The sequence below is a fragment of the Sorghum bicolor genome, chromosome 1 (genome assembly GCF_000003195.3).
Source record: "Sorghum bicolor cultivar BTx623 chromosome 1, Sorghum_bicolor_NCBIv3, whole genome shotgun sequence".
Lineage (NCBI taxonomy): Eukaryota > Viridiplantae > Streptophyta > Magnoliopsida > Poales > Poaceae > Sorghum > Sorghum bicolor.
Window position 1 is genome coordinate 56,434,780 of NC_012870.2, and position 71,182 is coordinate 56,505,961.

The window sequence follows — 71,182 nt, forward strand, 5'->3', positions numbered from 1 at the left end:
CTATTTATCACTGGTTAGAGCTGCTAACCAGCTGGGTTAGCGATTAAACAAGCTGATAGCACCCATCGATATGTTGGCGAAGCCCCATTTTTAAGCTCCCTCTGGTTCCGGGGCAGTTAGCCGTTGTTTTCTCGCTGTAATGCTGCTGCTTCGTCTTTTATTTCACTCTCTCATTGCTCTCCAAACTGTCAACAGCACAACTAGCCCAAGTGCATACTATGAGATTCGCCAGCAGCATAAATCCTTTCCTTGTGCCCTCGGCGTCAGGAAAGAATTTACTGTTCCTCGAACAGAATCAAACCAAACCAATGCAAAGCAAATACTTGCTCCTGGTCGATGAACACGTAGTACACAACCACAACTTTGGCGATGACCTCAAGATTCTGAATTTCCTTCCAATTGCAAGCCGACACCGTACCCCGGAAAGAGTCACACGGCAACTGGGCTCCTGCCTCCTCTTGGGGGCTGGCTGTCCCTTTCCTTTCCTGGGCTAGCTAATATCTCATTCAACTGCTGTTTTTCTTTCTCTCCCGTGTTGCTTTCAGGTAGAGAGAGATTCCAGAAGAAGCATCAGTGATGTAGCACAAGGTTTCTTTTTATATTTATAAAAAAAAATACTAGTCCCACTTCCCAAACCAAAAATTTGTCTTCAGATGGATGAAATGAAACCAGCACACATGTGGAAACTACTAGGAGGACTATTCTTGTATTTCCCTACCCCATTTGGACTTTGTGTAGCGGGCCGGCAGTCGTCGGACAAGGAAATCAACCAATCTTCATCCATCCATCCTTGACCACTTGTTCATAGTCAGTCAACGAACCCTGCTCGCATTGCGTATTGAAACTTGCTCGCTTTCACTTTCAGAGAGAGCTGTTCCAAGTCTTTCGTTTGCACTTCGATCATTCATGCGCTCTAGCCTTTCCAACAGAGCTAAAATGGTCCACTGATTTGTCAAAAAAAAAAAATGGTCCACTGAAAAATGTGTGGCAGCCTGGCAGGGCCTTTCTGACAGGAGCTCCAATTCATTCAGAGTTTTGGTTTGTACTAACAATGCAATTTCAGGAGAAACAACGGTCTGAAACTGAAACATGCCTGCCTCTGGTCCACACACACACACACACACACACACACACAGTTCACCCAACACGATTAGAGGCATAATTTTCTCGTGCCGATTCCCGTCCACGCTGGGCAGCAAGCATATCTGATATTCCGGGGACCGGGGCATGGCAACTCACGCACGGCAGCGACTTGCCACTGCTTCGTTTGCCTTGGTGCGCAAAAACGGTGGACTCGTCAATGCACGCTGCGCATATCTCCAATTTCATCACGTCGTTTTCAGGCTTGTTTTCATCGGCATCGACCCATCGACAACAAGATCTTCTGACTTTTTTCTTTTTTGTTCATTCATTCAGGATCCCTTTCTTTCCCTTGTGGTGAATGAAACTGACCAAAAGGCTACTGAACTCGTTCAAAGGCGAAACCACTGTGCAAAGTGGCAGCAGGCAGGATTTCATTTGCATCGCTGATCCATCAGGAGACAAGAGTGTGTGCAGTGCACATTGAGCTGCTGAGATGAAGCAGGTGAATCTTCCTTTGGGGAGAAGGACAGGACAGGATGGCTGGCTGGCTTGCAAATCACAGTAGGTGTAGGAGAGTACAGAAAAAAGAGTACTAATTTTCGCTTAAACTAATCAGCACTATTTCTCACTGAATGGACAATGTTTTTTCTTTAACAATAAATTAGCATCAGCAACAAGCAGCCGGAATTCAGCAAGCTGAACAGTGATGAAATCCTGCTGATTAGCAAGGATTTGAAAGCAAGCCGGCAAGCGTGCATTCATTGCATTGGCTGCACACTGCCCATTTTTTGAAGCTGCAAGTAGCATGGAGAACATGTGCTGTGCTGCTAGCGCGGCCGGCGCGGACCCTGCATTCCTGGGCTCCTCTCCTCTTCATGTCCGTGTCCCACTGTCCCCTCCCCTGCTAAACTAGGAGTAGTCTACCATCACTCTATCAGATATGTTTCAGGTACTACTACCAGTAACAATAATGGATTAGTTAACAGAGGGCTCCACCTGTCTGTTCATTAATTACGACACAAACAAGCAGCAGGCAGAAGAATCAGAGGCATGTGAAGAAAGAAGGGCATCTCAAAGCAGGGCCGCAGACGGTGGTAGGGCGATGAGGAATCTGACGGTCCCTGGAAAGCGCCTTTGAGGGTCAGGGTCAGGGGAGATAGAATCTTTTTTTTTTCAAAAATTCAAACTTTGTTTCTGCTCTGCCTCGCCGTGTGTTCGCTGCTGCTACCGTGCATCTTTGGTCCATGGAAAACCTGAAAAAAGATTATCGACAGAAAGATTAGGGAGCTGGGGACAGGTGTCGCACTCCTAATAATTTCATAACAAAATCAGGATGCACATCAGCTTAGGCAGAAAGTGAAGAAAAGATTAGGCAGCAAAGCTGTACTGCCAGTGGTTGCATTATCAGTAGACTAGCTGCAGGATATCCTTTTTTTATTTTATTTTCTCTGGAAAGAAAGAAAGTAGCTGCAGCATTATTGGAGGCAGGAAACTAGGGCCTTTTTTAGTTCACCCTGAAAAGCAAAAAGTTTTCAAGATTCCCCGTCACATCGAATCTTGTGGCACATGCATGAAACATTAAATATAGACGAAAACAAAAACTAATTACACAGTTTAGCTAGAAATCACGAGACGAATCTTTTGATCCTAGTTAGTCCATGATTGGATAATATTTGTCACAAACAAACGAAAGTGCTACAGTACCGAAAAGTTTTCACTTTTCGGAACTAAACGAAGCCTAGTAGTAGTCATATAAGAGAGGAAAAACAATGAGGCAGTAGCAGGAGGCGGCGAAGCAATGGTGGGTGGCAGAACCGATATGAATGATGGTGCAGCTGCGCAACCGAACCGTTTGTGTAATATAAGTAAGTATATGATTGACAAACAGCAACAACAAACAAAGACTCGAGCATAGGAGGGAACAGTTGGAGTAGGGCACTAATTACAAATCCAGTGATACGAGGCATGACATCAGGTCATCAGGATCAGCACTAGTTTAAAAACAGCTGTAGATGCGTCAGGATTAATTGGTTGATTGTATTGATAACTAGAGAGAATGAGAGATGATGATTTGTCCAATTGCGCGGCTAGGACACCGTTCAATTTTTATGCCACTGAGAAGCACATCTCTATCATAAGTTGATCTTTCTTGTAATCTTAGAGTATCTCCACCAATACATTTTTCTTTTAGAATTTACTATAGGGAAGTGTTGGAGCATGGATTGAGAAAATCCATCCCTTTATTTATAGGAACCATTGACAGGTAGAAATCTTCTTTTCTCCCTTTCCTCTCCCCCTCTCTCGGTGCGCCTCCCAGCAGTGGTGAAGTGGCTGCTTAATTAGCAGAACCGCTCGCCCTTCAACCCCATAGTGGCTTTGGCATGGCAAGGCCCCTGCTCGACCCCAAGCACGGCGATAGGTGATACTCCATTAGTGTGTGGTGCACTTGCATAGCGCGACTGTGATGTTGCCCGATGCATGGGGCCATAAGGGAAAGGTGATGAGTTGATCTCTTTTTTTTTTTGAGAGAGATACTTTTTCAAATGAGAAAAAAAAAATTAGAGAAAGAGGATTGTAAAGAAGATTTGCTAGGGCCTTTTTTCCCCTTCAATCCATTGTATCATTAGTGGCTATAGGGAAAGAAGATTTTTTTTTCCCTCAATCTGGTGTAGATGCTCTTGTGGTTACACGACTCATGTAACCCACTATTTTAGGACACTTGAAGCTATAAGATCAACAACCACATATGAATATGATCCACCATTTTGGGTCGTTTACAGTCCATGACCAACTCAAACATATGATCCCCATTTTGGAGACGCTTTGAGCTACAGGATAATAATGTATCCATGGTGTATGTCCATGGCACGCATGTATGGTGAGCTTGTCCACGGTGTGTTAACAACTGGTCAGAGTTACTTGTGCTTGAGTTGGTCAAAGTTTCACTCAAATTTCTCCAGGGGAGAGAGAAAGAGATCCAGGAGGTAATGGGTTTGAGACAATTAAATTTGGGTTCCTCTCGAAAGCCAAAAAAGTTTTAAGATTCTCCGTCACATCGAATTTTGTGGCACATGCATGAAATATTAAAATATAGATAAAACAATAACTAATTATACAGTTTGTCTGTAATTTGCGAAATGAATCTTTTGAGCTTACTAGTCCATGATTGAACAATAATTGTCAAATACAAACGAAAGTGTTACAATACCAAAAAAAACAACTAAACAAGGCACTCTTCTCTTTGCAATAGTAGTATAGAAAGAAAGAGAGGTAGACATCAACGACATGATATACCTGTCAATATTTGTCCTAGGAGTTAGATGTCATTGTGCGCACAAAGTATGTATCATTGCAACTTTGAATCTTGTTTTATTCTAAAGCAAAGATCCAATCGCTTATCCAACGTAAAGAAGCTATTCTAAATAATAAGATGAGTTAGTAGTAGGGAATTAGATAGAAGATTAGTTTAGGGTTAATTTTTGATTAATGCAGATGTTGGTAATTTACCAGAGCAACTGTAAGAGCTTGACTAAAATTAATAGTCAAATTCTATTATTTAGCCGTTTTGTAAAATAGAAAACTTCTTAAAAAGAAAAAGATCTACAACAGCTTTATTATTTTATAAAATTAGATAGCTTGCCGCTGACCGACGTGGTCCGCTCGTGGGAGAAGACCACAGACGTTGGAAGGGAGTCAAGTGTTTAGTTTGCAAAATTTTTGGATTTTGAGTTCTGTAGCACTTTCGTTTGTTTGTGGCAAATATTATCTAATTATAGACTAATTAGGGTCAAAAGATTCATCTCACGATTTACAGGCAAACTATGTAATTAGTTTTTGTTTTCATCTAAATTTAATACTCCATGCATGTGCCACAAGATTCGATGTGATGGAGAATCTTAAAATTTTTTAGGAACTAAACAAGGCCACCACTTTTAGTTGTCTTTAGCTGGGCTAGAACGGTTAATGAAATGAAGAGAAAGATTTCTATTAGCTAGGAGCACTTTTAGCTTATTTTTTTGAAATGTTTAGATCCACTACAACTATAGCCTTGTTTAGTTCTAAATTTTTTGTAAAATAAACATTGTAGCATTTTTGTTTGTATTTGATAAATATTATTCAATCCTATACTAATTAGGCTTAAAAGATTCATCTTGTAAATTATAGATAAACTGTGTAATTAGTTATTTTTTATTTATATTTAATACTCTATGTATGTGCCATAAGATTCGATGTAACGAGGAATAAAAAAATTTTGCAAATTTTTAAACAAGACACTAAAATGGATGATGGCGTGGAGTTGTCTACTAGACGGTCTAGTCCAAGTGTCCAACCAACTTGAGCAGCAAGAAAGCTGGCATGGCAAGGCTTTTCGCCGTTCAAACGGACGTCCGGCGAGGTCAAGTCTTGTCCTGCCCACCTGCATTGCCCTTGGTCGGCAGCACTGAGCAGGCACGGAAAGCAATGCAGGAGCAGGGAGAGCCTGCCTGGCGTTTGCTCTGCATTCCACGCGCAGCGCAAATGCGCAATGGCATGGAAGAAATGGATGGGGTTGGAACGGAAACGGACGGGGAGTGTGCCGCTGCCGCGTCGATAGTGGCCGGGGGGGCTACTTTGGCGCGCCGGTGGTCGCCAGGGAACGGGATGGAAGTGAACCCCAACAGATCTGATTTGATTAATTGGTGGCGTACTTAACCGAGCATTTATATTTAATTTAATAATAGTCCCATCCACCACTGATTATATTAATCGATCCAAGGTGGGAAGATATTAAATAAGGGGATGGCTGGCTGAAGCTCAACTAAAACTAATGGCCCTCCTCTCCTTGCGAATAACGCATCTGCTAGCTGCTGCTGCTGCGGCAGCCGCCGATGCTGCGATTTCGAATTTCAAATGGATGGATGGATGTATGGATTACCTTTTCTTTTTTTCCTTATATATGTTTCCGCCACTATATATAGTACGTTCTAGAGTATTTTATCAACAAACAAACATGAGGATTTTTTTTTTGTACACAAGAAAAACAACACATGAGGATTTGATTTGGAGGTGTTGGACTTGGTAGTAGGCGACGACGACGAGACCTAGCGACCTGCAAGGACGTGAGGCCGTGAGGGGATAAGAACGGCGACCCCTCCCTTGTTTCTGCCGCCGCTGCCGCTGCCGCTGCCGCTTCCTCCCTCGCAATCGCAGACAGCGACCCGTCGCTATTCCGATTCCCACCTCGCAACTCGTCAAGCCCGTCCGCCCCCAGGCCGCGTCCGCGTGCATATAAGCAAGCCCATTCGCCAGCCCATTCATTTCCCCTCTGCTGCTTGCTTCGCTTCGCCTCACCTGCCGCTGCCCTGACCTGCCCACACATTTTCCTTCCTCCCGGTCGCCGCCTGAAAACCGCCGCGCTCTCCGCCCCGCCGTCTTCCTTTGCGTGGAGGAGCAAGGACGACAAGAACAAGGCTCGGCTCTTCTTGGAGATTTGGAGAGCAAGGGTCTGTCTTTCTTTCTCTGTCTCTGAAGGGAGCAAGAAGAGGATCGGATGGCGATTGACCACGACTCCCCGTTCAAGGAGCTCCGCCTCAAGAACCGCAGGATCATGGTGAGTTTACCTGGCCGGACCCGGCAATCCTCTTCCTTCTGTCTTCTGTAGCCTCCCGGGCCCTGCCATTCTCGATTTGCCTTCTTGCCAACCGAAAAGAACGGGGTTTCTTTCCGTTACTGTTGGCAATGAATGCTTTACTTGTGTGCAGCAATGGCGGCGATGCCATAGATTCAACGACTGTTTCTTGACCGCCTCGCCCGGCCCCTTTGTTTGGGATCTCCGCATTGCCTCTCCGATGCAGCCGGCGTCTCATTCTGATTGTCTTGCTATCAAATGAATTCCGTGCCGCCCTTCCCCAAGCAATATTTATAAAAAAAAAAAACAATGTGAGCGCAAGCAACCAAATTTCTTGGCGATGGTTCCAAGGAGATAACAGAATTTCTCTTTTTCTTGCAGACTACTATTCCATCTTGTTTGTTTGTTTGTTTGTTTGTCAATCTATCTATCGCTGAGCTTTTCTTGGCAAACAAACAGCCAATTCAAATGCTTCGCCATTGCGCAAAGTGGCTGTGCTGCATAGCCTAGTCAACTGACCCTCTTGGTTGTTTTCCGTGCAGGGAGGCGGCGGCCCTGACCCTGAGCCGGAGGAGGAGGAGGAGGAGGCCGCCACGGCGGCGTACGCGGAGCAGTGGCCGCGCTGGCTGCAGCCGCTGCTGTCCGCGCGCTTCTTCGCGCATTGCAAGACGCACAGCGACTCCCACCGCAGCGGCGAGTGCAACATGTTCTGCCTCGACTGCAGCTCCGCCGCCGCGGGCGCGGGCACGCGCGCGCTGTGCTCGCTGTGCCTCGCGCACGGCCACCGCGACCACCACACCATCCAGATCCGCCGCTCCTCCTACCACGACGTCATCCGGGTCTCCGACATCCAGCGCTTCATGGACATCGCGGGGGTGCAGACCTACGTCATCAACAGCGCCCGCGTCGTCTTCCTCAACGAGCGGCCGCAGCAGCAGAAGCCAGGCTGCGGCGGCGGCGGCAAGGCCGCGTCGGCGTCCGCCAACCTCTGCGAGGTCTGCGCACGCAGCCTCCTCGACAACTTCCGCTTCTGCTCCCTCGGATGCAAGGTCATCGGCTGCTCCCCCGACGCCACCAAGGCCAGGAACTGGCTCCTCAAGGCCGGAGCCGACGGCGACGACTCCACATCCTCCTCCTCGGCCCTGCGCAATGCCGACAAGAAGCAGAGCTTCACGCCACCCACGCCGCAGCCGACCCTGCCGACGAAGCGCCGCAAGGGCATCCCGCACCGCGCGCCGTTCGGCAGCCTCATCGTCGAGTACTAGCTCCCTCTTGCACGGCGGCGGCGGCGGCGGCTGCTGCATTGGCACTACACGCGCGCGGTAAAGCAAAAAGTACTCTTCAACCAACGGAATTGAATCGCACAGTGGGGAGTCAGTGAATCCAAATCCATGCCATGCCTGAATCAATCCGCCATTACGGCAATGGAATGGGATGGCCACCACTTCGGTGGCCTGGCCTGGCCGCCTTCCTTTGCGCACTTTGGTTGGTGGTGCTTCTCGAGGTGGATGCCATTTGCTCGCTGGCTTTGCTTTCCACAAAGGAACGAAGGGAGAAAGAAAGGTGGAGGAAGAATCAAAACTAGCTTTTCATCACTTTTGTGTTAGGACACAAGAAAGATATATATATATTTCTTTCTGATAGAAATATATGTACATTTTTAGTCTTGTTATATGTTTCAAATCATCATAGTGGAGCAGTATAGCTAGCTAGCTTTTGTGATGCTTTTACTAGATTATTATTAGGTTGTCTGAAGAAACCATGTTCAGGAGATAACCTTGTTAGTACTACAAGGTACTAGTAATAAGCTACTGGAGGTGGTGATTTGCATTTAGCAAGCTTTTGTGGTGACCTGTGGTGCTTAAATTGTGTTAGTCACAAGTACCAGTGCTTGTGTGTTCATCTGTGGTAACAATCCTGAGCCAAGTTTCTATGAAGGATTATGCGGTTCTGATATTCATCAGTCATTCAGATTGTCATCAAAGAAAGAAGGTTCTCCGCATTTGAAAACTGCAATCAAGTGATGACTGAGGACATCTGATTGAGGATAGGTCACATACCGAACATTGTTGCCACTTGACGATGGTACTGTGACTGTGACTATGAGGAAGCAAGCAAGGAAATGCCGTCACGTTACTGCCCAGCAAGGTTGCGTTGATGGAAAGCCACTCTGAATGCGATTGCCTTGCTATCTACATGATTAATCGCCCTGATTATTGTTGCATAGTATACTATACGACTAGCATTGTTCTTGTTCATCTAATCCTGGATCATTGAACCGAACAATTTGTGTGTTGACGTGATGCTGATACCTGCACCGTCAGCGACGTCATCGATGAGGCCATTGAACAGCTTGCTTTTTTTTTTAGCATAGCACTTTAGCAGTTAGCTTAAGGCCAATTCAGAGGGACAGGACCAATTCGCAACCTAACCTACTATGATGATACATAATTGAAGCAGGATGGAGGAAACGAAACGAATGGGTTGGCTTTATGGTTAACGCCATGAAAACGACATGGAACAGAAGCATCTAATGCGGGCGGAGAAGAAGCATCAGCTTCTGGAGGAGCCGCAGCTGAAACATATGCCGCCGCCGGCTCACATATACACTATTCCATTCTTTCTAGGCCTTGTTTAGTTCCGAAAATATTTTGGATTTCGGTACTGTAGCGTTTTCGTTTGTTTGTGACAAATATTATCCAATTAGGGACTAACTAGGATCAAAAGATTCGTCTCGCGATTTCCAGCTAAACTGTGTAATTAGTTTTTGCTTTCGTCTATATTTAATGCTTCATGCATGTGCCGTAAGATTCGATGTGACAGGAAATCTTGAAAACTATTTGCTTCCACGCGAAACAGCTTCGGTGCCTGCTGCTTCCCTTTCCTCGAGGGGATGCTGCTGCTGCAGAGGGCGGTGTCATTGGAAAAGGGCAAATACAAAGTGGGGGTGTGACATTTCCCAAAAGGACAGGAGGGGAAAGAATTGGGAGGGAAGGCGTTGTTCAAAGTGGTGGACGATGTCGACATGGATGTGGACCAGAATTCTTGGTTGGCTTTGGCATACCATACCATCTTCGCATAAGTGCCGATTAGTAGCATCTCCATCTGAGTAATGGCGTCTTTCCAAGCAAGGGGAGGGGTTATTTTATTTGTGAGTTCCTGTTCTTGGGATTTATTCGTGGATGGACCATGTATAAGGTGCTGCAAATTTGCTTTTGCCACAAGTAGGTAGCATCAGAGCATCTCCAAGAGTTTGCCAAAACTCACTTGGCAAAACTTGTATTTTGGCAAGTGAATAAAACATTTGGCAAGTGAAAAATTGTTGTCTCTCCAATGGTTTGCCATATGGGCTTGGCAAAAAATTAAAAAGTTGGCCCACCCAAACCACCGTCAACTAACTTGGACGCTTCGATCGACACCGACGGCAGCGGCGGCGCTCGTGGCGGCGCGGAGCAGCGCCCGGGGCACCGGCACAGGTCGTGCGCATCGGAAGCTGGCGTCATCTTCCCCGCGACGCACCGTGGTGCGGGGACGAGCCGGCATGTGTCCGGCATGATCGGCCGGTTCTCGCAGTTCCTGTCGCTCGACGGCGGCGAGTCGCTGCTCTCCGTCGGTAGCAAGTTCGAGAACAACCTCAAGATCATCAAGCAGTGCCAGGCCGGGAGCATCTTCACGGAGAGCGCCAAGCTGCCGGACGAGGCGCTGCAGAACCTCGGGTGGGCATTCATCTTCGCCGCGGGGGGCAAGGGCCAGAAGTTCAGCACGCCCATCGAGTGAAAGGTCCTAATATGGCTAGAGGGGGGGTGAATAGCCTATTTAAAAAGTTCTACAAATTCACTAGAGCAAGAGGTTAGTAAATGACAAAGCGAAGCTTTTTGCTCTAGCTCTAATTGGGTGTTTGCAAGCCATCTACCCAACAATTCTAGTTGCTATGATCACTATGCACACAAGAACTAAGTCTCTACTTACACTAGAGAGCTACCTAAAGTTTCTATACAAGAAGTAAGCTACTCTAGTTTGCAAGAAAGTAAGAGAGAGAGTTTGATCTTTATACCACCACGTAGAGGGGATGAACCAGTCACAATATTATGAAGTTCAATCACCGGGAGAAATCCAATCAACAAACACAATGGAGACACAAGATTTTTCTCCCGAGGTTCACGTGCTTGCCGGCACGCTACTGTTGACGGTCCTTAAGTATCAAATTTAATTATCAAATAAATAAAGAAAAGGATCCAAATGAAATAAAGATCTAGACTTAGGGTTTTATCTGACAGAATTCCACGAGTTTTGGTGTTTGTCTATTTCTGCAGGGAGTTATCAGGAAATATGGAAGAAAGGCCCACATGTCAGGATTACGTAAAGATATTAACGTGCTGCGCAATTATCTTACATCTAGAAGACTCCAGAAGCCACGAGACCGAAGCGGAGGCGAAACGGGGCCAGACCCTAGGCGGCCGCCCAGTTGGTCAGGGCGCCCGCCCACCTCTAGAGTCCAATCAGGACTCTGCTTTGCGGGAAGTCTCCACCGACCTAAAGGATGAATCTAAACCATACAATCTATGTCGGTTTGATCCAAGGGCCCATATTCACTTGAAGGGACTATAAAACCAGACCCCCTGGCCCCTGGAGGAGAGAGCCTCTCAACCCTAATTCATTGTTCCATCAAGGGAGAAGAAGCCTCTGATCAAGATTAGAGCCACCACATCAATTAGATATCTAGATTAGCATAGCTACATAGGATTAGAACTAGAAGGAGTCAATCTTCGATTGGTTTCCGGATCTGTCAGGAGGATTCTTGGTAATCTTCTAATTGTGCTTCTAATTGCTTTCTAATTATCTTTGTTCTTCAATATTATGAATATGACTTTGTTCTACTTCAATATATTGCTTATGACTTTGCTCTACTTGCTTATATTCAAGATTATATTGTTCTTAGTTTGTCATAGTTATGTACTTGGCTTAGTTAGATACGATCTATATACATGCTTAGGATCGTATAGCGTTTATCCATCGGATCCATGGGTAAATGATAGATATTGTGTAGGCGTGGTGCTTATACCGTATTTATCTGCGATTGTACCCAATATGCCAGATCGTGGGGTAGTTCGTGATAGTGACAGCTTCATTGATTCTTATATAGTCCCCCTCTCGTGTATTGGGCTGGCAGAGCAACATTATTACAGGGGAGTGATTGCTATGTTTCTCATATTCCTTGCTAATATCACTATGCATGGGCGTAGTCTTGTCTCGCAATGATTGCTAAGTATGCTTGCACTAACTATGATAATGCTAGACTATATAGTTGAGAATAACTTAGGGAATATTCTTGTAGTTCGTTCTAATACCATGCTAATGACTTTCTAGAGTATCTAATTGAGGTGCTTATCATATTTATTATGTGGCTAGATCAGATTAGTTATCCTTATCACTATTATCATTTCATATATCTTTTATGTGACACTTATCCCTGTATGAAGAGTTAGATATAATGTTCTCAATTATACATGCAATGATAGTTGCTCAATCTCATATTCTATTCTGTAATCAATAGTGATGATTGATTAATCCCTTCCCAGTGGTAAAAATATAAATAACGATACCTGGAATACTTCCCGGTTAAAATGCTACATCGGTATTAATCTGTGCGCTTGCAGATCCCATTCATTATTTATTTAGAAGAGCAATTGCATATTTCAATACCGCGTCTCTTATATCATGCTGGGGATGACAACTTGGCTTAAGTGGTGTAAGGGATAGGTTTGGCATTTTTGGCACCGTTGCTAGATTTAGAACTTAGTCTACTTTTAGTAATGATGTTAAGAATACCCAACAGCTACGTCCCCGTTGTGTCGACCAACACTTGGTGGTTCGGTGGCTAAGAGGTGTAGCACGAACTTCGTCCTCACTAGGACACCACAAGAACCCACCCACAAGTGAGGTAACTCAATGACACGAGCAATCCACTAATGTCGCCTTTGGCTCTCCGCCGAGGTAGGCACAAACCTCTCACAATCACCGGGAGATGGCCACGAACAATCACCAACTCGTGCCAATACTCCTCCGCTGCTCCAAGCCGTCTAGGTGGCGGCAACCACCAAGAGTAACAAGAAAACCGCAGCCAAATCGATCCCCAAGTGCCACTAGATGCAATCACTCAAGCAAATGCACTTGGAATCACTCCCAATCTCACAAAGATGTTTAATCTATGAAGGAGATGAGTGGGAGGTGTTTGCTTAGGCTCACAAGGATGTCTAGTAGTCAAGAATGCCAAGAGAGTGAGCCCCAAGCCGGCCAAACTCGTATTTATAGCCCCTCAAACAAATAGAGCCGTTGGCTCTTTCACTGGGCGAAATACGGGGTCACCGGACGCTCTTAAAGGGGCACCGGACGCTCAACACCAGCGTCCAGTGCTCCAACGTCAGCCGCGTGTCAGAGTCTAACGGTAACCTGCAGAGCACCGGACGCGTCCGGTGCACACCGGACTCATGCGCAGAGAGTTCCGCAAACTCGCAGGGTCACCGGACGCAAGCCACCGGATGCACCCTCAGCGTCCGGTGCTCACCGGACCCATGCGCAGAGAGGGTCGCAAAACGCCCGCACACCGGACGCTAACCACCGGAAACTCAAGCCAGCGTCCGGTGCCTATCGTCCGGTGCCTTACCCTAGCTGGGACAGGTACTGTTTGCACCGGACGCTCAGACTCAGCGTCCGGTGCTCCAGAAGCTAGCGTCCGGTGAGTGTTTTCTCAGCGAGAAACACTCCCGCGACTTCTCCAAATTTCCCACCGGCGCAATAGAAAATATGCACTTCATTTTCTCCAAAAGCGCCGAATCCCCCCGAGCTTGCGAGGCGGGAGGGAGAGAGGAACCCATCCTCTCTCTACCCTTCAAACTCCACCTCCTTCTCAAAGTGTGCCAACACCACAACGTGTGTACCAACAAGTGTGCACGTGTGTTAGCATTTTCACAAACATTTTCTTCGAAGGAGTTAAGTTAGCTCACTAGGTTCTAAATGCATGCACAAGAACAATGACACCTAGTGGCACTTGATAACCGCTTAGCCAAAGAATTCCCCTCTTTATAGTACGGCTATCTATCCTAATGTGATCACACCCTCTATGGTGTCTTGATCACCAAAACCAAAACCCTAAGCAATACCTTTGCCTTGAACTCCATAGGGTTTTGTTTTTCTCTTTCTTCTTTTCTAAGTTGAGCACTTGATCATCTTGTGGTTATCACCATCAACACCATGATCATCACTTGCTCCATCACTTGGCATGTACCAACCTCATTAAGTCTACACACACTTATTATGGAGGTTAGTACTAGGGTTTCATCAATTATCCAAAACCAAACTAGGGCTTTCATCGAGGAAGAGGACACCGTCGGTTTCTGCTGGGACCTCCTGGCGCTCCTGGCCACGGCGAACCTCCAGCGCTTCGCCACCTTCTGGCCGCCGCTGCTCGAGTGCTTCAGCGCCATGTCGCAGCTGCCGCTCTTCTCGCCGTCCCCGTTCGCCGAGAAGGCGATCGTGGCGCTCTTCAGGGTCGCCGTGGGGCTGCTGTCGACGCCACCGTCGCAGCGCCCCTCCGACAGCCGCGTCCACGAGGAGGGAGGCCGCCGCACAGAGTCGCTTCGAGTCACGCTTGGGGAGATATAAACCGATCACGGAGAGTCTGGACGCGCGGGAACCGGGAGGGAACTTTCACTTTGTGCGCGGGAGAGGAAAGCCGCGCCGAAAATATCACGATGGCAAGCCGATCGGTGCTCGCAAATATGCGCCAAAACACTAGGTGGATGGCAAGTTGTCAAATTTTGCCAAGTGCTTTGCCAAACTGTTGGAGCACGTATTTTTCAAGTTTTGCCAAAATAACAAGGATGGCAAGTGCTTTTGGCAAACTCTTGGAGATGCTCTTAGCTTTTTGTGGATGGTTTATGTTGGAATATTAGGTATTTATAACAGAGTTATATTCCAAATATAATTTTTCTCTCGTAAACTAGCATACATGATAGTAAATACTCGTTGAAACAAATAAAATAGTAAATAATACAATGGTTTCCAAATTATACCCTTAAGCGGGACTGGTGCTATAGCATCAACCATGCTACTACTCGGTCTGTTGTTGATGTCGTTGAACTCAACTACTTCATCCGTTCCAAATTATAAGTTATTTTAATTTTTTTCATCAATTTTGCTATATATATCTAGACATATTATTTATCTAGGTGCATAGCAAAATAGATCTACCAAAAAAAATTAAAATAACTTATATTTTAGAATGGAGGGAGTAATGTAGTGTAGTAACTCAACATAGTGCAACGATTTGACAAAGCGATAATCCATATGGCGATGACCAAGCTGATTGTCTGTAGATGATGTTGTCATGGTCGCTGGTGGAGGAACGATGTTGTTGACGCCGTATCTTGCCTCGTGGTGACCTGTGGTAAAGAACGTGAGTAGTCGCGCGAAAGTGGTTCCCAAAACCCTTATTCGCTCTATCTCAGGGCAGGATCATAAGAAGAGGTTTTGCAGACCCGCTCTCTCAATTACCTGTGCACGCCGATGATCGGGGCAGACTAGATTAGAGTGGTTATGTAATAGAGAAAGGAGAAAAATAAACTTGACCATATTAGGCCTATGGGTTGTTCCCTGTATATTAGTTATATATATGGTATATCTTTTCGAGAAGGGTTGATATATAAAGAGAGGACAACTTCTTGCCTCTACATCAACTAGAAATAATATGATACTAATATCGTATCTCCCACCTTTATTCGTGATCTCAAATACTAAAATTCATTAGGGGACACACGTACTGTGCTTTAGGGATTTGTTAGAATTTCTATATATAGAAGTTTGGAAACTGGCCCATATAAATTTTTCTTACAGTTTTTTTTATCCACATGGATTCAAGGCCAGCAAGTAAGGATGATATTGTATCGTTGTGCCATGAGGGTCTCTTTTACAAGGACAACGGGAGCTGAAGGTTTGAACTGCACATATCGCGTTGGTGACGTCAATTGCACTATGCTGGTATTGGAAACTAGAGCAGTTGGACTACCCTCGCGTCGCGTCAAGAAAGAGCAGACATATGGAGTTTATATATGTATAAGGCCTTGTTTAGTTTCGAAAACTAAAAAGTTTTCGGAACTGTAGCACTTTCGTTTGTTTGTGGTAAATATTGTCCAATCATAAATTAACTAGAGTCAAAAGATTTGTTTCGTGATTTACAGTTAAACTGTGTGATTAGTTTTTGTTTTCGTCTATATTTAATGCTTCATGTATGGGCCGCAAGATTTAATGTGACAGGGAATCTTTAAAACTTTTTTGATTTCGTGGTGAACTAAACAAGGCCTAAAAGGAAAGAGCCTGTGACCTTGTAATTGCAGTTTTGGTTCGTTCTTTGCCACTATCCACTGATGAATGTGAATGAATCATCATCAACAAATGGACGGAGCACAGAAAATCAGTCGGAGCCACGCAACGCAGCCAGGAGTGCACGTAGCGGCAGCACAAAAAAAAACTTTCTGTGCATGCTTGAGGGCCCACACGTGGGGTGGCCCCACCTCCCCGGGGCATCCCGTCGCTGGCTCGTCAGACCGCTAGCCACTCCCGTGGTCCACACGTGCGGTTGGGCCGTCAACGTGTTGCTCGCCCATTGGTCCGGGCCCCGTGGCGGGGATGCTCGGGCCCCCGTGGGCCGCCTCCTTGTAAAAATCATCGCAGCAGCAGCAGCCGCCGCCGCCGCCGCCGCCTTCGCTTGACCCACCACCACCAGTCCACTACGCCATCGCCATCCCGCCTCTTCTCTCTCCACGTTTGGAAAAAGGGCAACTGCTGTACTAGTGAAACGGACGGTGCCGCTGCCGCGTGGTGAGCCTTGAGGGGACCCCGCGGCCGTCCGATGCGCTCCGTGGCAAGCGTACTCCCCACGCGCGCGGCTGGGTCAGGGTGACGCCAGCCGGTGCGTGGAGGTGAGGTAGTACTCCTAGTACACCGTAGTACACAGGCGTCGCGGCCGCGGCCGTGGGGTCTGTGCTGCTGGCTCGAAACGTGTCTCCTGGGACGATGACGTGGCGCGTGGTGCTGGGTGGTTGGGCCCGCAAGCGTTGCTGATCCCAGGGTTACTCCGTAGGGATGGAAATGAGAAATCTTTTCCGGGGCCTTGTTTAAGTTCCAAATTTTTTCACAAAATGAATATAATAGTATTTTTATTTGTATTTGATAAATATTGTTCAATCATGGATTAACTAAACTTAAAAGATTCGTCTCGCAAATTACAGATAAATTTTACAATTAGCTATTTATTTTATCTACATTTCATACAAATGCCGCAAGATTTGATATAACGGAGAATCTGAAATTTTTATTTAGGAAATAAACAAGGCCCCACTACTAGTCTACTATGAGTATAGTAGTAGAACTTGGCCTTGTTTTTGTTGGGGTGGAAATTTTTTTGGCGGTAGCACTTTCGTTTGTATTTAATAATTATTATTTAATTATAAACTAATTAGGTTTAAAATATTTATCTTATAAATTATTGACAAATTGTATAATTAGTTATTATTTTTATATATATTTAATGTTCTATGTGTAGATGTACAATGGGCCGGGCCGGCACGGCCCGCAGCCCGATCGGGCCGGGCCGGGCCACCACCGTGCTGCGGGCCGGGGGTGCGGCCCATGGTCCGGCCCGTGCCGCCCGTTCAGCCCAGTCGGGCCGGGCCGGCCCACAGCCCGACAAGCATCTCATGTTTTAATTTACCAGTTTTTTTAACAAAGGTCAATTTTTTTCACAAATCACAACATATGAAAGAAGCAGCATACAATTTCATTGTTTCAAGCAAAACATATCTCAATTCACAAGTTATATCAAAGAGAAAGAGCACAAAATCACAACATATAGAACAAAATGAGCGGGCCGTGTCGGGCCACGGGTCGACCGGGCGGGGCCACCACCGTGCTGCTGGACGAGGGTGCGGCCCATGGCCCGGTCTGGCAACGGGCCAGGCCGCCCGTGGCCCGCAAACACCGGACCGGGCCGTGCCACGGACCAGGCCAAAAGGCCGGGCCACGGACCGGGCCAAGTTTAACGGGCCAAATGTACATCTATAGTTCTATGTATGTTCCGAAGATTCGATATAATAAAAAATCTTGAATTTTTTTGAATTTGACAAACTAAACAAAGCCCTAGAAAGAGGCACTCTGGCGCACTAGCTACTACTAGTACAGAGTACTACTAGTATCATGCTAGCAGGGCATGTACGCTTTGGCTTTGATTGATCACGTACTGGCATTAGGACTCGTACTGACTAATCAAATCAATTCATCATGATGAGTACAGTAATATATCATAAATAAATACACGTATCGCTTCCTAAAAAAAGTTTAACTACAAACATACTCCCTCTGTTACTTTTCAATTGTTGCCGTTGGTATGCGTGCCACAAGTTTGATTCGATTTGTAGAAAATACGTGCAATATTTGTATCTCTAAATAAATTTGTTAAAAAACTAGATTCAAAGATCATTCTAATGATACTAATTATATATTATAAATATTAATATTTTTAATATATAATTGTTGGCAGTTGTTTTTTGGTAAACGCAAACGACAGTTTAAAAGGGACGGAGGGAATAGCAAATAATATTAACATTTATATCTGCTATAAAAGTATATTTCATGCTTAATCTAACGATACATATTACATATGATAAATATTAGTATATTTTTATATATATGGTTAAGTTTAAAAATGTTTGATTCTCCGAGAAACGAAACATATATTTATTTATGGATGGAGTGAGTATGTATTTATTTGTAATTTTCCATCCCCTATATAATCATCCTGCTATATCCATGCATGTCTCTGCTTCACTTTTGGAACAGGTGAGATGGCAACTGAACTGATGGCAGTGCAAGCTTTTGAAAAGGCCGGAGACGAGAAGGTGATGGGGTGGCATGGCATAGTAGGTTTGTTCTAGAAAGACTGGAAGAGGAAAAGAAAAACGAAGGCTGCTGCTGCCTGTGATGATGGGTGCGGCACAGGCAGGCATACCGCATTCTGCAAGACAGAGAGACATCGATTGGTGTGGTTGGAACGGCGATCAATGTTGGGATTATGGAATGGATAACAGCACAATTAGGCATGCATGATGGATTTGATTATGTAGTGGTTCAGCTTAATCATATGCATGAATCGTTTGTTATATATTAGCACCCCAATCACTATGCATGCATGGTGTCTGCTCCTAGCTAGGTAGGTCATCATCAGGCGAGATGATAAGTAAGCTACTCGATCGAACCCAATTAATCATCAAATTCAAATCCATGTGCTCGTGCTCGGTTCTAGCAGCAATGTGCAAAGGGAGGAGAGCACTGTACTGTACCACGCTCTAGCTGCACCTGACTGGAAGCTTGCTGCTATTGCTGCCACAACTATCGTGCAGCCATGAGCCAAGTCAATCGCGATCGGTCGGTCAGTCAATGGTCAGACATAGCGCCGGACCGGACGACTTGGACTAGAACAGTTGGACTTGGCATTGTTTAGTTCTAATTTTTTTTTATAAAACAGATATGATAATATTTTTGTTTTTATTTAATAAATATCGTTTAATTATAGACTACCTCCAGCATTGTTGTTACTTGTCAGGCAGGAGTGAGTGAGAGATACGTACGGGTACGAACTTTGGTGGGCCTATGTAAATCCAAGTACGGCCTGCCGCGAAGCGACCCCATCCGTCAATGGTCATCGGCTTCCCTGGATTCATTCCTAGCGGTGGGCTGACTTTTAGCTTGTGCCAAGATAGTCAGGCCCAAACCTACTGGGTCTACCCACCAGGGCCTCCTTTTAGTGAGAGAGGACAGATCTTTAGGAATTGGAATCTTACATTTTTCTTAAGTTTATCCTTCATCATCATCGTGGCATATACATACATAAGTACACAATACAAATACGAAAATACTGCAGACAAATATGTTTTTATAGTCATTAACAACACGCACACAAAAAGGTATGTGTATGCCAAGAAATAAGTAAATAATATTTGGTGAGCTAGTCCACAGGCAAAGATGGGCAGGAGTAGGGGGAAGGGGCTATACATACTAATACTTCCTGTCGGTGTTTTTCCCCCGGGGGGTCACACCAACGAGTAAATTTGTATGCGTGCTCCCCTTTCCGGATGGTGATGCAAGAAGACACAAAGATTTATCCTGGTTCGGGCAAGAGAAGGCCCTACGTCCAGCGGGGGGAGAGAGTTTGTATTATCTTGCACCTAAGTGCTTGTACAGGGGCGAATACAAGCGTGGTACGATGTGAGGAGCTCTACTATCTATGAGTATGGTCTGGTGTTCTGTCTCCCTTCTATTCCTGAGTCCCTCCTTTTATAGCTCCAAGGAGGAACACAGGGTACATGTATAGATGTTATAATAGGGATCGATAGCTGCATGGAGCGCTGACCTACTCGAGGCTTCCGTACGGCATGGCCTCGAGCCGTCCCATCTTGTTAGCTTGGTGATGATTGCGCGTGCTCCTGTGTTCTGCCCTGCCAGCCGCCTCGTGCTGGTTCTGAGGTCGCACGCTTGTACGGTATGGTGGCGGATCCGGCGGAGCAGGGATGGTGTTGTCAGTCGACGCCCGACTTGTCCCTGGGAGGGGACCTTGTTTGGTCGAGGGTCGGGCGCCGCGTAATATGCCGATATCCGGAGCGCTGACCTTGGGTGTCTCGAGGGGGTCCCGATTAGACGTTCCATCCTCGTTTCCTGCGTCCTGACACGCCCTGGGTCGTTCGGCGGGAAGGCTGCAAAAAGAACGATGGGACGGAAGCTTGTTCCCTATCACGCCTTCCGTGACCCGGGTGTTAGGTGGGAAACGTCAGATGCATTTAATGCTCCCGCCCGCGTGCGCGCGTCAGGCGGCGGACAGTGTCCTGTCGCTCGATGTCTCTCGGTTCGCTCGAGCCCGCTTCCGTCTTCGACGGTAGTCGTTGCTCGAGCCCTGACCGATTCGCTCGACGCTATTTCCGTATTCGAGGCTGCGACCGTCGTTGGCGGTGCGTAAGTAAGATTAAGGCGTCGAATTGGGGGTCCCAACCTTCGTATAGGCAATCTCACAACGCACATCGCTGAGGGTACCCCTTACCGATACCCTCGACAGTAGCCCCCGAGCCTTCATTCGAGCGCTAGCGCTCGAATGGAGGTTTTGATTTACGGTCGAATTTTCGTGGGGGCGCGCGAGCGACCCCACGGGGTAGCCCCCGAGACCTCGGAGGAGTTTTTGACTCCTTCGAGGGTTATGTTATCTAATTCGCAGAAACGCTTTCGACACCAGTGGTGAAGATTCTGGCTGGCTCGTTTTTGCTCGTGGGTTTCGACGTACTCTCGATAGAGCGAGCGTCTTTCATCCCGAATTGAGTTCCTAGCGGGCAGTCCAAGTGAGAACCTGTGCCCCTTTCGAGAGGGGTCAGCTGTAGCCCGGAGGCGTCCTCATAAAGCAGGGTCGACGTGATCGGGGATACCGGTCTCATTCGATAGAGTCCAGTGGCTCGATGCCTCCCTTCGGGGGGATTCCTCTCGACTGTCTCGATCCTACCTTGAACATCGCCAGCAAGTCCTCGAGGCGGGCCTCGATTTTCGACCGCTTGCTGGGGATCCCTGACTCTGGCGCTCGAGATCGGCTGTCGAACCCTTTCGACGGGCCAGCCATCGACCTCTCGAGTCTTTTGTGGTTCCGTCTCTTGGCTTACGAGGGATAGCCCCCGAGTCTTCGGTCGAGCGCTGGCGCTCGAGTGAAGACTTTCGTTTTTTATGGTTGAGCTTCCACGGGGGCGCGCGAGCGACCCCGCGGGGGTAGCCCCCGAGCCTTCGAGGGAGTATTTAACTCCTTCGGGGGCTTATCTCGCCAAACGTGCAGAAACGCTGTCAACACCCGTGGTGGAAGGTTCTGTTCGGCTTTGCCTTGCGTGGAGGTTTCGACGTACTCTCGATAGAGCGAGCGTCTTCCACCCCAGATTGAGTTCCTAGCGGGTAGTCCAAGTGAGAACCTGTGCCCCTTTCGAGGGGGTCAGCTGTAGCCCGGAGGCGTCCTCATAAAGCAGGGTCGACGTGGTCGGGGATACCGGTCTCGTTCGATAGAGTCCAGCGGCTCGATGCCTCCCTTCGGGGGGATTCCTCTCGACTGTCTCGACCCTACCTTGGATATCGCCAGCGAGTCTTCGAGGCGGGCCTCGATTTTCGACCACTCGCTGGGGATCCCTGACTCCTGGTGCTCGAGATCGGCTGTCGAACCCTTTCGACGGGCCAGCCATCGACCTCTCGAGACTATCGTGGGCGCATACCTTGGCTTACGAAGTAAGGAAGCTGCCGTGCCGGTTCGTCTTTCTGCCCGTTGGGCGCACCTTTTGAGGTAAGTGACGTTGCGACACTGTATCGACGGGGAATTCGGAGCGTCCGGCCTGTGAGGAGAGAAAGGGCCGTTAGACGGCGCATTTATGGGGGGAGTTACCTCATTTATCGGATCTATCCGTCGGTTGGCCGCTATGTATAAATACGCCGTGGCGTTGCTCCATTCTTTCTTTCCCCTTCCGTCCTCCCGCCTTCGTCTTCTCGCTGCCTTTGCTCTCTTGCTTCCTCCACGCGCGCGTGCACCCCCTCGAGCGGTAGTGAATCCACCATTCTTCCAACCAAGATGCCTGTGAGGCTTGTTGCCGCCGACGACTGGCGTCCGTCGTTGATGACGGACCGCCGTCTGCTAGAGCTTGAGAATGGAGGGCTCTTGCGCCGCCGCACTTCGCAGTCTTCGCTGGAGTGGATCGCGCCGCCGGCGAGTCACAGGGAGCCCCAGCCACCCGAGGGCTATGTGGTGTCATTCGCCAAGGCTCAGCTCGAGGCCGAGGTTACTTTGAACCGTCGAGTGCGGACGGCGATAAGCGATCTCTCGACCTCTTGGGAGGTCGAACCTATGGATGAGTCGAGGGAGGACGCTCGAGGCGACGCCCTGGTCGACCAGCTGTGCTACATAGGCGCGACGCTGCGAGACCGGGTGCGGGACGCCCTCCACATCGGGGTGAAGCGGGCGATGGCGGTTGTCTGCTCGGGCTTCTCCTACGACATGGAGGTGGTGTTCCATGGCTTCGTCACCGACGTCTCCAAGACCGACGCGGAGAACGAGGAGAGGCTCCATGCCTTGATCGCGGAGGCTCCTGGGGAAAGGTTGGCCAAGCTCTTCGAGCCTGAGGTGCTCCCTCCTGAGGCTAGCTCGGGCGGAGGCGAGGGCGGTGAGGGTTGTGCCGCGGACTGAGGCCTGCGAGCCTGCTCAGGGCGCCTGAGGCCTCTTGCATGATACTTTATTAATTCTGCTGTTACGTGATATAGTATCTTTTTGTAATTGTTAACTGCTTATTTGTCTTTCCGCTCGAGGTTCCTTTGTTTCTCTTTGTTCCTACGTTTGTATCCCTTGCTCGATCTTTCGTCAAAAACAACCTCGATTACCTCAAGGGTGAAGAAGTGAGTAGAGTTTCCGTAGCCCGGGGGCGTGGGAGTTCTCCGGCTCGTTATCCCTCGGCCTTTGAGGGGCTCGAGGCGCCTTAGCTACTCGAACCGTGCAAGGTTTACTAAGTAAGAAAAGAAAATTTCTTGGCTTTTTCGACGCTTGGGGAGGGGTCGTCCCCCTGGTAGCCCCCGAGGGGGTGCGGACTATGATAGGTCATGGTCGGCATCCCCTTCTATCGTCGAGACTACGACTCGTAACTATTTTTGGTTCAGAGAGAAGTCGCTCGAGGGAAAGGCTTTATTTATTTATGCGTTCATTTATAAAGTCTTTGTACAAAATGTAGGAACGTAAGTTTAGGACTTCTAGGGGTAGAATCGACGTAGCTGTTCGATGTTCCATGCGTTGGTGAAGATTGCCCCCTTTTCGTCCGCCAATTTGTACGTTCCTGGCTTAAGGACCTCGGCCACCACATACGGGCCTTCCCACGGTGGAGTCAGCTTGTGGCGTCCTTGATTGCTTTGCCGGCGTCGTAGGACAAGGTCGCCTACGTTGAGGTCCCTCTTGCGCACGTGCTTGTCGTGGTAGCGTCGGAGTTTCTGCTGATATCTGGCAGAGTTGAGGAGGGCCATGTCTCGAGCCTCCTCGAGTTGGTCGACCGCGCTTTCTCGAGTCTCTTTGTTCGATTGCTCGTTGTAGGCCTTGAGTCGAGATGACCCATACTCGAGGTCTGTGGGGAGGATAGCCTCAGAGCCGTAGACCATGAAGGACGGGGTGTATTTTGTGGCCCTGCTTGCCTTTTCTTCCTTCTGAGCTAAAAAAGGCGCCGACTGCCTCCTCCCCCGACGCATAGTTGGCTACTACGTCCATCAGCTCGTCGACGGTTTGAGGTCGGTTGCGACCTAACTCCCGCACCAAGTCTCGACTGGTGGTGCCTGAGACAAACGCCAAGATGATGTCGTGGTCAGGGATGTGCGGCAGCTCAGTGCGCTGCTTCGAGAAGCGTCGAGCATACTCCCGAAGAGTTTCTCCCGGCTTCTGCTTGCACTTGCTGAGGTCCCACGAGTTCCCTGGCCGTATGTAAGTCCCTTTGAAGTTACCCTCGAAGACTCTAACCAGATCAACCCAATTGTGGATCTGATTCGCAGGGAGTTCCTCGAGCCATCGACGGGCGGTGTCGGAGAGGAAAAGGGGTAGCTGTCTGATGATGGCCCGATCATCACCTCGAGCGCCACCTAGCTGACAGGCCAGCTTGAAATCGGCCAGCCATAGCTCCGGCTTGGTCTCTCCGTTGTACTTCGCGATGCTGGTCGGGGGTCGAAACGGATTGGGCAAGGGCGTGCTGCGGATCGCCCTGCTGAACACACGTGGGCCCGGTGGCTCGGGGGCCACCCGGTCCTCGTCGCTGTCGTATCTCCCACCGCGATGCGTGCTATAACCGCGCTCTTCCGCGTCTCCATGCCGGCGGCGTCGATTTTCTTTGATGTCGTGCTGCGCGTCGTGTCGACGTTGATTGTCGACAGGGAGGATGAGAGCGGTCTTTCTACCTCGAGAGGGAGGTCGTTGATGGACTGACACCTCCTCTTCGTTTAGAGGCTGTTCGTCGCGCTTCTCTGTGGCAGCTCCTCGTCGTCGGGATGCCGAACTTTCGGCTTGTTGAACCGCCGCCACTTGGAGTAACGTCTGTACCTCATCTCGAATGCGTCGGGCCCGGGAATTTGACGGTTCTGGCATATCACGTAGCAGCATCGTTGCTGCCACTATATTCTGGCCTGCTCGTGGGAAACGGCTGACAGGTTGCTCTGGCTCTGAGTCGCCGACGATCTGTCGATGTACCTCTCGAGCGCGTCTGCGGACACTTCTGCCCGGCGGGTAGGGTAGGTCTCGCTCGAGGATTTGCTCGAGCAGGACGAGGCGCTCGCGGTCTTCATCGAGCTTCATCTTGAGCTCCCGCAGCTGCGCGAGCTGCGCGGCTGTGTCTTCCTGAGGAGGGGGGTCGACCTGTCCGTCGTTCCCAGGCGTCCTGGGGTCTTCTCGCGCCGGGGGTGCTCGACCACCCGCAGCAGCATCCCGTGTCTCGTCGGTAGTTTCTTCCGCCCCGTCGATGTGACAACATTCCCTCGTAGGGTCATAGCTGTCTGTCTCGGAGTTGGAGTCCGGTTCGGCGACGTAGAAACACCCACGTCCTTCCTCCAGCAATCGTTGCCTGAGGGACGTGATCGAGTACCGTCCAGGACCGAGACGACGGAGGCCTCGTACTCGGGAGAGGTCCGGCAGCTCGGACGCCGGCCGCCGTGTTTCAGAGCCATGTGGGGGGACCATCGATCTTTCCACGTACGTCTGGGCGTTTGGGCATATCGTCCTGGCGAGCGACGTCGCGGCGTTGTTCATTCCGAACGGCAGTGCCGCCCTAGGAGAGAACAACCCGTGTGGAAGTAGCCTAGCTGTGGGGGAGACGGCGCGAGATGCGTTCCCTCCCGTCGTCGCGCGGTGCTGAGTCGTCGTGCTTGTTGCTCCGTCACACGGTGCTGCCGAATTGTGGCCCACATCCTGCCTCGCACGAGTTGTTGGTCGTGCTGAAGCGGCGGGGCCGTGGTGGTGTTGCCCGCGCCTTTTCTTAGGCGGGGAGGCGTGGTGGTGAGGGCGTCTCGGGCCCTTCAATCGTGCTGGCGTCACGCGGACTCCTCCTGGTCTTTTGACTGAGAGCAAGATCATGTCGTAGCCGAAGCCCGTAGACATGAACTCGAGACTCCCAAACCAAATCACCGTGGAGCGCGGAAGCGGTGAGGCAAGAGTTGCCATCCGGAAAGTAGCGGGAAATCGATGAAAAACACGCAGGACCCCTACCTGGCGCGCCAACTGTCGGTGTTTTTCCCCCGGGGGGTCACACCAACGAGTAAATTTGTATGCGTGCTCCCCTTTCCGGATGGTGATGCAAGAAGACACAAAGATTTATCCTGGTTCGGGCAAGAGAAGGCCCTACGTCCAGCGGGGGGAGAGAGTTTGTATTATCTTGCACCTAAGTGCTTGTACAGGGGCGAATACAAGCGTGGTACGATGTGAGGAGCTCTACTATCTATGAGTATGGTCTGGTGTTCTGTCTCCCTTCTATTCCTGAGTCCCTCCTTTTATAGCTCCAAGGAGGAACACAGGGTACATGTATAGATGTTATAATAGGGATCGATAGCTGCATGGAGCGCTGACCTACTCGAGGCTTCCGTACGGCATGGCCTCGAGCCGTCCCATCTTGTTAGCTTGGTGATGATTGCGCGTGCTCCTGTGTTCTGCCCTGCCAGCCGCCTCGTGCTGGTTCTGAGGTCGCACGCTTGTACGGTATGGTGGCGGATCCGGCGGAGCAGGGATGGTGTTGTCAGTCGACGCCCGACTTGTCCCTGGGAGGGGACCTTGTTTGGTCGAGGGTCGGGCGCCGCGTAATATGCCGATATCCGGAGCGCTGACCTTGGGTGTCTCGAGGGGGTCCCGATTAGACGTTCCATCCTCGTTTCCTGCGTCCTGACACGCCCTGGGTCGTTCGGCGGGAAGGCTGCAAAAAGAACGATGGGACGGAAGCTTGTTCCCTATCACGCCTTCCGTGACCCGGGTGTTAGGTGGGAAACGTCAGATGCATTTAATGCTCCCGCCCGCGTGCGCGCGTCAGGCGGCGGACAGTGTCCTGTCGCTCGATGTCTCTCGGTTCGCTCGAGCCCGCTTCCGTCTTCGACGGTAGTCGTTGCTCGAGCCCTGACCGATTCGCTCGACGCTATTTCCGTATTCGAGGCTGCGACCGTCGTTGGCGGTGCGTAAGTAAGATTAAGGCGTCGAATTGGGGGTCCCAACCTTCGTATAGGCAATCTCACAACGCACATCGCTGAGGGTACCCCTTACCGATACCCTCGACACTTCCCATTAATACTACTAATTGTAGAGATTATAGAGATAAAAAACTTCTCAACTAAGGTAAGAAAAGTTTAATAAAAACAAAACACATCTCCGCCTTATTATGTTTTCCTCAAGTTATAGCTCCTTTTTATAATTCTATGAGGATAGATAAAATAAATATAATATGAATCGTTGGTTTTATGAATGATGTCTCTTTTTATTTCTAATCTAAACAAATTAGCACTTGTCCGAGATAAAGAAACATGAAAGATGATTCATAGTTTTCTTTAAGTCAATCTCACCACACTTCTCTCTCCATTCACACTTATTCTCCACACATTTCTAACCTAAATCCGATTTCACAGTATGATGTCTGATTTCATGACATATTAGAATATAAGATGCAATTATTGTGTATAAACCTCTAAGCCATGGAATGCACAAAACACATTCGTTACCATTATTAAAGAGTGAACATTTCCTCTTCCATTATTTTTAAAGCTCATATGAGGTCCCTCCTCAACATTTCAACAAGCCTAATCCAAATCCGATACGATCAAATGTGTCATTACATCATCCGTATCCTATATGTGACTTGGATTCATATCCATACTCATATGAGTTAAAGCAAATCACATCCGACAATAGTAAGTATATTTCCAAAATATATTAGATTTCGTTGCAACACACATACATATTTGCAAGTTTTCACAATGGAAAAAAAAACAAGCTGTATGTTAACTTGAAGCAAATTGGAGCACATGATGTGGCCTATGAAGAAGTGGCTTGGTTTGCTTCCAGAATTTCTTTAACCACGCGGCTGAGCGCAACATCATCTGAGATCATACCGGTGTGCGTCATGTTGGGGATCAAAACGGACTTGAAGTAACGTTGATCCGGGTCATCCCCGACGAAAGTTTGCAGAGCCAGCACGGTGTCCAAGCTGACAATCCCATCCCCATCACCGTTCACCACCTGAGGCTTGGCACTGAAGTTGCCATCCCAGTAGATCAACCTGTGGACCGTCGGCACACCAACGCCATTGATAGACGTCACCGGCACGAGTGGCGCCCTGAAATTCAGCGTCACCGGCAGCGTCCTCGTTCGGTACCTCTCGACCTCGTCGCCGGCGAAGCCTATCGCGGCAAGGAACTCCGGCATGTTCTGTGCAGAGTAGTTCTTGCCTCGCGTGATCACCAGGGGCGTGTCGCCGTACACCTCCGGGGACGGCAGCCGGGAGAGCGTGCTGCCGAAGCTCCTGTTCCCGAACGACAGCACGGTGCCCAGCAGCGTCGTCGTCGGTGCCGGGCTGGTGCCGGCCGTGCTGGAGGCGGAGGCGAGGACCTGCAGGGTCAACGCGGAGCCGCCGACGCCATGGCAGAGCATGACCAAGTGCTTGACGTACCTCCTGCGCCATGGCAGCGGGCTCCGGTTGAGGAACTCCGTGGCGAAGAGGCCGCCGAAGCTGTGGGTCACGAGGATGACCGGCTTGTCCCCGTTCCTCACGCTCGCGCGCTCCACCAGCAGCCTCAGGTTCGAGCTGAAGTCGGCGAACGCCATGGACGCCACGCCGGGCGCCGCCGGCGCGTATCGGAAGTCGTACGGGGCGCCGAACAGGTTGGCTCCCTCTCTGTAGCCCACGCCTTCCAGTGCCTCCACGAGCCTCTCCATGCAGGTGTTCCTAATCCTATATACAACTAAAAAGACTAAAAGATGGACAAACTTTTAGTGCGACATTCTCCCCTCTCGCTTTCGTCCTGCCTCCGGCGATGTCATCCCGCCCGGCTCTCTCTTCCGCCCGAAAAAGGAAACAAAATCGCTCAATCCTCGCGCCCCGCTCCCCTTCCATCCTTCGCGGCGCCCCCTCCCACTTCCGGCTCCTCGGCGCCCCGCTCAGATCCTCGACGCAGAGCCCCCCCTCATCCTCCGCGGCGCCCCGGTCCCGTATCCTCCGCATCGCCCACTCCCGGATCCGGCTCCTCGGCGCAGAGGCCCCGCTCATCCGTCCGCGCGAGCCCCGTCCTCGAACGCCGCCCGCGTTCGCTGCCGTCCGCGCGAGCGCCGTCCGCACCATCCGCGACAGCTCCGTTGAGCGCCGTCGTCGAGCGCCGCCCGCGACCTCCTCGTGAGCGCCGTCCTCGAGCGTCGTACGCACCGTCCGCGACAGCTCTGTCCTGGAGCGACGTCCGCGCGTCCGCGACAGCTCCGTCCGCAAAAAGGCAGGAAGCGACAGCAAGGGCGTTCTTCTACCCCAGTCAAGTCGCAAGTTTCCACTATCAGTAAGTCTCTCCCGCCGTCGCCATCTTCCTCTCAATCCCAACCACACGCCAGGAGGAAATAATCGAGTACCTAGAACGACGAAGGGAACCCTAGATCGGAGCCTTACACCTTTACCGCGGGACGAAGAGAGGGATATGCCGTGATCTTCCGCGCTGATGGAGCCGACTTGGGTTTGTTACCCACTCCCCGGAGAGCAGGGAGTTGGGGGCGGGGCGATGGCGTGGGGTAGGTGGGGGGTTAACCTGGGCTGGCCGGAGGGGACCTCTGGCTGACTTCACGTTTGGTATCTGAATCGTGGCTTGCTGTATAAGTTTTTTCTCGGTAGTCCCTGAGGTTGAATTCATTCATGTTTGGTATATGAATCGGCGGTTGTTGATTTTTTTCTTTAGCACAAATGAAAAAGGGAGTTTAGTTATGTACAAGAGTTAAGCAACAACAATCTCAAACACACAGCCCCAGATGCTGCCTAGCAGTTGAGCGTGGATGCATCACACAGGGTGGGAAAGGAAAGGCAAAACGTAAGTTGTGCGCAGCACCAGTCTCCAGCAATTGTTACGGAATTAATTTATACTTGAGGAGTTCATTAGCTGTTGGCTGTCGAAATGCTCCCAGGTGAGGACCTGGTTCCACACAGCATGAGCAAAGGGGCAATGTAAGCACATGTGGGATCCAGTTTCATCTGACCGCTGCAGAGTGTGCAGCAACTTTGATGATGCCAACCTCTTGGCGCTAGGTTATAAGCCGTCAGAATTTTGTTCCGGATGAGAATCCAAGCATAGACTTAGGCTTTGTTTAGATCCAAATTTTTTTTTGGATTTGGCTACTATAGAACTTTTGTTTGTATTTGGTAATTATTGTCCAATCATGGATTAACTAGGCTCAAAAGAAAATCTATGCTGGTCAATGTCCTTCCCTTGCTCCCTCTCCTTTCCTTTGTCACTGCATATTTGTTCAGAAAATCTATGCTTTGTTACTTGGTTCTCATGCCGGAGAGGATGCAGTAGTTTTAAATTGGTATTGACTTGTTACTACTAGATTATTGCTCCTGTTTTATGTGTGAATCATGTGCTTCTGAATGCTGGATAGAAAGTGTTGTGACAGCACCTGCAATTTCTTATTGATCTGAACCTGAATTTTTCTGTCTACAGTGAGCAACACGATGACTTGTATTTTAGGACAGTCATATTCATGTTATTTTCACCATATGGTGCTTCGTGGTTTATTCATGATATTTTCAGAAATTCTTCGGTACACATGTCTTGCTTCAAACGATTGTTCTTCTGTCCGGAGGTTGCGTCACTATTGCTTCACAATTTCTGTGTGTCCATAACTCTATATTTCTGAGTAAAAGGTTTTTCATGGGAGACTGCTAAGGAACCGCCGCACATTTCAGGTTCAGTGATTGGTCTTTTTCTAATTTGTGATGGCATATGTTTCTCAATTCATGTAGGCTAAGGAACCGCCTCTGGACGACCTCGCTGAGCTGCAGGCAAGCCATAGTCTCTTACACCGGCCTTTGGAACTGGTCAATGTCCTTCCTTTGCTCCCCTCTCCTTTCCCGTGTCTCTGCATATTTGTTCAGAAAAATCTATGCTTTGTTACTTGGTTCTCATGCCGGAGAGGATGCAGTAGTTTAAAATTGGTATTGACTTGTTACTACTAGATTATTGCTCCTGTTTTGTGTGTGAATCATGCGCTTCTGAATGCTGGATAGAAAGTGTTGTGATAGCACCTGCAATTTCTTATTGATCTGAACCTGAATTTTTCTGTCTGCAGTGAGCAACACGATGGCTTGTATTTTAGGACAGTCATATTCATGTTATTTTCAACATATGCTGCTTCTTGTTTTGTTCATGATATTTTCAGAAATTCTTCGGTACACATGTCTTGCTTCAAACGATTGTTCTTTTTTCTGGAGGTTGCGTCACTGTTGCTTCACAATTTCTGTGTGTCCATAACTCCATATTTCTGAGTAAAAGGTTTTTCATTGGGAGATTGCTAAGGAACCGCCGCACATTTCAGGTTCAGTTATTGGTCTTTTTCTAATTTGTGATGGCCTATGTTTGTCAATTCATGTAGGCTAAGGAACCGCCTCTGGACGACCTCGCCAAGCTGCACACAACGCCATAGTCTCTTACACCGGCCTTTGGAACTGGTCAATGTCCTTCCCTTGCTCCCCTCTCCTTTTCTGTGTCTCTGCATATTTGTTCGGAAAAATCTATGCTTTGTTACTTGGTTCTCATGCCGGAGAGGATGCAGCAGTTTAAAATTGGTATTGACTTGTTACTACTAGATTATTGCTCCTATTTTGTGTGTGAATCATGCGCTTCTGAATGCTGGATAGAAAGTGTTGTGACAACACCTGCAATTTCTTATTGATCTGAACCTGAATTTTCCTGTCTGCAGTGAGCAACACGATGGTTTGTATTTTAGGACAGTCAAGTTGCTATTCATGTTATTTTCACCATATGATGCTTCCTGGTTTATTCATGATATTTTCAGCGTATTTAGGACAGTCAAGTTGCTTTCAATGTTATTTTAGGACAACACCTGCAAATACTGAGCCTGAATGCTACTACTGCAAGCTCGCAGGCGAAATTAGTTTGTTTCTAAACTGATAGTGCACAGTGTCCTTAGTTTGATATTCACAGTCCATCATTTTCTGAGTAAAAGATTTGTTACCTTGATGCATCCCAAGTTCTATCATGATAAATTAGCTTGTATTCATTAATAGATGAAAGATACATGTGTTCCTTTATTTATCAGTTAGCCGAGTTTTCTTTTGACACCATTGCATTAGACATTTTATATTTTGATCTATTTATGTGTGAACAAATACGACCAGTGATAGAGGGGAACCACAATTAATATTGATATTGATACTTAAATGTCCTCTCATTTGTGACTTCAAATGCGACCGGTAATAGAGAGGAACCACATGTATCTTTAATATTAATTGTGTGTTCAGTTTAATTGTGTGTATAAATAATTATCATGTTCTTTAATATTCATACTTAAATTTTAATTATGTGTTCAGTTTGATTATAATGGAACCTATGCAAGATAGTGAATGTCGTACACCATTTGAAGACTTGACAAACACCATCAATGGTGGTAATTGTTTATACTGATGTCCATAGATGCTTCCAACTTATTTGTGGTCAATAAGTTATTTTCAACTTATTTTCAAAGAGATGGCCAATCAACATCAAATTCATGAGCATAACTTGATGAACGTGTACATCATAAAAAGGAAAGAGAAAAAAACACGGCATGCATTGATGACTCGAAGAGGAAAGGGATGAAAAAAAACTTAGAGAAAAGTATCATCAAGAACAGATTGGAAAAAATTTAAAATGTCGTGAACGATATCATCATGTAATCCTTTTTTATGAATACAATATTTCCATTTTTAAGTTTATTTAATATATAGTGATGTATATATAGACCAGTTGGAGTTGAATCAACCATGGAAAACATTGATGCCTGTGAAGATAGTGATTTGCTACATCGAGACAGCTCACACATGATGATCGATAATGATAACACATGTATCGATTCAGTTTTTTTTCCTTCTACTAATTTTATTTTCTTATGCTTGTATGATGTCGATGACAAGGTTCATACCATTTTATTATATATATGTAGATGATTACTTCAGTATATGTATAGATCAAAGTGGCATGATTGACATTACTGATGCATCACCTAATCTATTAAGTAGAGTTTGTGAGTCTGCGATGGCTGCTCTCCATGACGATGTTAATTTCATAAAACTTTGTGGTTTGTATTTAATGTTATTTTAATATTGATACTTAAATTTTACAGAAATATATACTTATTGTGCGATCTGTGTATTTTTAGTATATATTGTTTACTAACCCGTAGCAACGCACGGGCACGCTACCTAGTAATAATATAATAACAAAGTAAGGATATGGCGTACGAGACAAAACATTATTTCACCAACGTATCTCGTGTAAAATTCGACATGATACGTATATACATATATATACATATATACAACGCGCTGATACACGCATATATATATGCTTAGTTGGTTACTTTTTGGCGGGATCGTCGAAGAAGAAGCTGCGGGTGGTGCCGAAGGACACGACACGGGTCTCGACGCCGGGCAAATTGCGGTAGTCACCGGCGGCGTGGTCATACACGAGCCGGAGCTGGTCCTCGTAGCACGGCAGGAGCGCGGGGTCCTCCTGCAGCGCCGTGAAGTTCTCCCACAGCCGGAACCAGCGGCGCCCCTGTTTGGGCACGCCGCAGCCGGGCGTCGGAGGCTTGTACTCGTCGGTGAGCCGCGCGTCCAGCTGGCCGCAGAAGTAGCCCGGGAGCAGTATGACCGGGTGGAGGCCGCCGGGCGTGGCCTCGTGCGCCTCCGACGACGACGACGGCGCGCTGGCGGAGACGAAGAGCACGGCGGCAAGCAGGAGAACGAGGGTCGTCGTCAGGCGCTGCTGCTGCGCCTCCATTTGGGTCCACTGAATTTGCTAGCTACTGCTTCTGCCTTTCGACATGCTACAGTACATTAGCGGATTCTCATAGTCATAGACGGCCATTGGGTTGACAAATCATGCTCATAGCGAGTTGCTTAGGACTTTGGATATATTAATCTCTTGTCAACGGAGCACGGCATGCATGAGCAGTGGTTGCAATCTTTGCATAATATACTAGCAGCTATATAGACTTTAGGAAGGCAGCTCATACACGCGAATGCAAGTGAATCTGTGTTTCATATATATCATCATCAGTGATCCGCATTTCCACCTAGAACAGAGGAAGGGCGCGCTCATTCAGATGACCGAGACCTCAAGAGCACTCTATAGCCATTTGTCACTGCCTATTTCTGGACACATATTTGACGACTATTTTAATTAGAAAAATAATACAAATATGCAAAAAAAAAAACTGAAATGATCCCATGGCTAGTGGGTAGGGATGTCAACGGATTGGTTCATGATAGGTACCACCCAACCGTCTATACATATCAGAAAATTTTGTACGAAGAAACCCATACCCATATGCGGATGCAATTTTGTGCTCGTAGTCATACCCATGATCCGTGGGTGCCCACAGTATCTCAGTACCCGAGAAAAAATATAACACGTGCATTAAACTATGAAGATATGAGCAAATAATAGAACTACAAATATGTAACTCATGTAACAAAATATATTTATATGTCGCTCGTTCTTATATGACACTATATATGTGTGGTAATTGGACCATGTTTTCAAGTATATTAGGTTAAGGGATGGCTTTGATTATAGCCACATTTAAGCCTTGTTTGGATGTTACTGAATTCACCTCAAACCATATGTGCTGTGACAAAATTTAATTCAAGTTCGACTCCAATTCACTCTAACATATTTGGATGGATGTGAATCTGACTATATTCAAACAAGACCTTAGGATTTAAGCAATTCTACAGGTTTATGGGTTCTGGTGGCACAAAACCATACCCGAATGCACAAATCAAATGGGTAAGGGTTTTTACCCATTAACATGTCCATGTGCGTGTAAGGAAATAATGGCGCGTTCCTAGCTAGGCAACCTCTGATTTTGATGATTATGTGAAAACATGATCATTCGCGGTGACGTGGCAACAAGGATTTCAGACTCTTTACCTTACTGCCACGAGCGAGCTAATTTGACATTCATGAGTTCAAATGAATTTGGAAGAAAGGGATGACGTACGGAAGAAATGCACATTCAAATAAATTTCATATGAAAATTATTGCAGAAGAAATTCAATGAATTAATTTAAAAATATTCTAAATGTTTGCACATTTCTATAAGCTTGATCCAAATTTTAAAATTTTGACTTGGAATCTAAGTGAAATATAATATAGCCGGTTGTTGTGGGTACTACTGTGATTAATTCTTGTAGTCATAGGGCCGCTCATTCTCTTGTATGTATACGCCACTGGGTTGACAATCCTGCTCTTTGTCGTTTATTAGAACTGGATTAATTTCTTGAGGATGGAGCACGGCACCAGCGCTGGTTTTTTTGTTGTTTATTATTACTAGAACTGGTGGATAAGTTTCTTGTGAAAGGATCATGGCACCAGCACTGGTTGCACTCTTGCAATGCAAGTCAACTAAAACACGTGAATGTTATAAAAGAAAAATTGATACACATGAATACATATGTGTGAACTTGTGTTTCTTATATAAATTAACAAACTATATATTTTTTTACTCATGTGTCTATGACTAGGGAACCTCCAGTGTCTCAGTGATTTTGCTCTGATAAATTATCAGTTATGAAAGATGGTTCAATAGCTGTAGTGTTTGGTTCAATTGGTGGGCATCCATAGTAGATTAGAAAAAAAAAGGCGTCAGCATTCTCTTTTTTTTAAGGAAGTAGTCGGGAGGGGAGGCCCCTACCTAATTTGTATTAAAAGCAATGCAAACTGTACAAATGGTGCAAAGCCACATGTCGGAGAGAAAAAAGAGAAAATACAAAAGGAGAGAAGAACAAAAGCAGAAGAAAGAGCTACAAAGTACAAGAGAAAGAACATGCAGAACTAAAAACTTGAATTGAGTTGACAATGTCTAGAGTAACTTTGAAATCTCAAATTGATGGCCCTCTTGTTCTTGCAGTGGGTTGTTCCCAAATATGTGTCCATGCTTCGATAGCCAAACTCCTTGGTTCCTTTCTTGTTCTGTGTTTCCATAGATGTAAAGTTTGCACAATATTCTCTTTGATTGCTGAGCAAGGTATTATAACATTGTCAAATATTTTTATGTTTCTTGCCAACCAAATATTCCAGGCTATTGCAATTAAAACAATTACAACTTCAGTATCAGCTTGTCCCAAATGATTATGTTCTGCAGCCAATAGAGCTTGTGCCATGTTTGTTTGCTAATTTAGTGCGAAGCCTAAGGCTGTCCATACTTGAGTTGCATATGGACATCTGCAAAGCAAATGTTCTATATTCTCCTCTTCATTACAACCATAAGGGCATAAGGAATTTTCTATAATATTTTTCTTTGCTAGGATATTTCTTGTCTTCAATCTTCCTTTTGCTGCTTGCCAAGCAAAGATATTACATTTCTTAGGAGCTAAGGACAACCAAATATCTTGTGCTACTGGGCAAATGACTCCTCCAAAGGTTAGCATAAAGTAAGTTGGTCTGACCATGAATTTCTTAGTTGGTCCAAATCTCAACTCTCTTGCATCTTCAAGATCTATTAGCTGAAAGCCGTTTAGTTGATTTAGTAGCTGAAAAAGTTCATGTTACGCTCTTTGAGAAGTTAAGGGTCTTGTACAGATTTTCCATCCCAAATCTGTTCTGCAGTCTAGAACAGTGACATTTTTGTTTACAACATGTGAGAATAAGTGAGGGTATTGGCAAGATAAGGGCTTTTTGTTAAACCAACTATCAAGCCAAAAAGCAGTGTTGTTCCCCTTTCCTACTGTAACTATTGTCATTGCTCTATAGGGGTCAATCAAATGCATCAGTTGTCTCCACACCAAAATAGTCTTATTGATTTTATCTCCTATCCTTTTTTTGGTCGGGATAAATTTTAGAAGGAGGCTGGTGTTTTGTTGTTCTAAATTTTTGACACCTAACCCTCCTTCATGCTTTGGAGTACAAACGTTTTCCCAAGCAATCATACAATTTGCCCCTGAAGTGTTTTTCTGTCCCTTCGAGAAGAAAGCTCTTCGTCTTTTGTCTATCTCTTGAATAAGCCATTTTGATAGTTTGAAGCATGACATCATGTGTACTCGTAGAGCAGAGAGTACTGAATTAGTTAAGGTTAGTCTCCCCCGCTTGTAGTCCCATGCATAAAGTGTCAATTCTTGAGTCAATTACATTAAGGATTTTGGACTGAATTGATCATGGAATGGAACTGACAGATAGAGGAAGACCCAAATAAGTCTGTGGAAAATAGGCTAACAATTCAAAATGCTTGCAATTCTTTGACTCTCAAAATCGTTCATGGCTATAGGAACAAAAGTTGATTTTGAGAAGTTAATACTTAAACCTATAGTAAACTCAAAGACTGTAAGAATTTCTTTTAGCCATTTTGCTTGTGAATCGCCTCCTTGTACTATGATCAAGGTATCATCGGCATATTGTAACCTATGTGGGCAACGAATAAAAAAACTCGTACGCTGATCGATCCGGCGGAAAGAGAACATGTACGTGCATCCACGTACTGATTTATTTGGCGGGTATAACCTGTTCACTCAAGACTGTATTAATTATAATAGGGGCATGCATCAAGCATTGCCCAATTTATTTAACTAAGGTTCAACCAGTGGAAACAAACTGCTAAAAAAAGGACCCAAACATTGGAGTCTAAAGCGAATGAGTAATACTATGAAATAAAGCTCCTATAGAGCCACTACAAACGTGGCCTAGCTATGGGGTGATGTCAGGTTTCCCCAGGGAAGGAATGCTCCAGGATGACTTTGATGCCTTCACACACAGGGTCCTCCAGTTGTTTGACTTTCTCTATCCGAGCTCTCAAGTCTTCTCGGCACTCTTCTAGTTGCTCGAGTCTGGCCCCCAGTGTCTTGGCATGTCCCTGACAAAACTGCATGTGCTTCAAGAGGTTGGTCTCTTTGTTAAGGAGCCCTTTTTGATGTGCCCAGGCAGCACGGGCCTTCTCTTGAAAAGCACGAGCCTCTTCGGTAGCACCTGAAAGCCATAGTTTGGTTTTGGATAATTGATGAAACCCTAGTACTAACATCTATACTAAGTGTGTGTAGACTTAATAAGGTTGGTACATGCCAAGTGATGGAGCAGGAGATGATCATGGTGATGACCACAAGATGATCAAGTGCTCAACTTGGAAAAGAAGAAAGAGAAAAACAAAACCCTATGGAGATCAAGGCAAAGGTATTGCTTAGGGTTTTGGTTTTGGTGATCAAGACACCATAGAAGGTGTGATCACATTTAGGATAGATAGCCGTACTATAAAGAGGGGAATTCTTTAGCTAAGCGGTTATCAAGTGCCACTAGGTGTCATTGTTCATGTGCATGCATTTAGAACCTAGTGAGCTAACTTAACTCCTTCGAAGAAAATGATTGTGAAAATGCTAACACACGTGCACTTGTTGGTACACACTTTGTGGTGTTGGCACACTTTGAGAAGGAGGTGGAGTTTGAAGGGTAGAGAGATGATGGGTTCCTCGATTCGACGCTTTTCGAGAAAATGAAGTGCATATTTTCTATTGCGCCGGTGGGATCTTTGGACAAGTCGCGGGAGTGTTTCTCACCAGACGCTGGCTTCTGGAGCACCGGACGCTGAGTCCGAGCGTCCGGTGTAGTCAGTGCCTGGCTCAGCTAGGGTAAGGCACTAGACGCCAGGCCCCGGACGCAGGCTGGAGCGTCCGGTGTTCTGAGTCTGGTGTCCGCGCGTTTTGCAGTGCTCCCTGGGTTTTAGTCCGATGAGCACCGGACGTAGGCTGGAGCGTCCGGTGACTGTCGACGAAAGCTAGTCGGCAGTCTACCTTGGGGTATACCCACGGTAGTAGTTTATCGGTAGACGGTGCGCAAACTACGAACTCGATGGTGACGCAAGACACGGACAAGCTTTTTATCCAGGTTCGGCCGCCGAGTTGGCGTAATACCTACGTCCTGCGTCTGGTGTATTGATTTGTGTTGAGAGAATATGATGTGTCCTAGGGGGGTCCCTTGCCCCTCCTTATATAGTCTGGAGGGCAGGGTTACAGATCTGGAAACTAATCCTAGTCGGTTACAATTGCCATGAATAATTCGATATCAATTCCTATTCTAACCGACCAGAATCCTGCTTGATCTCCACATCTTGTTTCCTTGCGCGGAACTCCAGGTTGTCGGATCAAGCCTTGAACTCGTCTCGTAATGGGCCAAGCCTCCTGGCCCAAGTCTAGCCGTAAGGGTATAGGGGTCTATCCCCCCACAGCTAGTCCCCGAGCACCATGTATTGTGATGTAGCACGCCGTCTTGAGCTTCTTCGATCAGTGAGGCTTGACGTCTTCAATAAGCAGGAAAGTCGTCCAAACAGTTGCAACAGTATTTTGACCAACTCAAAAAACAGTTGATCAACATTGACATCGAAGAAGCAGGTTGTTTGAAGAATGCATGGTGCTCTAAATTAAAAAAGATTTCTTTCTTGGTGAAGTGTGCCCACTTTACTTTTCTGAAAAGTATAGTCTTTCAAAAAGCAAGCATATTCACCGCAAGGTGAAGTGTGCCCACTTAGTCCCCGAGCCTGGTAGTAGGTGACGCAGGCACGTGGTGCCAGGGTCAAAACAAAAGTCCTCAAAGAAATTCTGTAACTGAGATGCATCGCCAGATGCATCGTACCGATGTAGTCCCCGAGCTTGCTGGAAGGCGAAAGTATGAACCTTGTAGCAAGGTCTAAACAGTGGAATTTACCAGTCTGACTGCAATTGAATAGATTAATCGACCAGTCACCAAGCACCAAGTGCTTTTTAGAATTCTGTGTCGCTGTACTGTACGACCAGTCCCCGAGCATCGAGTGCTCGGTGGTCGGTGCAGTTTTTTAAAGCGTCTAGCTGATAGACTGGGCGACCAGTCCCCGGGCGTCGAGTGCTCGGTGGTCGGTGCAGTCCTTTAAAGCTTCCAGCTGATAGACTGGACGACCAGTCCCCGAGCGTCGAGTGCTCGGTGGTCGGCGCAGTCCTTGAAGTTCCGAGCTGATAGACTGGACGACCAGTCCCCGAGCGTCGAGTGCTCGGTGGTCGGCGCAGTCCTTGAAGTTCCGAGCTGATAGACTGGACGACCAGTCCCCGAGCGTCGAGTGCTCGGTGGTCGGCGCAGTCCTTGAAGTTCCGAGCTGATAGACTGGGCGACCAGTCCCCGAGCGTCGAATGCCCGATGGTCGGTGCAGTCCCCGGATTGTTGACTTTCTGGCGTATGTGTCTTCTTGTTTTTTTGAAAAGATCTTCCCAGTTAAAATTGACGTGACGAGGCCTCCTGACGGGGTGTCAGACGGATGCATGAAAAGTTGCGCCTGGCAACTTGTGCAACCGCCTTTGCATGGTTTGAGAAAAGGAAACCATCAATTTGTACGAAAAATCCGCCGCATTAATTGTCTAAAATCATTGTAAACCGAAACGCCGCGTCCGCCGCATGGCCTGCCCACTTCCCGAGAATACAGGAAGTGGGAGAGGTGGAGTTGCGGGCTTATAAGAGCCTAATAGGTCCGCCTGTACCGCTTACCCTGCCATTGCCTTCAAACCTTCCGCTCTCATCTTCTCCAATCTCCTGCATCTTCCTAACTCAAGCCCACATTCGCACCTCTAATGGCGAAGAGCGACTCCAGGAAGAGGGCCGAACTGATGGCCAAGGAGTGGAAGAAGTCTCGCAGCACCACAAAATCTCTTGGTGACCTCGTCGATATGGGGCTTCTGCACGGCCCGGAGCTCGGCGGCTGGAGGGCACCGGAGGGGGAGAGCTACCCCGACCCTCGTGCCGGTGAGATCGTCGTATTTGAAGATTTCATTAAGAGGGGTTTTGGTGTTCCTGTTCATCCTTTTCTTCAAGGTCTTCTTTTGTATTATGAGATCGGGATTTGCAATCTGCACCCGAACTCAATTCTCCTCATTTCCACCTTTATCCACCTGTGCGAGGCCTATGTTGGCATAGAGCCGCACTTCGATCTTTTCCGGTATCTTTTCTGCTTGAGGAAGAAGGGAGCAGTTGGAGGCTCCAAGGTTGCAGGTGGAGTATACCTCAACCTTCGTGATGGAATGAAGAATCGCTACCTGCACTGCCCATGGAACACTTCCTTGACCGAATGGTACAGGAAGTGGTTCTACATCAGGGAGGAACCGGGCAGCTCCACGTTCTGCGACGTGGGATACATTCCTGAGAAGAGGACGAGCTGGACCGACCGCCCGGAGTTCGACGGTCCAGTGGCGGATCTCATGAAGCTGATCGACTGGTCGCGCCTGGACGGGCTTGGCGTGGTCGGCAACTTCATTTGCCGCCGGGTGATGCCCTGCCAGAAGAGGGTGCACTCGGCGTACGAGTATGCCGGAAGCGCAGACCCGACCAGGATGCGGTCGGAGATCTTGGAGAAAGCGGAGGTACAACAGCTGTTGAACGAGCTGTTTAACTTCGCGGATGGGGGCTTCATCCGTGGCAGTGATCGGGTGCAAGCCTTCAAGTTAGGACGACCAGCACCAAAGGTATGTAGCAGATTCTGTTTTAGCATTCGTATATCGTCTGCAGTTGACTCATCTCTGTTGCTTTTGCAGATCGGCGATGTCGACCGGTGCACAGTGTATGTATCACTGGCACCGGGGATGGAAAATCCTGCGGGAGAAGACCCGCCAGAGGAGGACGCTGCTCGGTGTACTCATTACACCAGCAGTGAAGAGGACCAAGCCCGCCCCATCCCGACCTCCGAGGAGAGGGTAGCGGGGAAGAGGCCATTGCCAGCAGATCCTTTGCCGACACCGGAGCTGCCGACGGATCTTCCGGCGGAGAGCAACCAAGCACCGAAGCGTCGTCGGCTCGTGTGGATCGTTGACGACGACGACGACGACGAGGAGGCTGCGCCGTCGTTGGTCCGACGGCCCCGGGGTCGCCCAGATAATGCGCCGGCCGCTACTGATCGAGTGGCCAGCGACGCCCCTGCACCGCAAGTTGTCGAGACGGGGGCGCAGGTGCCGACTGGCCGGGCGAGGAGGAGGTTCACCGCCACCCACCGTCGATCAGACCTGTAAGTGTTCGACTTACGTATTTTTGGACTCCTCTTTGATTTTTTTTTTGAAATTTGACTTTTGTTCCTGTAGTGCGGCATCGGATGTCGACCCCGGCCAAACTGTCAGCCAGGGAACGGGCGAGCCTGCCCGCGGTTCTGGGGATGCGGCCCCCCAGACCACAGAGCAGCCAACAGCTGCAGTCGCGCCTGGGAGCACCGAGGGGCTCCCGAGCGCGGCACCAACTACGACAAGCAGCCCGACCAGGGCTGGAGAGGCTCCCCCAACTGACTCCTCAGAGAAGGGAAGATCTCCGACCGCTCCTCCTGCCGGGGGAGTGAAGTCCCCACGCCGCCCCGAGCAGGAGCCTCTTCGGCTGCGGGCTCCCCAGGTCTGGTCCAAGGGCCAGTAATACCTGGGACCACCACCGGGGGTGACGCAGCACAGGAGGAGGAAACCCGGGCGGCCTCCGATGATGAGGTGGAAGAGATCGAGGGCCGTCCCCGTGATGGCCGCCAACACGTGTATGTGTGGCGCTAACGCGGGGATCACTTTATCGGGCATGAGGAGCTCGCCGAGACCGAAGAGGCCGCCAGGGTGGAGCGCGCGGCCAAGCGCCTCGTCGACGAAGTCAAGGTAAGCGGCTTTTTGTACTGCTGCACATTCTTTTGCCTTGTCTTGCATGGTCGTTATATGCTTGCTTTGTAGGACGCAATGAAAACGGCGAAGTACCGGAAATGGTGCTTTGACCAGATAGAAGGCGTCATGGCCGAGAACAAGGCCCTTGCCGCGGAGGTGGACCGGTTGCGGGCGGAGGTCGGGGAGAAGGTGGTCGAGATGAGTGCCGAAAAGGAGCGTCGTCTCGACCTCGCTCGTCGTTTGGCCGACCAGTACCGGCTGCAAGAAGGTTAGTCACACGCTCCGAGCAGCTTCGCGTACTTGTATAGTTTGCTTTGCTGACCAGTTTAGGATTCACGCAGACTTGGAGGAGGAGGTGGCGAGCCTCCGACAAGAGAAGGAGCAGCTCAGCCAACAGCTCGCCGGTGCGCTGGAGTCCGGGCGGCGAGCAGGAGAGGAATTGGGTCGAAAAGACCGGGAGCTATCTGGTAATGGTTGCCGCCTTGTTGGTTACTGCCTGCCCCTTTTTTATGCCGAAAATAACGCTTCGTTTCGTTTGCAGTGCTCAAGGTGAACGCCAAAAAGCACCTGGACGATCTGACCAAGGACCGGGACTCCTGGAAGGTCAACTGTTGCAGGATCTGGAAAGGAGTGTCCCCGGTCCTAGACCTGATCAGTCCCGAGCTCCCGGAGAGCCAGCCCCGCGCGCCGCAGTTGACCCCGGTCGAGAAGGCGCAACGGGCGTGGGACTGGCTCCAGCAGTTTGTGAAGGACGCCGGGGAGTTTGCCGGCGCGCACGTCCTCAGCATGGTGCGCGCCCACTACCCCCTGGTCGACTTGAGCAGGCTGGAGAAGGGGTACCCGAAGGAAGTCGGCCCGCAGGACGCGGACGAGCTTCGGGGTAGTCTGCTGGACTTGTCGTCGACAGTGATCGGCGACATCAATCTGTGCGGAACGGCCACTCCTCCAGACCAGCCGAGTTCAGATAGGTCGGCCAGGGAGTTGTCGAGCGCGTCCGTTGCGGGAGATGGGCGGTCGACGCCTGCGGTCTCGACCAGCCAGGCGCCGGTGGCCCCGACCCCTTCGTCCGGGCAGCAGGGCCAGGCGGGTGATCAGCCCGAGCAGCTAGGCCAATAAAGTAGTCTGTAGGAATAGACTAGTGTCTGCCCGTCAGGGTATTTATTGTAAACTTTGTATGTAAAGTTTGTAATAAAGTTTACTTTTTGTCATGACTGTTGTTCTGAGCGCTGTAAAAATATCTGAGTGACGTGTCACCGTATTTGTCTTGGTTGTCGCTAAGAGCATCCATTGCAGGAGTTTTGCCGAGTGCTGTGTGTGACAAGGTATAGGCAAAAAATAGAGAATTTCATTATCAAAAATTATAAGATACTTACAAAAGAAAGTCATTAAAACTTTATGGATAGAAACGTCGCAGTTTGTCGATGTGCCAAGAGTTAGGCACTCGTGTTCCGTCTGGGTATGCCAATCTGTAGGACGTAGGTCGTGTGACCTCGGTCACCACGAAGGGTCCTTTCCAGGGAGTGGATAGCTTGTGCATTCCCTCCTGGCTTGTTTTCCATCGAAGCACCAGATCGCCGACCACGAAGGAACGGTCCTTGACGTTCCTGTTGTAGTATCGCCTGACTGCCGCGAGATATTTTGCTGTTCGGAGACATGAAACTAAACGCTTTTCCTCCATGCAATTGATTTCGAGTTCTCTGGCGTTGTCGGCGGTCGCCTGGTCGAAGTGCTCGATTCTAGGGGATCCGAAGTATATGTCAGACGGCAGGACCGCCTCTGCACCGTATACCATGAAGTAGGGAGACACCCCTGTGTTTCGACTGGTCGGAGTTCGGAGGCCCCAGACCACTGCCGGCAATTCTTTCATCCATCGACCGGGTGCTCTGTCGTTTTCGGTGTACAGCCTTTTCTTTAGGGCGTCAACGATCATTCCGTTAGCACGTTCGACTTGACCGTTGGCACGTGGATGTGCCACTGACACATATTTTATGACTATGCCTCTGTCATCGCAGAAATCCCAAAAAGTGGTGCCAGTAAACTGAGTGCCCAAGTCGGTGATTATGCTGTTCGGGATGCCGAATCTGTGTATGATTTGATTGAGGAACTCCACAGCCTTCTCGGAGGTTGCCTTGACCAGGGGCATGTATTCAATCCACTTGGAGAACTTGTCAATTAACACGAAGACAAACTTGAAATTGCCCGGGGCTGGTTTAAATGGTCCGATCATGTCAAGCCCCCAGCAAGCAAAGGGCCAAGACGACGGGATGGTTTGAATTTCATGGGCAGGTACGTGGGTCCTCTTAGCGAAAAACTGACATCCTTCGCAATGCCGAACCAGTTTTTCTGCGTCGCCGACCGCGGTTGGCCAATAAAAACCTGCTCGGAAAGCCTTTCCGACCAGCGTTCTAGATGCGGCGTGATTGCCGCAGGATCCAGCGTGTATGTCCTCCAAGAGCTTGATACCATCATCTTGGGGTATGCACTTGAGCAGTACTTCGGAGCTTGCGTTTTTCCGCATGAGTTTTCCGTCGACCAGGATGTAGTTCTTTGATCGTCGGATGAGGCGCTCGTTCTCTGTTTTGTCCTGAAAGCCTGTCCCGTCTGATATGTATTTGATGAACGGGGTACGCCAGTCACGCCCGCCGGTTGTCGGAGTGGCGTCATCTATGAGCATTGCCTCGGTGGGTTGCTTGTCGACCAGGGGGGAGCTTACGCTCGGCTCATGGATGTCCTGGACGAAAATACCCCGCGGGATTTGGGCCCGAGATGAGCCTAACTTTGACAACGCATCTGCTGCTTGGTTCTTATCCCGGACCACGTGGATGTACTCTATGCCATAGAAGTTGGTTTCCCATTTGCGAATTTCTTTGCAGTAGAGATCCATCTTCTCGAAGGTTGCGTCCCACTCCTTGTTGAGCTGGTTGATGACCAAAGCGGAGTCGCCATAGACATAGAGGCGCTTGACCCCCAGTTCAACGGCTAGTCGTATGCCATGCAAGCATGCTTCGTATTCGGCGACGTTGTTTGACGCCGGAAAAAGGATCCGAAGGACGTAACGGAGTTTGTCCTTGTTGGGTGATACGAACAATATCCCAGCGCCTGCACCGTTGATGTTCAAGGACCCGTGAAAGAACATTGACCAGTGGTCTGAGACATCGGGAACGGAAGGCTCGTTGAGATCCGTCCATTCGGCAATGAAATCGACCAGGGCTTGAGACTTGACAGTGGTGCGACTCTGGAACTCCAGGGAAAATGGACATAATTCCATTGCCCATTTCACGATTCTGCCATTGGCGTCTTTATTGCGCAGGATGTCCCCGAGAGGGAAACTGGTTGTCACCAGGACTCGATGGCCATCGAAGTAGTGCTTCAGCTTTCTTGACGTTATCAGGATGGCGTATATAAGCTTCTGTATTTGTGGGTACCTGGCCTTGGACTCGTTTAAGACTTCGCTTATGAAGTAAACGGGTCTCTGGACCTTGAAGACGTGACCTGGTTCATCTCGCTCGACCACTATTGCCGTGGAAACAACCCTGTCGGTTGCAGCAATGTAAAGGAGTAGGTCTTCATTGGGCTGAGGCGCTGTGAGGACAGGTGGTGAAGTGAGGAAGGTCTTAAGCTGAGTGAACGCAGCGTCGGCTTCCTCTGTCCAAGAAAATTTTTCTGACGCTTTCAACAGTTTGAAGAAGGGGAGGCCTTTTTCTCCCAGCCTTGAGATGAAACGACTGAGGGCGGCCATGCATCCGGTTAGCTTCTGAATATCCTTGACGTTCTTCGGTGGTCGCATGTCGAGTACGGCTTTGACTTTTGAAGGGTTTGGTCGTATGCCGTCGCGACTGACGACGTTGCCGAGCAGTAGACCGGAAGGAACGCCGAAAATGCATTTCTTGGGGTTGAGCTTCCACTTGTACTTATTGAGTGCCTTGAAGGTTCGGTCTAAGTTGTCGATTAGGGTGCTCGCGTCCCTTGTTTTTACGACCACGTCGTCCACATAGGCCTCGACGAGGTCATCGCGAATCTCGTCGTGGAGGCATTGCTGGATGGCCCTTTGATAAGTGGCCCCGGCGTTTTTAAGTCCGAAAGACATGGTAGTGTAGCAGTATGCGCCGAAGGGTGTGATGAAGGATGTTTTGATCTGATCTTCTTCCTTTAGCGAGATCTGGTGATAACCAGAGTAGCAATCTAGAAAGGAGAGTAGTTCGCATCCGGCCGTTGAGTCGACCACCTCGTCGATGCGAGGAAGACCAAAAGGATCTTTAGGACAGTGTTTGTTGAGATCGGTGTAATCAACGCACATTCTCCATTCATTATTCTTTTTGCGTACAAGAACCGGATTGGCGAGCCAATCGGGGTGATACACTTCTTTTATGAATCCGGCTGCTAGAAGCCGTGTTATTTCTGTCCTAATAGCCTCCTTTTTGTCACGAGCGAACCGTCGCAGTTTTTGCTTGATTGGTCTTGCGGTCTTCGAGACATTTAAGGAGTGCTCGATCAGGTTTCGTGGGACACCGGGCATGTCTGCGGGTTTCCATGCGAAAACGCTCACGTTGTCCCTTAGAAACCTGACGAGCGCGTCTTCCTATTTTGGATCCAGGTTAGCCCCGATGAGGGCTGTCTTCTTGGGGTTGCCTTCGACCAGCTGCACTTCTTTGTATTCCTTGGATTTTGAGTTCTTTCTGGCTGTCTCCTGCTCAGGTAATCGGAGCTGGTCGGGAGGCAGCTGTGCGGCTTGGTTTGCTGTTTCCGCCATGCGGATTGAGAGGTCGATTGCCTCGGTGATCTTGAAGCTTTCTTCTTCGCAGGTGTACGCGGTGTAGACGTTGCCTCTGACGGTTAGGACACCCTTCTCCGTGGGCATCTTAAGGACTAGGTATGAGTAGTGCGGGACTGCCATGAACTTTGTCAGCGATGGGCGGCCCAGTATGGCGTGATAGGTCCCGTCGAAATCCGCGACTACGAAGTTGATGAACTCCGTCCGGAAGTGATCGGGTGTGCCGAATTGGACAGGCAATGTTATCTGTCTGAGGGGCACCGAACTTTGACCTGGCAAAACCCCCCAGAATTGGGCGTCGTAAGGTTTTAGTTGTGCCGGTGATATCTTGAGGGCGGGCAGGCTGTTGCGGAAGAGGATGTCGATGGAGCTTCCCCCGTCCACGAGCACGCGCTCGAATCTAATGCTATTGATGCAGGGATCAAGAATCAGTGGGAAACGACCCGGCTCTGGGATAGCGGCCCACTGGTCCTTCCTGCTGAACGAGATCTCCCTGTGGGACCACGCGGGAAATTTCGGATCTGCGATCAGCCCGTCCGTGCTGTCTATGTTGAGGCAGGCTCTCTTTAACAGCTTTCTTTCTCGCTTGGACTCAGTGGAGACCTTGCCCCCGAAAATGGAGTGGACCACGTCGGTGGGGCTGACGTATTGGTGTCGGGGGTCCCTGTCTTGGTCCTCATCCTCATCTTCGTGGTCGTGCCCGTCGCGCTTGTTATTTTTCTTGGCGGAGTCCTCTTGGGCGGCCCGCCGTGTATAGATACTTTTGAGGACGCGGCACTCTTCCATGGTATGGTTAGACTTTGGGTGTAGCTGGCACGGTCCCTTCAACGTTTTGTTGTAGTCGTCTTGGTAGTCCCGTCGTCCATTGGGACGTTTGACCGTATTTACTTCGTGGTCGTATTCGCGAGGGCGCTTTCCTCTGAAGTCGTCGCGGCTGTCGCGCCGCCGATCCCAACCCTCTCGGTGATCGCGGTTGTCAGAGCGGCGGTGATTTCTGTTGTCGTAGCGACCACGACCGTCATCTCGCCGGGAAGGCTGGTCGGGGCCTCTCGCATCGTCTCGGATTAGTTTTTCTGCGTCATCAGCATCGGCGTAATTTTTAGCCGTGGCGAGGAGCTCTGCTACCGTTGATGGGCGCTTACGCAACAGCTTGTTCCTCAGCGCTTCATGGAAACGCAAGCCCTTGATAAAGGCTGATATGGCCTCGTCATGAGAAATCTTCGGGATTTTGAGGCGCATATCCGAGAACCGTCGGATGTAATCGCGCAGAGGTTCATTCTTCCTGTCTCTTATCCTTTCAAGGTCGTACTTGTTTCCGGGCTGCTCGCATGTGGCGATGAAGTTGTCGATGAAAGCCTGGCGTAGCTCTTCCCAAGAGTCGAAGGAGTCCTCGGGCAAGCCGAGAAGCCACTGATGACCAGCCTGGTCGAGGACTACGGGGAAGTAGTTAGCCATGACGTGCTCATCTCCTGCCGCTGATCGGACGGCGATTTCATAGAGAGTGATCCAGTTCTCTGGATTTTCCTTGCCGTCGTATTTTTTAAGTTTTTCGAGCTTGAAATTGCGGGGCCACACGACCTGGCGGAGGTGTGAGGAGAACTGTCTTAGGCCCGGAGGACCGTGGGTCGCATCGTACTCGATGCGGCGCAGGTTTTCGTGGACTGCTCTCTCTGCGGCGCGCCTGTTGATGCGGTCCCGGGCATCTTTGGGAGGGATGTTGTGGCGGAGATCCCTGTGTTGATCTTCTTCTTGGCCGCGTATGCCATGAAGAAGAATTTGCTTGCGGCGGCCATCGGCGTCCCGACCACCATCGTCGCGCCGCGAGTCCCCTCGACGGTTGTCGGGGGAGCGGCTGCGGTGACGCCTGCTGGGTGAGACCTGGCTACGATTAGTCTGGTCGGAGGCGGCTTCCGTATAAGAGACGTCCTGGACTCTCTTGAGCAGAGTGGCTGTCTGTCCCATTGCGGCGATCAGGTGTGCTCGGATGCTGGTCCGGACTCCCTGGCATTCGGGGGTGTCAGGAAGCCGATCCAGGTTGGCCATGGCGACAGCCACGTTGGCGCTTGGCGTTTTGTAGACTGGCTGGTCCCCGACCATGTCAAAGGCATCGTTGAGGTTACTTGGTGGCATCTGTTGTTGCTCGTCCGCACGCCGTCGGGCGCGATCGGCGTTACGCTGTTCGCGGAGTTGCCTCTGGTCATCTGTTTCTCCGTCAACAGCCGGTTCGTCGGCGCTGACATTGAACACAATATCCCCTCGCCGGGGGGGGGGGGGAATATCGGGAATCGGTCGAAACCCGGAGGGTGTGAAGGAAAATCCAGGTCGTAGCCCTCGTCTTCGGTGTTTATGACCTCGGTGGGGACGGAGCCGGTGCTTGAGTTGGTGCTGGAAACCTGGCCGTCCCGTAGCTCTCGGATTGTCACCATGTTGACATGGTGACGATTGTTCCTTGTCGGCGACCAACCCGCCTTGCTGAAAACGGATTGGACATGCTGTGAGTAAACAGAGGCCGAGTTGTTCAGGCCGCGAGGATAGTCTTCATTTTTGAGCTCGACGGATCGTCCTGAGGGGGTTGAGGTTATCGTCAGGGACGTTCCCAGCCGTTCGTGTGTGGCGACACGAGTTGGCCGGCGGGATTTCGAAAAATCCGATCGAGCAGCTTGGTCGGGCCGGCGCAGAACTCCATCTATTAGTTGGGAGACTTCGAGTAGTTTGGTGTCAGCGCGATCGAGCGCTTGGAGGAGGTCCGAGCAGTCGATCTCCTTTCCCTTGTAGAGTGGGAACGGTGGTCGGGCGGTTGGTGCCGTCATGCGTGTGGTCGGAGACGGCGTGATCTCAGATTGGATCTGGATCTCTTTCGGAACCGTGGTCGCGAAGCCGCCGCTGCACGTCGTCCACGTGATCTGGCCGACGGTGAACGTGAGGCCTTCGGGCACGGTCGCGGAAGCTGGGATCGTAACCATCTTGTTCGCCGGAAAAGTTGCACGCACACCCCCTACCTGGCGCGCCACTGTCGACGAAAGCTAGTCGGCAGTCTACCTTGGGGTATACCCACGGTAGTAGTTTATCGGTAGACGGTGCGCAAACTACGAACTCGATGGTGACGCAAGACACGGACAAGCTTTTTATCCAGGTTCGGCCGCCGAGTTGGCGTAATACCTACGTCCTGCGTCTGGTGTATTGATTTGTGTTGAGAGAATATGATGTGTCCTAGGGGGGTCCCTTGCCCCTCCTTATATAGTCTGGAGGGCAGGGTTACAGATCTGGAAACTAATCCTAGTCGGTTACAATTGCCATGAATAATTCGATATCAATTCCTATTCTAACCGACCAGAATCCTGCTTGATCTCCACATCTTGTTTCCTTGCGCGGAACTCCAGGTTGTCGGATCAAGCCTTGAACTCGTCTCGTAATGGGCCAAGCCTCCTGGCCCAAGTCTAGCCGTAAGGGTATAGGGGTCTATCCCCCCACAGTGACCCTGCGCGTTTGCATACCTCCCTGAGTTTAGGACCGGTGTGCACCGGACGCGTCCGGTGGTAACATGCTTAGCTTCCGGTGCTCTGCAGGTTACCATTGGACCCTGACACGTGGCTAACTTTAGAGCACCGGACGCAGGTGTTGAGCGTCTGGTGTCCCTTTAAGAGCGTCCGGTGACCCCGTGTTTTGCCCAGTGAAAGAGCCAACGGCTCTATTTGTTTGAGGGGCTTATAAATACGTGTTGGCCGGCTTAGGGCTCACCCTCTTGGCATTCTTGACTACTAGACATCCTTGTGAGCCTAAGCAAACACCTCCCACTCATCTCCTTCATATATTAAACATCTTTGTGAGATTGGGAGTGATCCCAAGTGCATTTGCTTGAGTGATTGCATATAGTGGCACTTGGGGATCGATTTGGCTGTGGTTTTCTTGTTACTCTTGGTGGTTGCCGCCACCTAGATGGCTTGGAGCAGCGGAGGAGCATTGGCATGAGTTGGTGATTGTTCGTGGCCATCTCCCGGTGATTGTGAGGGGTCTTGTACCTTCCCCAACGGAGAGCCGAAAGGTAACTATAGTGGATTGCTCGTGTCATTGAGTTACCTCACTTGTGGGTAGGTTCTTGTGGTGTCCTTGTATGGACGAGGTTCGTGCTACACCTCTTAGCCTCCGAACCACCAAGTGTTGGTCGACACAACGGAGACGTAGCGTGCCGGCAAGCACGTGAACCTCGGGAGATAATCGTGTGTCTCCATTGTGATTGTACTTTGGATTTCTCCCGGTTATTGAACTTCATATTATTGTTTGGTTCATCCCCTCGACGCGGTGGTATAAAGTTCAAACCATCTCTCTTACTTTCTTGCAAACTAGAGTAGCTTACATACTTGTATAGAAACTTTAGGTAGCTCTCTAGTGTAAGTAGAGACATAGCTCTTGTGTGCCTAGTGATCATATCAACTAGAATTATTGGATAGGTGGCTTACAAACACGCCTTTAGAGCTAGAGCAAAAAGCTTTGCTTTGTTATTTACTAACCTCTTGCTCTAGTGATTTTGTAGAATTTTTAAATAGGCTATTCACCCCACCCTCTAGCCATATTAGGACCTTTCAGCACCCTGCTGCTCCATCCTGAGAGATGAGTGGTCTGCCTGCGCCCCGTCACCCTCTTCAATGTGATGCTTTAGATCGACCACAGTCTTAGGGTAGGCAGCATCCAGCTCATGAAGGCGTTGATGCCCTTCTCCCATGACAGAATCAGCTGCGATAGGGGAAGGAGTTTCGCCGTCCAAACGCTTCTTCAGATGCTCCTCTAGACTTTTTAGGTGGTCCATGAGTTGCGCCAAGGCCACGGGTCGTGGTTCTTCGTACATGTCACACCCCAAAATTTTTAAATTTTGGGTTGTGCATAGAAAACACTAATTAAAATAAATGTTTTGATAATTGGATAAAATTTCCAAAGTTAGTTGAAAATAGCATCAATTAGTTATAGGAAATATGTGAATCTATAAATTTTTCTAATTTAATTTGATAGGTTTTTGTGATGTGATGTGATGCTTGCTTGTTACTTGACTCTGAGTTTTAAGTGGGTAAAGTTTTAGAGTGCGTTTAGTAAGTCGTTTATCTTTTTGCGACGTGTCTGTCAAAAAATAAAATCCCTACGTTCCCAGTCTTAATCTTTTCATATGGAGTTGCTCCGGATCCTATTCTTCTACTCTAAATCATTCCTTTGAGTTCATCTTCCATCAACCGACCTATTGAACCTTCTTTGGAAATTTTCCATCTTTTCTAGAATTCTTCTCATTTTCTACCAGCATAATCTAATTTTTAGATGCTCTATATTAAATTATCATGAGGTCTGAATACTTTATTTGGGTTCCTCATGTTCTAAAATGTCTCTAAGAATTTTCTCCAAATTTTTGGAGCCTTCGAAGTATTTTTCAGACCCTAAATATCAATTCTGGACTTTCTGGAATTATTTTTATTCACGAAATTAATTAAATCTGAAAATAATAAATATCCAATTCTTCCATGACATCAAACCCTAACAATATATATATGCCGGCGTAGCCCTAAACGCGCTGATTCTGAAAGTACAATCGTTTTTTCAAGCCGCCACTTTCATCGTCCTAGATCTAAAGCCGAAGTTTCGACACCTAGAGCTCCGACGAACTTCCGGCGAGGTTCGGTCAGCTTTTCCGGTCACGTTTCTCATCTCCGGTGAATTCCGCTTCCACCACGAGGTTCGTTTCGTTGCCCTCTACACCGGCACGCCATTTATTTTGCGAACCCATCCCGTTTGATCGATTCCCTAACCCATCTTCTTCTTTTCCGGCGAACCTCCATTGACGCTCGTGAAGTTCTTCGTTTTCCGATTGTGCAGGATATCTCCGGCCACTCCTTGCGCGTCCTGATCCTGTTCCCCCGTGGCCTCATGCCGCGCTAGTCCTAGAAGCTCGCGCCCCTGCTTGTTTGTGCAGAGCAGCAGGCCGAGATGCTACTCGTGATAAGCAAGGGGAGCAGCCCTAGCTGCTGGTCCTGCTAGCCACCTCCACATGGCGTGCTGCGGCGCCGGCCGGCCAGCAAGCTCTACGGCCGAGATCCCTCCCTCCTGTGCGTGGTGCAGCAGCAGCCTGCAGTGGCCATGGAGGTCACGTCCAGATGCACAACGTGGAGCAAGGTAGAAGATGATTATATTTACGGCTTTGCCACTGCTTCTTCAACCCCCGCCGTTTATTCTATTTATGTTCATTTCGAGTAATTCAAGTTACGTTAGATTCGTATCGACGTGCTCTACATAGTAGTATGAACTTTTATTATGTAACTCAATTCTAAATTTATTGATATCAAATGTAATTCGTTTAATAGCTTTCTAATTAAATTCGACCTAGGGTTATAATTACGTTTTGTTGCATTATGACTGTGTCGAGTTTAAGCTACGCGTTAGCGACGATGTTTAACATGTCTCACATCATTGAATTTCATAAGTTAAATATTAATTTACTTTATGCTTACGCAATTGTATTTCTAATTAAAAGCATAATAGGTTTATATTTTGGTCCTTCATAAATTAATGTTGATTTAACAAATATTAATCTTTATATCCTTTGAATTATAATATGCTTAGTTCAACCTTAAAATATAAGTGCTTTAATTTAGCTGTCATATGGTTTTATACGCAAAGCTAAACACTAAATTGATTATTATACTTGTATCTAGTTTTATAATTAAAAATCAAAATAGATTTTATGCTTATGTATTTTATATATAAATGATTAACATGATTAGTTTCCAACACAATTATATTCCTAAATTATAATTTGCCCAGTCTATACATGCATATTATACTCGATTAAATGCTCTCATATGTCAATTTGTATTTACATGTTAGTGTTGAATTGGCATAAATGATATCTAAGTATTTATAAATAAAATATGATTAGTTTTAACTTGACCTTTGAAAATAAATATGCTAACCTTAATCTGAATTAATAACTTTTAATTATTTTGTTTACTTAAATAAATCAAATATATAGGCTTCTCTTCTATAATATAAAACTACCATTAATAATTTCTTTTAACGATAGGTTCGGTTCCAGTGCTTCTTGCGATCTTGTAGCATTGATTCTCTTTTAGTACGCTCTTTTCTCTTGTGTGGTGTATTGTTCTTAGTTGCTTATATTTGTTGCTTGTATGTTTGTCTATGTGTGGTGTTTGATACGAGTAGACGAGAACCGTTTGTGGGCGTTGAAGATCAGAAGGTGATGACCGAAAGCTGAAGGTGTGAGAATTGAGCAAATATTTAAGGCAAGTATAACTTGGGACTATCCTTGTTACCTATACACAATTAATACAATATTGATCATGTATGCATGTGTCCACCTTGATGACCTTAACAAAATCATAGATGATTGTTATCCTGAATTCCTTGTTACCTATTTGGATATGCATTTGGGTAGTTCTTGCTAGTGCTTGATTATTAATCCATGATCTTGTAACTTGAATATTTGAATATACAATAAACAATAAAATAAGCTTTCTAGCAACTTGAATATAAAGTGTGGAAAGAACTCTGGCTTTTGCTGGATTGATCTCGACCCTCCATAAGGACTTATCCCTTGGCAAAAGCTGGGACAACTCGTACAACCATGAGGGCTATATGGCTCTGGCTTTAGCTCAGTATGAAGAACTTTTCTAGCTTGTTAGAGGTTACCCGAAAGGGCGGAGGGGCTGAACCGTTTTGGGTATAGTGCGAGCCCCTGTCCCTATGTGTATAGGCTGCGCGTCATTGTGCCATTCGGAAGGGGGTATCTATATCTGCGCGCAAAGGAAACCTTGCGGCCCTAACATGTTAGACGAACTTTTGAAAGGCTTCATAGTGATCCCTGCCGACCTCCCTAGGAAGGGGGTTAAGAGATTAGCTACCTCGGGCGAAAGGGTAAATCATGACTCATGGGTAAAGATGTACAACCTCTGCAGAGTGTTAAATCTGGTATACTAGCCGTGCCCACGGATACGGGCGGCCCGGAAAACTGACGGAATAGATGGACACTGATGAATATGATTAATAATGATAAATGATGGTTTATTATGTTGTTTATATGTGTTATTCTTAATTCTTGTATACATTGATCATGTGGTTATGGGATTAATTATGCTACCTTGATATTTGCTATCCAATGATAAATATGCTATGTAAATATAAAAGCTAAATGCAGTCAAACCAGTGTCAGCTTTTTGAGCCTCATGAACCCCTGGTTATACTTGTTGAGTACGATATGTGCTCACTCTTGCTATTTCCCACCACTCCAGTCCACTAGAAAGAGTTGATTGGAAGGATGGAGTCATGAACGATGTTCTCAGGATACAAGAAGTGCTAGGCATATGTTACCCCCAGTCAACCGTCCCTGTGAAGATTGAGCCTGAAGAATAGTTACCGTTCCACGATACTCTGATGTAAGTGTTAATTATAAGTATGTTTCCGCTATATAACACTATTTTTGATACTATTGCTTCTGTTGTTGTATGTGTGGACTTCCTGGACACACATATGGCTAGCCGGGTTTTGTTCTTTAAAACCGGGTGTGACAGAGTGGTATCAGAGCAGTGTTGACTGTAGGACGTATGCCTAGGTAGAACTGGTCGATTAGAAAAGTCTAATTTGCTATAAAAATGTTTTATTATCTCTTGATTCCTTGATTTTGATTATTTCTCAATCCTTGTCCCGTTGTTTCTCCTCTTTGATAGCTTCCTTTGAGCTATTACTTCTTATCTCCTTGATTCTTTTTGTCTTTGATTTACTAAAATTTTCTGGTCTCACCTTATTCAAATTCACGATGGCCATTCATCTCTATAATCCACTCTTTAGGATGCCTACCAGTTGAACAGAAGGACACATAGTTTCGATGATGTGGTGCATGTTTATCTTGCTTGTTGTGTTGCTTGGTGTATTGTTTAAGTTTGTAACCTCTGGAAGAAAGTACTCAAGATTACTCCAAACAAAGGATAATATAGAAGTTTTTTTAGAGTCAAGAAAGGCCTTTGTTAAGTGGGGTAGCGTCCGCTACCATCATCTATCTCAAGTTTGAAGACAAGAAGATATAATGATCAATCTTATCCTTCTTGTATATCTCTTTATTGTATATCAAACTTTATCCTTTCTATCACCAATCTTCATCTTCTTATGCTCTTTTGTTAGTCTTTGCCCCTTGATCGTTTACCTTATAATATAATGATCTAAAGGTAAACTTCATCCTTTCAAGTCTACTTTTCTTGTCATCGATCTTTGTGTTTCTTGTGATCGATCATTGTTTTTCTGGTTAACCCTTGTTAGTCTACAATTATTTTATCAACTCTCATCATAGAACTTGAAATAACATTGAAGAACCAATCTTCATTCTCCTCATCAATCCTTGCTAATTTATAATCTTTTATCATAAATCTCATAAATCTTGAATCAAGGTATTCTGAGCACTATAAGATGTATCTTTATCTTTTATATTATCTCTTGTTGTTCTTCACTCTTTGACTTTAAGCATGATAATGTGAAAACCCGTGATCAACCTTTATCTATTTTCTTAACCTTCCTTGATCTTTCTCTTCCACCTGTGCTGATCTTCAATCCTTTGATCCCATGTCATAAATCTCGAATTAGTCTTGAGAACCAATCCTTGATATTTTCATCTACTTTTATTAATACTTAACCCCTAAATCATATGTCATCAAAAGTCTCAAAGCAACCTTGATGATCTGCTTTATCCTTCTTCCTAGTCTCTTCGAATCTCGGGACGAGATTCATGTTAAGTGGGGTAGATTGTCACACCCCAAAATTTTTAAATTTTGGGTTGTGCATAGAAAACACTAATTAAAATAAATGTTTTGATAATTGGATAAAATTTCCAAAGTTAGTTGAAAATAGCATCAATTAGTTATAGGAAATATGTGAATCTATAAATTTTTCTAATTTAATTTGATAGGTTTTTGTGATGTGATGTGATGCTTGCTTGTTACTTGACTCTGTGTTTTAAGTGGGTAAAGTTTTAGAGTGCGTTTAGTAAGTCGTTTATCTTTTTGCGACGTGTCTGTCAAAAAATAAAATCCCTACGTTCCCAGTCTTAATCTTTTTATATGGAGTTGCTCCGGATCCTATTCTTCTACTCTAAATCATTCCTTTGAGTTCATCTTCCATCAACCGACCTATTGAACCTTCTTTGGAAATTTTCCATCTTTTCTAGAATTTTTCTCATTTTCTACCAGCATAATCTAATTTTTAGATGCTCTATATTAAATTATCATGAGGTCTGAATACTTTATTTGGGTTCCTCATGTTCTAAAATGTCTCTAAGAATTTTCTCCAAATTTTTGGAGCCTTCGAAGTATTTTTCAGACCCTAAATATCAATTCTGGACTTTCTGGAATTATTTTTATTCACGAAATTAATTAAATCTGAAAATAATAAATATCCAATTTTTCCATGACATCAAACCCTAACAATATATATATGCCGGCGTAGCCCTAAACGCGCTGATTCTGAAAGTACAATCGTTTTTCCAAGCCGCCACTTCCATCGTCCTAGATCTAAAGCCGAAGTTTCGACACCTAGAGCTCCGACGAACTTCCGGTTCGGCCAGCTTTTCCGGTCACGTTTCTCATCTCCGGTGAATTCCGCTTCCACCACGAGGTTCGTTTCGTTGCCCTCTACACCGGCACGCCATTTATTTTGCGAACCCATCCCGTTTGATCGATTCCCTAACTCATCTTCTTCTTTTCCGGCGAACCTCCATTGACGCTCGTGAAGTTCTTCGTTTTCCGATTGTGCAGGATATCTCCGGCCACTCCTTGCGCGTCCTGATCCTGTCCCCCCGTGGCCTCATGCCGCGCTAGTCCTAGAAGCTCGCGCCCCTGCTTGTTTGTGCAGAGCAGCAGGCCGAGATGCTACTCGTGATAAGCAAGGGGAGCAGCCCTAGCTGCTGGTCCTGCTAGCCACCTCCACATGGCGTGCTGCGGCGCCGGCCGGCCAGCAAGCTCTACGGCCGAGATCCCTCCGTCCTGTGCGTGGTGCAGCAGCAGCCTGCAGTGGCCATGGAGGTCACGTCCAGATGCACAACGTGGAGCAAGGTAGAAGATGATTATATTTACGGCTTTGCCACTGCTTCTTCAATCCCCGCCGTTTATTCGTTTTACGTTCATTTCGAGTAATTCAAGTTACGTTAGATTCGTATCGACGTGCTCTACATAGTAGTATGAACTTTTATTATGTAACTCAATTCTAAGTTTATTGATATCAAATGTAATTCGTTTAATAGCTTTCTAATTAAATTCGACCTAGGGTTATAATTACGTTTTGTTGCATTATGACTGTGTCGAGTTTAAGCTACGCGTTAGCGACGATGTTTAACATGTCTCACATCATTGAATTTCATAAGTTAAATATTAATTTACTTTATGCTTACGTAATTGTATTTCTAATTAAAAGCATAATAGGTTTATATTTTGGTCCTTCATAAATTAATGTTGATTTAACTAATATTAATCTTTATATCCTTTGAATTATAATATGCTTAGTTCAACCTTAAAATATAAGTGCTTTAATTTAGCTGTCATATGGTTTTATACGCAAAGCTAAACATTAAATTGATTATTATACTTGTATCTAGTTTTATAATTAAAAATCAAAATAGATTTTATGCTTATGTATTTTATATATAAATGATTAACATGATTAGTTTCCAACACAATTATATTCCTAAATTATAATTTGCCCAGTCTATACATGCATATTATACTCGATTAAATGCTCTCATATGTCAATTTGTATTTACATGTTAGTGTTGAATTGGCATAAATGATATCTAAGTATTTATAAATAAAATATGATTAGTTTTAACTTGACCTTTGAAAATAAATATGCTAACCTTAATCTGAATTAATAACTTTTAATTATTTTGTTTACTTAAATAAATCAAATATATAGGCTTCTCTTCTATAATATAAAACTACCATTAATAATTTCTTTTAACGATAGGTTCGGTTCCAGTGCTTCTTGCGATCTTGTAGCATTGATTCTCTTTTAGTACGCTCTTTTCTCTTGTGTGGTGTATTGTTCTTAGTTGCTTTTATTTGTTGCTTGTATGTTTGTCTATATGTGGTGTTTGATACGAGTAGACGAGAACCGTTTGTGGGCGTTGAAGATCAGAAGGTGATGACCGAAAGCTGAAGGTGTGAGAATTGAGCAAATATTTAAGGCAAGTATAACTTGGGACTATCCTTGTTACCTATACACAATTAATACAATATTGATCATGTATGCATGTGTCCACCTTGATGACCTTAGCAAAATCATAGATGATTGTTATCCTGAATTCCTTGTTACCTATTTGGATATGTATTTGGGTAGTTCTTGCTAGTGCTTGATTATTAATCCATGATCTTGTAACTTGAATATTTGAATATACAATAAACAATAAAATAAGCTTTCTAGCAACTTGAATATAAAGGGTGGAAAGAACTCTGGCTTTTGCTGGATTGATCTCGACCCTCCATAAGGACTTATCCCTTGGCAAAAGCTGGGACAACTCGTACAACCATGAGGGCTATATGGCTCTGGCTTTAGCTCAGTATGAAGAACTTTTCTAGCTTGTTAGAGGTTACCCGAAAGGGCGGAGGGGCTGAACCGTTTTGGGTATAGTGCGAGCCCCTGTCCCTATGTGTATAGGCTGCGCGTCATTGTGCCATTCGGAAGGAGGGTATCTATATCTGCGCGCAAAGGAAACCTTGCGGCCCTAACATGTTAGACGAACTTTTGAAAGGCTTCATAGTGATCCCTGCCGACCTCCCTAGGAAGGGGGTTAAGAGATTAGCTACCTCAGGCGAAAGGGTAAATCATGACTCATGGGTAAAGATGTACAACCTCTGCAGAGTGTTAAATCTGGTATACTAGCCGTGCCCACGGATACGGGCGGCCCGGAAAACTGACGGAATAGATGGACACTGATGAATATGATTAATAATGATAAATGATGGTTTATTATGTTGTTTATATGTGTTATTCTTAATTCTTGTATACATTGATCATGTGGTTATGGGATTAATTATGCTACCTTGATATTTGCTATCCAATGATAAATATGCTATGTAAATATAAAAGCTAAATGCAGTCAAACCAGTGTCAGCTTTTTGAGCCTCATGAACCCCTGGTTATACTTGTTGAGTACGATATGTGCTCACTCTTGCTATTTCCCACCACTCCAGTCCACTAGAAAGAGTTGATTGGAAGGATGGAGTCATGAACGATGTTCTCAGGATACAAGAAGTGCTAGGCATATGTTACCCCCAGTCAACCGTCCCTGTGAAGATTGAGCCTAAAGAATAGTTACCGTTCCACGATACTCTGATGTAAGTGTTAATTATAAGTATGTTTCCGCTATATAACACTATTTTTGATACTATTGCTTCTGTTGTTGTATGTGTGGACTTCCTGGACACACATATGGCTAGCCTGGTTTTGTTCTTTAAAACCGAGTGTGACAGTACATCGCCGCCAGTAAGTTAAAAGTAATTTAATGCGGCGAAGAACCTTGTTCTTGTCGAAAGGGTTGAGCTCCAGTAGGGTTCGGTGGTCCCTCGACTCCTCGCATACACCGTGTCTATCATGAGGGAGCTCAAGGATGAAGGAGGCGTCATCATCCAGAAAGTAAGGGAGGCGAAGCGAGTCTAGCTTGGCAGCAAACCCTTTGGCTTGGTTCACTAGTTGGAGATGTGCATTGTCTTCCATCTTTAAGGCGCCCAGCTTAGAGAGGGGTGTGTTGTCCCCAGTGTCATCATCGGCTGCCAAAAGAGGTGATAATGAGATCAAAGCCTACGCCACTTATATGTGTTGTAGCATGCATGTGTAAAAAATGCGAGATTACCTTCTGGGGCTTCGTTGTCATCTGGATGTGTGTAGGTCTGTTTGCTTGCTCGGCCATGACAATGTCCTGGAGTGATGCTTGATGTCCATTACCCGGCATGACGTACGTACACTTTACCGCTGACTAGCAGCTCCGAGTTAGAATCGGCTGAAGGTGGTGTTGAAGCTGGCTCCTGCATAGGAACTGGCGCACGAGGAAGCTGTTCGGTAGCCGGGGGCGCGCCATCCGCAATTTCAGTAGGAGGGAAGTCTTGTACGCAGTCCGTGAAAAGGCTAAGTACTTCTTCTAATGAGACTCCCTCCCATGGAATGAGATTTAGATCTACATTCATGAATGACTTGACAAAATTATTTAAAGAAAATTACCACAATATCAAGGGAAATGAAAAGGGAAGTTTAACGGAGCATGCTTACACTATCTTTGCCGTAATCGGCGAGAGAGATGTTCTCATCAAAGCCTTCTTGCTCGTCCATGTTGATCAACGGGTGCAATTTAGCTTTGCCTTATAAATATTAAATAAATTTAGTATGTTCGCATGCACAAGAAATATACGTATATATAAGCTCAGAGAATAGGCACACCTGTGTGGTCTTGTATTGCTGCGTAGGTTCAGTGCCTTCAAGGAGAGCTTGACTGATCGCTGCTGGAGTATGGCTTGATGGGTCAGATGACGTCTTGCTCTCCACGAGCTTGTCGTCTTGGCGCATTTTCTTTGGACTCCTTTGCTTGGATGACATGTCCTCACGTGCGCCGCCACTGTCCGTCGCTGAGTACGATCTCTTGTCTTGAGTTACCTTGGGAGGAGGTTGATCTGATTGTGCATTTGCTGTTACCTTCGTATAGTCACTCTCACTTGGGCGTAACTTCCTCTTCGGGTGAGGCTCTGAGTCGGAGTCACTATTGTCCATGAACACCCAGCGACGAGGTACACGGGGCTCGATCTTGTATTGATCCGTATTGTCATGAGGTTTAGGCTCACTCTTCCGTGAGATGTCTTGACCATTACGATTGACTCGGGTCCTAGAGTCGTTCTGGCGTGGAGCTTCTACATTATGATGCTCCCTGCGTTGAAGAGCTCGGCCTTCCTGGTTGCCGCGGGTCTTCGTGCTATCCTGGCGTGGAGCATGCTGGCCGTTGTAGTCATTGCGAGATGGTGAGGCGTTCCGACTCGGGCGTTCTTCACGAGCCTTGGGTTCATCTTTACGGGGTGAACCTCCACCGCACTCGCCACGAGCCCGCTGGGTACGGCGCTACCGACTGGACCAATCTCCAATGCGTGCGTCACCATCACGAGCCATCTGTATCAAGAACAAGCAGTCAATTGAAGATAGGAAAGAAAAAGCTAAAAGTTCCATGCATGCACGTGTATATGTGTGTCGACATACAACAGGAAAGAAGCTAATTGAAAAAAAAAAGCAAGGAAGAAACTAACGTCGTCGAGGCAACAAGTTTATACTTGCTGTGTTGCGATGGCTGAGCTCCAAAGGTTGCCGTAGACGATGACCTGCCTTGGGTGCGACTTGGACGGAGAACGACGTGCAGCAAAAAAATTGCAAGTTATGGAAGGTGATGTGTCCCGTATATATATATACTACCCTTATCCTGTTGTAATCCAGACTCTGGAATATCGAAGTCCATGATGGATACGGCAGCAAACCTTGTTGCACCCAAATATCTTGATCGGCTTCTTCACCAAGACGAGTCCGTACTTGCTACGCGCCATCCAAACTCATCTTGGTGGGGGGCATTTGTTTGACAAGATTTTGTACAAAATTATTTTTCTCACATACGTGAGAATTTATGTGTTGTCAAGAATGATTTTGTGCCTGAAGAAAATAAAATATATATACGGACATACATATGCTTTTGTCATGTATATAGAGACAAAGTGGCAAACAGACTTCTTCACGTTATGAGGAGGGAAGCTAATACACTATAGTGCCATGCATGCATGTATGCACCTCGACGTGCAACCAAAGAAGCTAGCACGTTTCTTCGTGCAAGCCGGTGAAAAAAAGTTAACGTGTACGGGTGAAAAACTAACAGGTGCAGTCGTGTATGTGCACCTGTATATGTCCAGAGCTGGTTGTAGAGTTCATCACATGTGTGTACGCCGGTCGATCTAGACATGTATACCACGTATAGTTGTATACCAACCGGCTGCGCGCGAGTCGACACTGTGTGGTTCGGTTCGGTATATAGTACGGAGTATTCCGGGACACTCGATATGTACGATCGGTTGATATGTGTGTTTATCGCCAGTTAACGTACACGCATGTCTACCAGCCGTAGGCCTTTGAATTAGCTAAGTATACGTACGTATACTAGGCTAACTACACCTTGCCAGGACTCCACACGTCATGGACTCTACCTCTACGAGAAGAGGGTTAACCGGGCTTAATCAGGTTGAGTTCTGGATGAGCTATTCTCGGTACGCGCGGCCAGAGAGATTTTTGGCTAGTTTGTTAGCAGCGTGTGGATAAGCATCACGCGCTTCATCTTGCATGCGAAGCAAGGAGGGCAGCCCCGGATATCTCGGCGCCGGCCAACAGATTTTAGACGGCGCGCGTGTGGCCGAGAGGGCCAACTGCTACCCTAACTGCTTGCCTATATAAAGAGATCAACTTGAGGTCTTCCGTGGGGCTAATCACAATCTCTCATCCATAGTTCACGTAGTGCTGCTAGGATTTTTGCATGCTCGGCCATCGGCAAGGAGAGTATATGTACATCTTCATCTCCATCTGAGAGGACTAGCAAACAACGGGAGATGTCATTGTCCACGACATCCATGGGTAAGAAATTAATCTAGTCAATATAGTATTGTTTCTTTCAATCTTTGCATACCAGTATCTATATCGGTCGGTGCCAAGGCTGGCTGAAGAATGGATGACGCGGCTGCCGAGTGTACACTAGCGGACGTTAACGTTAAAGCCTAGAAGATGAGCGTGACACGACCACCTGTTGTGCGTGCGTATAGCTGTCGGTCAAATTACGACGCCGGCGGCGAGGCACATGCCATACGTGCACCATTAGCATGTGTATATGTGCAACGATTTATGCAGGAGACAGAAGACATGCAAGTGCAAGAAACAAACAGGCTCGAGCGGGTGTATGTGTAGATATATACGTGCTGGCCATGCATGCATCTACACATGTACATGCAAGCAAAGAACAGGTATAGGCTGCCAGGACCTCGGCGTCGTGATGTGGTTGTGTACATGTATATGCGCACATATACAAGCTATGCATCCACGTATAATAAAGATTCAAGTAAGGCGACGTACAAGTCTTCATCCACTACTTCAACTACTCCACACGATCAAGCTCATGACATACCACGACAACGCTGCCTAGGAAGTCCGAGGCGATTCAAGCGACACCAACCATGTAAGTGCGATTATGATGACACCACGCAGAGTTCGACACCAACAAGGCGAACGACGCAAGCGGGCATGGCTGATATTTCAGACATGTTGTATCGGCTCATGGACCGACGAGACCCTTACGCCAACGCCACCTACATCTACACCAACACCATGCATGGAGACGTGAAGCCAAGATCGAAGACGACGACCACAGCAGCTTAATCGGAGATACTCTGTGAGTCAGCTCGCGAAGGTAATTAACTGGGAGCCTTCCAAGGCCCCAGGAATCATGAAGGCCACATCGCCTTTGTCAGATTGCTGCTAGCAAGCTATGTACCGCGCCTTAGGAATTTGTATTTATTAAACTTGATAGTTAATAAAAGTACATATTCCTGTTTTTTTATTTTGTGTACTTTAGTATACTGGCACGTCCGCACTTTTTCCACACGAGAAGCCTGAAAGCCCAAGTTTGGTTTTGGTAATTAATGACACCAAGTTGCTAATGTCTTGTGTTTAAGTGATTTGAGTTAGCCATAGCAACACATGTGATGAAGGTGCATGGTGGCATGGAAAGGTGGCCACATGATCACAAAGGGATGAAGCATGAAGTGAAGATCATGGTGATAGACGAGGAGCAAAGTTATCGAGGCAAAGGTATAAACATAGGGTTTTACTTTTGCCGGTCTAAGATGAGTAGAGAAGTGATTGACCGGGTTTAGGATAGATAGCCGACTATCAAGAGGGGAAATCACGGTCATCTCTCGAATCAAGTGCTACTAGGTCCATATCTTGAGCATATGCATTAGGATCTAGTAAAGTGCTAACTTAACTCTTTTGGTGAAAATATTTGTGAAAAGCTAACACACATGCACTTTGGTGGTGGACACTTGTTGGTGTTAGCACATTTACAAAGGAGGTGGAGTTCCTAGGGTTGAGAGGGGTGTGGGTTCCTCAAGCTCGGCGGAATTCGGCGCTTTTGAGAAAAATAAGTGTATATTTCCTATTGCACCGGTGGGAAATTTAGAGAAGTCGCGGGAGTGTTTCTCAGTGAGAAAACACTCACCGGACGCTCAGCACGGAGGCACCGGACGTTGGCCTTTAGCGTCCGGTGTGCTGTCAGGTGTAGCAGAGTGCACCGGACGCACCGGAGAGAGTCCGGTGGGTTGCGTCCGGTGTGAGGAGGTTTTGCAACCCTCTCTGCGCATGAGTCCAGTGAGCACCGGACGCGTCCGGTGTGGACAAGCTTAGCGTCCGGTGACCCTGCGGTTTGCGGAACTCTCTGCGCATGAGTCCGGTGTGCACCGGACGCGTCTGGTGTGGACTTGTAGAGCGTCCGGTGTGTTGCAGGTAGCCGTTAGAAACTGACACGCAAAATCGAGGAAGGACACGTGGCCAACCCCAGTGCACCGGACGCAGGGAGTCGAGCGTCCGGTGCTCACTTGGCAGCGTCCGGTGCCACCGATTTGAGCCCAGTGAAAGTGGCCAACGGCTAGTTCTTTGAGGGAGCTTATAAATAGTTGGTGGTCGGCTTTAGGGGTTCACTCTTGCACTTTTGAATACTTGAGGTATACATTGAGCTAGAGAACACTTCCTCCACTCATCTCCTTGCTTGATTGCTAATTCTAGTGAGATTGAGTGAGATTCAAGTGCATTGCTTTGAGAGTTGCATTTAGTGGCATTTGATTCTTGAGTTTGCTACGGATTTCTTGTTACTCTTGGGTGTTTCCCGACGCCCTAGACGGCTTGGAGCAGCGGTGGTGTTGAGCTCGTGATTGGAGATTGTTTCGAGCCTCACCAAGTGATTTGTGAGGGGTTCTTGATCCTTCCCCGCGGGAGATCGCAATTGGCTACTCTAGTGGATTGCTCGTGGCTTGGAGGATCCCCATCTTGTGAGTGGATGTGCGGCACCCGCTGAGGGTTTGGCTTTGGATTGCCAATTAGCTCGTGATCCATCAAGTGGGTGTATCGCCACAACGAGAACTAGCTTGTCGGGAAGCAAGTGAACCTCGGTAAAAAATCTTGTGTCATCTCTTGCCGAGGATTCTCTTGTGATTGTGAGTGATTGATTGGATATATCTCTACTCTACAACGTTTGTATAACAATCACTCTCCGCTCCTTACTTACTTGTTTACCTTGCTAGTTGTTTAGTCTTCTTGTTTAGGAGTGTAACTAGCCTTCTCTTGTTGTTGTGCTTTAGTGTTTAGCTTTGAACTAGTTTGTATAGGTGGCTTGCATAGCTTAGTTGAGCTAGTGCTAGAATCGCTTCGCCATTTGTTTTACTAACTCACTTGCTTAGTGAAGTTTGTAGAATTTTTAAATAGGCTATTCACCCCTCCTCTAGCCATTTGGACCTTTCAAAGCCGCTGTAGGTGGATTTTTTGGTGTCCAAACAAATACAGGGCCAAGAAATGGTGTCAATTAGTAAAATCCAATTTTAGAATGATAGTCTTTCTCTTTCTTTGCCTGCAACATTGAATGATGTCTGTTGCATACATAAAATTGTCTGCTATACATCTCTTCCTAACAAAACCTGATTGATCCTAATCCACTAAGTATTTAATCCCATTTTGTAGCCTAGTGGCTAACACTTTGGTGATAAATTTCACAGGACAATTTAGGAGGGAGATTGGTCTATATGAGTCTAGAGTGCGCTCTCTCTTTTCTTCTTAATTAGAACCATATAGGATCTATTCAATCTATCTAACTCAAGAGTTCCATGATAGAATTCCTAGAAGACAGAAAAAATATCTTGTTTCACCTGTCTCCAAAAAGCCTGATAAAAACCAGAGCCGAAACCATCAGGTCCAGGGCTCTTGTCTCTTAGGACAGATTTGATGGCATTGTAAATTTCTTCTTGAGAAAAAGGAATGGTGAGGGAAGATAGATCCCTTGGAGAGGGGTATAGAGAGTGGAGGTCTATAGCAATTGAGGTTGTTGTTGGTATTCCCAGCAGATTTTTCTAAAAGTTTGAAAGAATTTGTTCCTTATCTTTGTGGTTGAAGAATCTTTGTGCATCTTGTTCAACCACTTTGATTTGGTTACTTCTTAATCTAATGGATGCTCTTGCATGATAGAAATGTGTATCCTCATCTCCTAGGACACACCAGGTTACTTTTCCCCTCTACCTAGCCACAATCGCTACTAAATGGATTAAATCCTCTATTTTTTCTTGAGGAGACTCCTGAAAGTTGACTCCAGCAGAGACAAATGCCTCTGATCTTCAATCCAATGTATCACAGTAAGGCATCTTTTAGCACAACTCAGGTGGAGTATTTCTGGTTTTAAATGTTTCTTCCATTGAGAAGCTTTTTTCCTTACATTCTTAAGATAAGTGACCAGACAGGCTGCTGCATTTGAATTGAGCCTGTTCGGTGTCCAACAGTTGCTTACTAAGTTTCTAAACTCGTCCTTGAAGCACCAATTATTTTCGTATTTGAAGATAGATGGCTTGGGGATGTTTGTCTATAGTTCCAATCTTAAAGGACAGTGATCTAATGCAGTTTTAGGCAAAGATGTGAGATTGGAGTTTGGAAAGATATAGTGAAAGTCTAGATTTATCAGGAACCTATCGAGTTTGCTCAACACCGGGATAGGCTGCATGTTGGACCAAGTGAAGAAGCAGTCCAGCAGCGGTAGATTTTGCAATTCACTGTTCCAAATAAAATTATTGAAGAGATCCATTTCTTATGATGTGGCCTGTCCAGATGATCTGTCACTGTTTGTTCAAACAGCATTAAAATCTGGCTTAGCTGAGATAATTTTTCAAAGAAGACCTCTCTCTGGATCCGTATTGGGCCCATAAACATTTGTAACTATGAAGGAGAGGGATGTGATAGTTGACTCGAATTTGGTAGTGAGACTGAAACTATTTGAAGTGGCTGAAATGAGTGAGAGTTTATTGGAGTTCCAGGCAGAGATGATTCCACCTGAAGCCCCAATAGAGTTGACAGATTTAATAGAACTAAGGCTAGAGGGTAGGAAAGATAAGATTTGATGAGAGGAAGAATTTGCAAGTTTAGTTTCTTGGAGGAGAATGAGATCTCTTTGATTGGATTGGAAGAGATCCTTAACAATGTCACATTTAGTTTTTTCTCATAGGCATCTAACATTCCAACAAACCACGAATAAAAGCAAATTAGAGTTATTCATGATAAACCAAAGATACTGCCATCACAGAATGCTGGTTCGAAGAACCCCAATGTACCATATTACACCTCTCATGGACTGGATGCAATAGAAATGCAAGGAAGGAAATAAAGATAGGGGCAATAAGCTCCCTGACAGGGTAGAAACATTTAAACATGAGTAAAATACACTAGCGGCCCTTTAACTTGTCAGCCTGTACCACTTTGGTCCATGAACTTGCAAACCCGAAAAAGTGACCTCTGAACTTGTCCGTCTGTGCCACTTTGGTCCATGAACTTGCAAACGCAAAACAGTGGCCTCTGAACTTGTCGGCCTGTGCCACTTTGGTCCATAAACGTGTAAAGGATCTTTCAACGCGTCAACAAATATTTATTTATTTCATAACTAATTATTAATGAAATGCTAAATTCATGAAATGTTTTGTGTAGCTTCTTCATGTGTACTCTGACTAGGAAAAATATGAAACCTAGAAAACGAATAATTTTTGCTTGTTTTAAAATTATCTCTTTTAATTAATAAATGCAACGAATTGATATATTATTTGATATATTTGACGCTACGAATAAAAATATATCAATTTCGTAAATTTAAAAAGAAGTGCTGACGTCAGCACCATAAACGGTGCCATGCATGGTCTACCAGAGGCGGCCACGTGGCAGAACAGTGCCGTGCAGCCGGTGTTATTTTCGTATTTGCATGTTCATGGACCAAAGTGGCACACGTCGACAAGTTCAGGGGGCACTTTTTCGCGTTTGCAAGTTAATGAACCAAAGTGGCACATGCTGACAAGTTTAGGGGCCTCTTTTTCGCGTTTGCAAGTTTATGGACCAAAGTGGCACATGGCGACAACTTAAAGAGCCGCCGGTGTATTTTACTCTTTAAACATTGATCCAAGCGAGAACACATTACTACTAAAGAGGGCTAAACCTGACAAAGCAAAGACAAGGGATACATAAGGGGATCGGATCTAAAGATATTCCCTAAGAGTTGCCACCATACATGCTGATAGGATGGCTGTCCCAAAGGCTCTCATTTGTTTGATTTTCTTATTCATGATTAGCAAAGCTGGCAGCTATTTCAAGCTCTTGTTTTTCTTTTTCTCCAAAACCACACTCCTATCTGTTGCAAGCAGTCTCTTATATGTTGCCAGAGCAAACTACCGGCCTCAAGCCTCCATGCATGGATTCCACTTGCTTTTCCATTTTTTACTTCAGTATATGGTTTGAACGCAGCATGTGAACCGAACAAAGATTCTGACATTCTGTATGGTTTGAGTGCTCCAGTGTATAATCAAACCATACTGCCTCGACGGTTCGATATTGACACACACTTGCTGCTCTTATGATAGACTCACATCTAAGCACACAATAGAAGTCGCTCATTACAAGTTACAACATTGTCTTCGTATAGATATTAATAACATGATGTATAAATTAATATATTATGATGTTCTTACTTTATTTCAAATTATAAGTTATTCTATTTATTTTAGATTAGATATGATATAGTAAAACTTATGTAGCTAGAAAATCATAAAGACTTATAATTTAGAACAGCTGGAGTAGTAAATTAATACTCATTCTCCCCTAGATATAAAATATCCTTGGAATGTTTGTACATGTGGACTGTGGTAAACCGATGACGCATATATACAAGCTATTCTACACCCTAGGTAGAAAAAATACTGAGCAGTACTGTAGAGAGCAGTACGTAGAGTGTTCAGTATCATCTTGTCTAACACCCTAGATCACAAAATACTGAACAATACTAAAATAGAAATACTGAACGATACTGAATTTTGCTCAGTATAACAGTTCGGTGTAGCTTCTACACCTAGGGTGTAAAATAGCTAGTCCTAGTATGTTTAGACTGACCCGGTGACATTTAATCATATGGCTTTGCCTCATCGCTACGAAGTGTTCCTATTTTATTGCAACCTTGCATGTAATAAACATTCCACAAATATAATTGGAAATCTATCTTCGAGCGTCTAGAGAGGAAACATTAACGGAACTACAAGCAGTTTGTGGATTCTCTGGCGATCACGGAGGAACTGGTATCCCATAAACGAGTGCGAGAGCGATGCTCGTGAGCTCCCTGGCTCTCACAACTGCCATCACTACCTCCCTGGCCACCGGCGACGACGCTGCAGCGCCTGTAGCCGCGACCCCGTCGGCGCATGTCGCCTCGTTCGTCATGGACGCGCTGAGCCACGTTTGGGCGTTGGAAATCGCCCACCGGACATTGCTGCTCCCGACGGCGCCTCCGGCGGCGTCGAGCTTGGCCAGCTCGGCCGCCGCCTGCTTGGCCAAGCCGGCGGCCGATGACACTGTGCTGGCGCAGTCGCGGAGCGC

The 71,182-nt window shown here is 47.0% G+C and overlaps 4 protein-coding genes across 5 annotated transcripts in view; 2 read left to right on the plus strand and 2 right to left on the minus strand.

Moving 5' to 3' along the window:
* LOC8055146 lies at nt 6,247-8,542 on the plus strand. The gene is made up of 2 exons (XM_002464842.2): nt 6,247-6,673; nt 7,234-8,542. Exons 1-2 carry the CDS (start codon nt 6,614-6,616, stop codon nt 7,954-7,956), a joined length of 783 nt encoding a protein of 260 aa, XP_002464887.1. The 5' UTR covers nt 6,247-6,613; the 3' UTR covers nt 7,957-8,542.
* Nucleotides 27,712-33,905, minus strand: LOC8055147 (lecithin-cholesterol acyltransferase-like 1). The gene is made up of 2 exons (XM_002467405.2): nt 33,405-33,905; nt 27,712-28,740 (listed from the first exon to the last, which is right to left on the minus strand). The coding sequence occupies exons 1-2, from the start codon at nt 33,824-33,826 to the stop codon at nt 27,831-27,833; spliced, it is 1,332 nt and encodes a 443-aa protein (XP_002467450.1). The 5' UTR covers nt 33,827-33,905; the 3' UTR covers nt 27,712-27,830.
* LOC110431740 (anther-specific proline-rich protein APG-like) lies at nt 28,731-33,035 on the plus strand. Of its 2 annotated transcripts, none has more exons than XM_021451217.1 (3): nt 28,731-29,338; nt 30,790-30,864; nt 31,419-33,035. In XM_021451217.1, exons 1-3 carry the CDS (start codon nt 28,773-28,775, stop codon nt 31,630-31,632), a joined length of 855 nt encoding a protein of 284 aa, XP_021306892.1. In that variant the 5' UTR covers nt 28,731-28,772; the 3' UTR covers nt 31,633-33,035. The 2 variants fall into 2 exon arrangements, with proteins under 2 accessions (XP_021306892.1, XP_021306894.1); XM_021451219.1 differs by having other exon boundaries at nt 30,790-30,828.
* The window catches only part of LOC8055607 (pectinesterase inhibitor 10), a 1,152-nt gene continuing 380 nt past the window's right edge, over nt 70,411-71,182 (minus strand). The window contains exon 1 of the mRNA XM_002467406.2: nt 70,411-71,182. This exon is cut by the window's right edge and continues 380 nt beyond it. Coding sequence (XP_002467451.1) covers nt 70,871-71,182 — 312 coding nt within the window. The 3' untranslated portion in view covers nt 70,411-70,870.

Bases quoted from the DNA above. Each gene is read 5' to 3' on its own strand.
- LOC8055146 (XM_002464842.2), top strand. From the start codon at position 6,614: ATGGCGATTGACCACGACTCCCCGTTCAAGGAGCTCCGCCTCAAGAAC. The intron at 6,674-7,233 runs GTGAGTTTACCT...TTTTCCGTGCAG, and splicing joins TCAAGAACCGCAGGATCATG to GGAGGCGGCGGCCCTGACCC.
- LOC110431740 (XM_021451217.1), top strand. From the start codon at position 28,773: ATGGACAAACTTTTAGTGCGACATTCTCCCCTCTCGCTTTCGTCCTGC. The intron at 29,339-30,789 runs GTAAGTCTCTCC...CAATTCATGTAG, and splicing joins GTCGCAAGTTTCCACTATCA to GCTAAGGAACCGCCTCTGGA. The intron at 30,865-31,418 runs GTCAATGTCCTT...CAATTCATGTAG, and splicing joins TACACCGGCCTTTGGAACTG to GCTAAGGAACCGCCTCTGGA.
- LOC8055147 (XM_002467405.2), bottom strand. From the start codon at position 33,826: ATGGAGGCGCAGCAGCAGCGCCTGACGACGACCCTCGTTCTCCTGCTT. The intron at 28,741-33,404 runs GTAACCAACTAA...ATATAGGATTAG, and splicing joins TTCGACGATCCCGCCAAAAA to GAACACCTGCATGGAGAGGC.